The sequence below is a fragment of the Puma concolor genome, chromosome A3, assembly GCF_028749965.1.
Source record: "Puma concolor isolate L17-30 chromosome A3, mPumCon1.1.hap2, whole genome shotgun sequence".
In the NCBI taxonomy this organism is placed as follows: domain Eukaryota; kingdom Metazoa; phylum Chordata; class Mammalia; order Carnivora; family Felidae; genus Puma; species Puma concolor.
Window position 1 is genome coordinate 32,837,321 of NC_141669.1, and position 72,089 is coordinate 32,909,409.

The 72,089-nt window shown below is 38.4% G+C and overlaps 1 protein-coding gene across 4 annotated transcripts; it reads right to left on the reverse strand.

The window, feature by feature from the left end:
- Positions 1–2,904: 2,904 nt before the first annotated feature.
- On the reverse strand, positions 2,905–38,813 carry THUMPD2 (THUMP domain 2 tRNA and snRNA guanosine methyltransferase). 4 transcript variants are annotated; one of them, XM_025927229.2, is made up of 10 exons: positions 38,666–38,813; positions 30,290–30,425; positions 27,761–28,170; positions 26,510–26,587; positions 24,077–24,129; positions 22,221–22,308; positions 15,360–15,431; positions 14,731–14,845; positions 6,829–6,937; positions 2,905–3,868 (listed from the first exon to the last, which is right to left on the reverse strand). In XM_025927229.2, the coding sequence occupies exons 1-10, from the start codon at positions 38,789–38,791 to the stop codon at positions 3,544–3,546; spliced, it is 1,512 nt and encodes a 503-aa protein (XP_025783014.1). In that variant the 5' UTR covers positions 38,792–38,813; the 3' UTR covers positions 2,905–3,543. The 4 variants fall into 4 exon arrangements, with proteins under 4 accessions (XP_025783014.1, XP_025783013.1, XP_086556567.1 ...); XM_025927228.2 differs by having other exon boundaries at positions 27,743–28,170; XM_086700441.1 differs by lacking the exon at positions 26,510–26,587.
- Positions 38,814–72,089: the final 33,276 nt, after the last annotated feature.

A 72,089-nucleotide genomic window follows, 5' to 3' on the forward strand; every position in this document is an offset into this window, starting at 1 on the left:
CAGACCCCTTCCTGCGGGACGGTCACAGGGTGGAGGACACCTGCAGGGAGACGGGGCAGCTGTACTGTACTTGGCCAATGTCGCTACCCACAGGCCTGCCCTCTGGCTGCTGCTGCTGAGCCAAGGCCACCAGGCTTCGACCCTCTGCTGCCACTGCACTTGACCTGCTCACCCAACCAGCCTATACTTTGTTTTCAATAAACACACCTACAGTGCTGCAAATGCGTTTTCTCTTACGACTTTCTGAATAACGTTTCTTCTCTCTAGCTTACATTCATATACGAATCCAGTGTATAATACACACAAAAAAATATATGGTAATCAGTTATTTATGTTATCGGTAAGGCTTCAGTTCAACAGTAGACTATTAGTAGTTAAGTTGTGGAGGACTTAGAAGAAATTATATGTGGATTTTTGACTGTGTGTGGGTCAGGGCCCCCTAGCCTCTGTGTTGTTCAAGGGTCAACTTTATTAGGAATGTAACATGTTCTTTTAAACTATGTTAATTGGTGTTTTTGTTGGTATGCAATTTCCAAAGTCGGACAGGTTTGAAATGGTCTGCCCCAAATTTCTTCCGTGAATTCTGTTATTTTTAGTGCATGAATTTGAGAATAAGAAATTTTCAGGAGCACATTTATCACGTTATTGCAGAAATGCCTGTGTGCCGCCTACCCACTCGTAACCATGGAGAAATTATTCATGCTCTTATCGAACGCTAATTCCCCCATGTGTGGAATGTATTCCAACCCCCTTTTCAAGGACACTGCTCCAGCATTTATCCTTTTCCTACCTCATGAATTTTTTGCCTTTCTCGGAGCAGTCTCTTCAATATGAAAAACATGTTGCTGCTTCTCCCATCTTAAAAAAAAAAAAAGAAAAGTCTTGATTCCACATCCCTAACCCACCTACTAACTCCATTCTTCGCTCCCTTTTCAGCAAACTAGTTGCAAGAGTTGTTTGTACTCATTACCTCCAGCTCTTCCCCTGTTTTCTCTTAATTCCAACCCAGGGTGACTTTGCTCCTTCCACACTCCCCCAAAACTCCCATTGCTAAATCCAAGGGTCAATTTCCAGTATCTTATCTAGCAGTACTTAATAGGTCACTTCCTCCTCCAGACCCTTTGCTCATTTGCCTTCCAGGCAACCACTCCTTTTCCTCCTGCCTCACTGGTTATTCCTTGTCAGTCTCCCTTGCAGACCCCTTCCCTTCTCCTGACCTCTTAGTGTTGGAGGAACCCCTGTTCTTCCTTCTCCTCCATTTAGTACTTCAGCAATCCCATCCAGTTTCATGGCACCAATATGCTGAAAATTCCCAAATTTATATCTCCAGGGCAGAACTTTAAGAACTTTGGACTCTTGTATTCAATTGCCTACTCAACACCCCCCACTGGGATATTTAATGCGCATCTCAAAAGTCAGCAAGTCTAAAAATGAGCTTCTGCCTTCTCACACCCAACCTGCCCCCTCTGCAGCCTTTCCCCATCAGTTGATGGAAACTGCACTGTTCAGGTTGCTTGGCCAAATATCTTAGAGCCACTCCTGTCTCCTCTCCACCTATCACACCACACATCAAACACATCCGCAGATCCTGCTGGTTTAAGAACCAAAATATATTCAGTATCTAGCTGCCTCTTACTGCGTCTACTGCCACTGCCCTGGGGCAAGTGACCATTTTCTCTTGTCTGGATTATTGCAAAAAACTCCCAATGGGTCTCCTTTCACCTTTGCCTGTCCATAATACAGTTGTCATAGTGATTCTGTAAAATGTAGGTTAGATTTCTACTTGTTCAAACCCCTCCAATAGTTTTAAGTCAAAGTCAGTCCTGCTAGAAGTCTTTAAGACCCCCTTTGGTCTAACCAGCCACCACCACCTGCCACTCACGTATCTCCAACCTCTCCTTCTCCCCCTCTTTCACTCTGCTCGGGCTAAATTTCCTCTCTGCTGCTCCTCATATACATCAGGCAGGCTCTTGTTTTACGGCCTTTGCAACTGGCTGTTCCATGTGCCTGGTACACTCTTCCATGTCCTTCAAGTATTTGCTCAACTCCCATATTCTCAACGAGGCTTGATCTATTTAAAAATGGAAGGCACTTCTATCCCCATCCTCCTGTGTTTCCCAAACCTTTGCTCTACTTTCATTCCCCCAAACCCACACATATCACCTTCTAAGCCATCAAATAAATTATTATGTCTACTGTTTCTTCCCTGTCTCCCCGACTAGAGTGTTGTCCTCTGAGGGCAAGTATCTCTGGTTCACAGATGTGAACAATGCCTTGGCAGATAATAGCTGTGCAATAAATATTTGTTGTATGAGTATGTGATAGGCTAGGTCCTGCTGGGGTTACTGTGAATTGCTTTCAGATCAGTAAGGTAGTAACTAAGTAAATTTCATTTATCACAGGTGCTCCACTAGCCCCAGACTGATTGGTGGGCCTAGCTTGATACTGGGCCAAGGTTCCATGCCACACCCTAGCTGGAAAAGAAGTTTTCTGCTTCTGCTTTGGAGAGGTGGGATGCACAAGGTGAGAAATTGCTTAAACATGGAAAGGTTGTTCAAACAGTACTAAAGCAGCCAAAAACCCAAGTCACTACTTTTTTGAAAAAAAAAATGAAAACCATATTTGCATCAACTTTCTATTAAGAAGATTTTCTTCTCAAGTTGTAAACACAAGGAATGCATTTCATTTAAATAAGAGAGAGGTGACATTTAAAAACATTTATTAATGTTTTTAGAAAAAGAGCAAACTTTATTTTCTATCATGCTGGAGGATACTGGCTGGATTCTTATTGCTATTATTCCCATTAATGTTTTACATTATAAAATGGGACATATAAAAGGGACATATGGGACATATAAAAGGTATTGCAAATAAAAATTATTTTCATTCCAATGGAGAAGAAAATTACCGGCTTAAAAATCAAGTTTAATATCAAAAGAAGTAACACATCAAAGTTTCCACATTTAAAAAACTTTGATAGTTGGGGGCGCCTGAGTGGCTCAGTCAGTTAGGCATCCGACTTCGGCTCAGGTCATGATCTCACGGTTGGTGAGTGCCCCGCATCAGGCTCCGTGCTGTCAGCTCAGAGCCTGGAGCCTGCTTTGGATTCTGTGTCTCCCTCGCTCTCTGTCTCTCAAAAATAAATAGAAATGTTAAAAAAATTTTTTTTTTTAAAAACTCTGATAGTTAAAATATCATCAACCTTGTGATGAGTGCAATATACTTCATGTGAACCTCTGAAAATTTGTGTTCCAAGTTGCAGCTCCTTCTCAGAAACTGCAGGCGGGGCACAACTCCTCACATTCCAACAGAATTCAAAGTTTGAGAGTTCTTTAGTAGGAGTATTCATTCACCGGTCTTTGGCAACTTTCAGCTCTTTCCAGGATGAAGCTGGAACTCCTCCAGCAGCCATGCCTCCTGACCCCAGGGGAGTCTGCTTCCCTGGAACTCTGTGGCCCCATCAAGATCCTATGACAACTACCTTCGCGGCTGTACGGCTGGCTGACACGCGAGGACTCCAACCGGCTTGCAGTTGTCCGGCTGCTAGAGTCCCAAAGAGTGCAACTTCCTATATTTGCATATGAATGCATCTGTTCTCCCAAGGCTAACTTTGTGGCATTCCACTGGCACTAAAGAGCCAAAGGGTGGTGTTTTGTCTAAGCACTCCTGGCTACTGGCTTCGAATGAAGATGACACTGTCTCTGATGTGCCAGTTTTTCCTCCAGGCTTCAAGCACTTTTTGATTGAAGGTTCACCTGTGTGGCTGCCCTCGGAACTCAAAGGGATGCTGCTCTGATCGCCATCTTTAAGGCGCCTGTGGTGCTCTTCGCTAAGCAACAATACAATGGCTCCGCCAACGTGAAGCACCCTGTGACAAAAAAAAATGGTAATTGGTATGAGTACTTCTTTCTTTTTAGACAACAAACAATCCCACTTTATTTAAAATATTTGGGGTTTTTAATTTGAAATTTAATTTTATCTATTTAAACACAAGGATTTTGATAATTAGGTAGTATCTTCCATAATGCATATTCATTATAGTAATTATGGAATCATGAGCACAAATCTGCTTTAATTATCTATTTTTACTCTACTTAAAAGGCAAGCCTCAAAGTAATTCATAGTCACATTCTAATAAGTGATTGTACAAAGGAAAAGGCGGATGAAAGAATCCTATAGAATCAGCATACACTAGGCTGATGGCAGAAGAAAAGCACCGGAAAGAGTGAGGACGTGGACAAAGGAATGACAACGGGGAAGCTCAGAAAGGGAAAAGGCCTCAGAATGTCAGCCTGTTGAGGAGAATTGCTCAATCACTTGACCAAATTCTGCAGAGCACTTCTGTGTGGAAAAAGTGATGCCCAACCACAGTCCTCGGAGTTGCTAAAGAGATTACTGAAAGCGGGAGAGAGGCGAGCAGAGAGTTACAGAGGCTGGCGATGCCACCCTCCAGGCAAGTACGAGGTCCCCTGGGAACACATGAGCTGGGTCCCAAACGTGCACCATGAGTTAAGGACAAGCGGGACCAAGCCAGGCCAAGTGACAGCAAGGGGCTGGAGCGAGGCAGGGAGCTGGAGGCAGAAAAGCAGCAGAAAGGAAGAAGTGAGGAGGAGGAGGCACTGAAAGAAATTCAGCGTGAGGGTGAATCAGAGGGGTGGGAGGAGGAGGGAGGAATAGAGGGCTGTCTGGAATATGCTGAGGGACCTCAGGAACAGGGCAACGTGAGCTCCAATCCACAGTTGGATATACAGCCTGGAGGCGATGAGACCAGGGCTCCAAGTAGAGATTTCGGAGCTGTCAATAGCACACGGTAGATATAGCTGTGATGGTGAATGACATCACCTGGGGAGGCAGGTTCGCGTGAGAAGAGAAAAAGGGCCCAGGAACAGAGGCTTCACAGTTAAGGAAGGAGAGAGGAGGGACGGGCCATGGCACAAAATCCCGGGAGAAAGTCTGGACAAAGTGATGGCATGGAAGCGAAAGGTGCACACTTTCAGGACGGGAATGGTCTCCACAGCGTCTAACGCTACAAGATGAACAGGTGACTAGGATTACAAGAGGTCCTCAGTGAACCTGGGGACAGCAATCCTAGTTGAGGACACGAGAAAATGCTGGTCTGCCAGAATCGAAGGGGGACTGGAAGGTGAGGAAGCAGAGATGTCAAGTGTAGACTCTTCTTTCAGTAAGTTTGGTTGTATAGGTAAGGAGACAAGGTGACAGCTAGAGGGTCAAGAGTTAAAGGGAATCTCCCCCACACCCAACAAAGATATCAGGAACTTAAGTAGCCTTCCCTCATCTAAAAAATCAGTGAATCAAGACAAGTTTGTCTCCGAACTCCACTATATCAGGCTCCACTGCCTATATAAAACCTCCAACTATAAAAACTGAAAAATCAAACCATAAAGGCTGTAGGCAGGTGTCAAGGAAGCGTGGTCATAGGAGTTCCTTATGTTCAAATACATACACTTTTCAACTGATCCTACTGAGGCATTGAAATTATGGGGGGAATCTTGAATATCTTCTGGGAAGTTTCAGGTTAAATATAAGTCACTGCTTACACATATTAGTATTTCACTATGAGTTGGCTTAATAGTGTGGCTGGTGAATTACCTACTGGGCACAAAGGCTGCGGTTATTAACACAGGCTGCAGGACAGAATCACCTTGGGAGTGGTTAAGAAATACACCCACGTTCTACTCTAGACCCATTAAACTGGAGAGGTGGAGAATGAGCATCACTGTTTTTCAAAAGCCCCTGAAATGATTTTAATATGAAGTCAGGGTTGCAAAATCTGCTTGAGGGGAAGGTGTTATCAGGCAGAAGGGAGTGCAGGCCTGAATTATAGGTGGTGCCCAGAAAGAGATCTCAGGTTAGGTAACTGTGTGACAGGGGAAGTTGCTTAGAAATAAGATAAGCCAAAAAAAAGTGTGGAGCATCCAGTTCACCAGATGGAGGTGAGACGGTTCTTAGTTGGACTTAGACTTCATGTCAAGTCTTCATATAAAGTTAAGTCTTTAATTTTCCCTACAGAATGTTAGCCTTGACACTGAATTTTCTCCATCCAAAACCCATGGCTCATTTTTTCTATTGGTGACATTATTTATATACAGGTTCTTGACCATTTACATTGTCTTGCTCTATCAAATGTCCAACTGAGACAATTTAATGAATTGACTTCTTGGTCATATCTATTTATTCCTCCATGTGTTCTAGGTTCTCTCCTTTACCAGCTTAAATGATCAGAAAAATATATATTCAGGCTTCACTGTTTGAACTTCTCAAAGAAATACTTTCCCTGAATTATATTCCCTGAGGCCAACCTTAGACACCCTGACATGAATAACACCTCTAAATTTTCATTTTACAATCAGCAGTGTTGTAGCCTCTCTATGATACTGAATGCTCCTCATGTGAATTTTGTTGTGGGGCTTAGTAGCTGTGATCTTGAGAAAGTTCACCTTTCCGGGTCCCAGTTTCTCATCTGTAAAGTGTGGCCGATTAACACATTAGGAGGCAGGGTTTTGGTGAGGTTTATAATATGTAAATTACCTACCTCAGTGATTACAATATAGGTCACTAATCCAGATACTCGAATTTTAGCCAATAATGAAAACTCAGTACCTTTTTTGGAATAAAACTTAATATAGTATAAGATGATACAGAATAACTATTTCAATGATAACCTTCTGATTTGAAACCTTAGAAAATTTAAGTACAAAAACTCTGGGAAATTACTAAAATGCAATCAAATCTTAGCTGAAGAACTAGGATATATTTCAGTTAAATGACCAATAACTCAAAAATCATGAAAATAAACTTAAAACTTACCTCTCCATTTCTTGTAGAATGCTTTTGATGTCTTCCCCTAACTTAAACTTTTTCCCAAATGGAATGTCAGAAATAATAACATCGACACTTTCTGAAGGCAATGGCAAGTCTGAAACACAAAAACCAGAGAAACCCGTTACATTAAGTTCAAATATTTACAACCTAAATATGAGAAAACTGATGTATGGAGAATTATTTTTGCATATTAAGTACAATTTAAGGTTGCTAACATTGTCTCCAAGAAATTATAAGTTCCTGAAAGGCTTTTCAACTGAAAAATAAATGATAAAGTTATTAGATTCGTTCTTTGAAAATTGGTTTTTCTGTTATGATAAAATATGACATAAGTTAAGCAAAATCTTAAATTAATCAGAAAATTGAATTCTCTAAACATATTACATGAATACAAAGTTGCCAGACCCAAGAAGAAACACATTAAATTGTCTAGAAAAAACTTTTACAAATTATATGCTCTTTCATTTCCTTCTTCATACTTACATATAAAATTTTGCATGTGTATATCTGTGTGTTTTTAAAAGGGAGATGATCTTAGCTTTCACTGAAATTTTAAAGGAGACCCAAAGGGGGGCGCCTGGGTGGCGCAGTCGGTTAAGCGTCCGACTTCAGCCGGGTCACGATCTCGCGGTCCGGGAGTTCGAGCCCCGCGTCGGGCTCTGGGCTGATGGCTCGGAGCCTGGAGCCTGTTTCCGATTCTGTGTCTCCCTCTCTCTCTGCCCCTCCCCCGTTCATGCTCTGTCTCTCTCTGTCCCAAAAATAAACGTTGAAAAAAAAAAAAATAAAAAAAAAAAAAAAAATAAAGGAGACCCAAAGGTTAAGAACATTGACATAAATCCTAAGGCTAGAGAAAAGGCTAAAAAACGAATAATCAACAAAATGAACATTATTACTAAACAAAATTAAATGTAGTATTTGATTAGTGAATCTGAATTTTTTTCTCATCTTTACATTTCTCAGAAATTAGCTTCCCAGGTCATACACATAATCTTAACTTCCACATTTTCTGGGTGTACTTTTCACTTTCTACTTATTTTACTTCCCACCCATCATGTAAATTAGTTGTCTATTCATAAGGTAGATGTCCCAATTTTCGTGTTTTGAATAGCGTTTAAGTCTGTAAGAACAGAATACAATTTAGATAACCTTTGCTCTTCTAAATACCATATACATTTTTGCTGGCTGGAAATTTAAAACCAAAACAAAAAATCCCATTATCGGGGAAAGTCTAAGGAACACTTGATGATCTTTCCTAGTTCTAACCCTTACTTGAGATTAGTAGAAAAAATAATAGGTCGTCAGAAAAAAAGTCTCAGGATAATATTCTTTTAAAGCTAGACATGAATTCTTTTTTTTTTTTCCAGGTCATATTTTAGCTTCATGCACTTAGTTTTAGGATGTTGCTATAGGACACGTACATTTAAATACCGTTTCTATACTTTATGCAGGGCTACTCAAGGTAAATGTACAGTGAAGGCAATCATGGTTATCAGATGTTTTATACCAGAGAAACCATGCAGTAGTTGGCTCTAGAGTTTGAGTCCACATCTTTCTTTTGCATTCATACACACACACACACACACACACACACACACAAGCTGCCCAGTTTGGTCAGGTTTGGTAACATTTTTTTTTCTTCTGTCAGTCTCTATTTTTATTTGCAACTTTCCTACTCTGTATTATATAATTTGCTAAACTGCTTTAAATAATTTTAGAAGTTGAAGGAATAAACTTAAATGGAATAATTTTTTTTCAAAAAGTTCTAGAACTAAGCGATGCTATCTTACAATAGAGCATAAAGCAAGTTTTTGCTGATGTGTCTGAGAGCGCGGGCAGGCCCTGCTATTAGACGGCTTGCATCTGGCTCTGCCACTAACCAGCAGTGGGACTTCGGGAAATGACTGCTTTAGTTTCCTCGTCTGTAAAGTGAGGTAAGGGTACCTATCTCAGGGTCCTAACAAGTGAGGTCACTTATGGAAAGCACTCAGGACAGTGCCTGGCACCCAGTGAGCACTCGATGACTGTGCTGATTATGTACAATGTCCTCTCTGGGTGTACAGCCAGATGACGGCCAGGTGGAGACCGGCGGGCCAGAATCCCTCAAAGCAGCTCTGCAGAATCCTTCTCACGGCTCCTCAAATGCCCAGCAGGGCCACTGCTTCCAGGTGGGCCTCTTTCCTGCTCTTCCTCCAGCAGCGGTTCTCAAGGCTGCAGCCATCCCTCCTGCGCAGCAGCCCCAGGAGACACCGGCAGCATCAGAATCTCCTGGGAACCATAAGTGCAAAGTCTCGCTCCCTTCATCCCAAACCTACTATGTAGTGCGTATCAGAACTGACCGGAGGGTTGGTAGACCACAGACCGTTGGCCTTACCTCCTGAGTTTCTGATGAGGAAACTCCTGAAATCATGAACACCTGACCCATAATTTTCAACACATTAAATCTTTTCAATTATTAAATGCCTTGAACGGCCTGTGAACAAAGAGTTTGCTTGTAGCTAAGGAGATAAGATTCTGAAATAGAAACATAGCTCAAAACAAATATATAAAACTCATCCCTTTTGTACGACTCTGCAGGATGACTCAAGAACATGAAAAAAATGTAAAATACTGGTGTATCTTGAACAAAAGAACTGCTCTATTTCTCCCTCTTGCCAGAAGAAAAATGGGTAAGAACTGCTCAAAACTCAGAATTATGGCTCTAATATATTTTCTTCCAATAGGTTTTAAGAGCCTTCAGGATATCTTTTTGTGCCTTCATTTATTTTAAAGAAAAATGGGTAAGAACTGCTCAAAACTCAGAATTATGGCTCTAATATATTTTCTTCCAATAGGTTTTAAGAGCCTTCAGGATATCTTTTTGTGCCTTCATTTATTTTAAAGTTTATTTATTTATTTGTTTTGAGAAAGACAAAGACAGTGTGAATGGGAGAGGGGCTAAAAGAGAGGGAGAGAGAGAATCCCAAGCAGGCTACACAGCCAGTGCAAAGCCTGACGTGGAGCCCGACATGAGGCCCGAACTCATGAGACCATGAGATTGTGACCTGAGCTGAAACCAAGAGCTGGATGCTTAACCGACTGAGCCACCCAGGCGCCCCTATTTATTTATTTTTAAATGTTTATTTTGAGAGACAGCAAACGTGCACAGAGAAGGGGCAGAGAGAGAGGCAGGGAGACAGAGGATCTGAAGCAGGCTCTGCGCTGACAGCAGAGAGCCCGATCCGAGCCAAAGTCGGATGCTCAACCAACTGAGCCACCCAGGTACCCCTATGGATTTTCTTTTCGAAGCATCTGATAACCCTGAAACAAAACTGGCAACGTTTAACTGTCTGCAAAGGTCTTCTACTAATGGAACCAACAAATTAATAGCTATAGCTTCATTTTGTTTATGTACATAAGAAAACTTGGTATTGAAGACGAGCAAAATTAATTTAGAATAGTCATTTGATCTAAATGAAAAGTCATGCTTTACAGAGTGATAGTTAAATGCGTTTTCTTTAGCTGCATTTGATAAATGGCTGTCTTTGGGCTCTGTCCCCTTAAAATACCTGCAATGTTTTGAAATAAATGCTACACACTTCTATACACAGATCTGTTTCATTTGGTCAGTGATATCACCATGGCCCTCCCAGCGGATGATAAATGTCAACAAACATTTTACTTAAGATATGTGTTCATCAGCTTTCTTACAAAATGGCAACTCTGTATTCACTTTTTCATTAAACATATGCTTTTAAGAACTTATTAATGCTGAAAAAGTTTGTTTCAGAATACAAGTGTTGCCAAACAATAAGAAGGGATACCATACAATAAACTGTAAGGCCACTGTACCAAAGAAAACACTCAATCACTCCATATGGTAGGCTTCTTATCCCCTATTTCAACATACTTTACATACACCTAACTCATCACTTCCCACATTTCCTTCTGATTTCCCAAACACGGAGCCTGGCAGCTTCACGAATCTTGCAAAATTCGGCACAGGCCACAAGACATGTGGATGGAACACCAGGGCCCAGGCCAGCAAGGGCAGGAGAGGAATTAGAGAAAAACACACTGATATGAAAGAAAATGCAGCCACTACATTACGGGCAGCTTGTGGGTGTACTGAAAAAGCATGCCTTATTCCTACAAGGGTGGAAATGAATAACACCTAAGAACAAAGCACAGTTGTTGGCAATAAGCTTGTTATAAATTCTCACTGAAGTAATGTGTGACAGGCTATAGAATGTCTAACCGAAAGGAGTGAAAACATTCCTTTTCTCACCTGTCAACAATTTTGTCATTTTAATTAATTTATATACGTGTTTCTTTTGCTCAAATGTGTATATATTACAGCTCTCCATCTTATCCTAGGAATGTATATGTATCTGTAGATTAACAGAAAACAAAGCCTAGCCAATGACTAATTAGTTCCTAAGATAGCCTGCAACATAATACTCATTTGGTTCCAAATTTTCATAAGTAAAACTTAGGAATAAACACATGCAATTCCTGCATATTAAAGGATCATCTCTTTTTATACTAGTAGAAAGTTGTAAGGTGAAAGTTACTAAAAAGGTAGAAAAGATATAGTCATTAAAGCTCACAAAGAACAAAGATAGTGATTCTGCAGAAACAAATCACAACGGGAATATTACTAACTTCCCAGACATCTCCATGTTTACAGAGGTCCTTAATCATGCTGCGTGTTAGGCAATGTGCTCTGTGTGCTTATGTGATAAATCCTCACCACAGGCTCTATGAAGCAGGGATTACCTTCAGACTCTAGATGATAAAATACAGAGGTCCAGGATATTGCTGAAGGCCACAGAGTAAAGAAACAATGGTGGAGCCAGGATTTATACTTGGTCTGTTTGATTCTGAAGTCTTTACATGCTCTTACTTACTATAGTAAAAAGATGTGAAATCCTCACACCTGTGAACGTCGAACAATTCATGGGTCTCCCCACTCTAAGTTGTGTTTATGATTAAAGCTTTGAAACGTAAAACCAAATTAGCGAAGAAAAATAAACACTTGGATCCAGCTACAATTCCACCTCTCAAGCAGAGATGTGTTATGAAGGGCGAATTATTAGTTAATATTGGCCCCTTTGCACACAAGATATATATGGTTCCCTCTAGACTGAAATTTAACATTAAAAGGTTAGGATGATGAAACAATTTAAAATAGATGGTTTATTCTTTCCTCCAGAGTGTTACCCTGAAAACAATTAATTTGCAAGAGAAAAATCTACAAATGATGTAATGTGAAAAATGTTTTATCTCACTAGTAATTAAGGAAAAGTAAGTCTGAAAAATGTATCAAATTTTCAGTTTAAGAAAACTGCAATAAAATGATAATACCTCGTCTTGACAATGGTTTAGGGAAATGTGCACTTACAGCAGCAGCTGGCGTGGAGAAACCACGCACAACTTGTATTCCCAAGTGCTTTCCCTTCTCTATTTATCCTCATTCCCGAGGTGATCTCCTGGATTTAAACGTTACTATGCTGCTGATGCCTCACCTCTCCCCTAAACTCCAGATCTGGGGGTGGGGCTACTAACCTGACATCTTCTCCCCTAGGTGCCTAGTGATCACGTGGAATTTAAACAGGTTCCAAAACTCCAACTGGTTCCCCAGCAGTTTTCCCCAACTCTGAGGGTGGCCACCCCACCCTCCGGCTGCTTAGGTCGTCACTCTTGTTCTTTCACATGCCACATTCAATCCAACAACACATCCTGCTCACTCCACCTTCAAAAATTATGTATCTGACCTCTTCTCAACACCCCCACGAATAGCACTTTGGGCCAAGCCACCATCATTTCTTACCAGATTATCGCACTAGCCTGTACTTAGTTTCTTTGTTTCCTGTTTCCATCCTCCCTGCTGTAGTCTATTCTTGACATGGCAGTTAGACTGATCCTTCCAAAAACTACAATTTATTTGACTCTTTGGTGCCATAGAGAACGTTGTTTTTAACACTTTTATTATTATTTTTAAGACAACTGTGCCTTTTGCTTGTTTTTAAAGTGAAATCTTGTGGGAAAAGCCCCCCACATGAAAACAGATAAAAATGGAGCTGTGGCGGAGGACAGACGGACAGCTCAGTACTTCCTTCCCAAAGCGCCCGAGGCTCAGGAGATAGTAAAGGGTTTGAAAAACCACCGCGCTGCAACAGCTGATGAAGCCAGTCCAGTCCTCTTGCAAGTACCCCCCTCCCCCAAATAGCTTTCTGAAAGAAATTAGAGTTCATGAAAGCTGATTTCGGCCTCATCACCCCTTAGTTTCCTCTGGAAACCTGTGTCTTATCCCATTAAAAACCTCGACAGAAAGGTTGAAAAAACAGTCGTTGGCAGCAAACAACTCTGAGATCTCAATCAACAATATACCATCTTGTTGGGATGAGCATTGGGTGTTGTATGTAAGCAATGAATCATCGGAATCCACCCCCAAAACCAAGAGCACACTGTACACATTGTATGTCAGCCAATTTCACAATAAATTATATTTTAAAAAATTAAAAAAAAATTAAAAAACCCCAAAACCCCAATATACCTTCTCCTCTGGGGCTGCTTTACTATGTTTTTACCCATAGTTACCCTAATATCTTCTTCTTGATACTCTATTATTCCTCCACTACATTAAAAAATTTCTTTAAAAAAAATTTTTTTTAATGTTTATTTATTTCTGAGACAGAGAGAGACAGAGCATGAGTGGGGGAGGGGCAGAGAGAGAGGGAGACACAGAATCAGAAGCAGGCTCCAGGCTCTGAGCCGTCAGCACAGAGCCCGACGTGCAGCTTGAACTCACAGAACACAAGATCATGACCTGAGCCGAAGTCGGACGCTCAAGCGACTGAGCCACCCAGGCACCCCCACATTAAAAAATTTCTAAACAATTATTTTGTTCCTCCAGATTATAGGTTTAACACTAGGACCATCTACTAAGATTGAATGCCATTTTCTTAGTTGGGAATTAAATGTGCTCGTTTCTAAGGGAGAAAGATGTACTAGGGGAAGGGGAGAAAATAAGGAATGTAAAGCTTGTCTAAAATGGTCTAAACACCATTTTAGATGGGTGGGTCTTAGGGAAATATTATTTTGATTGGACTCAGTAGAGTTGATTACTAGTCTGTTTGTCACTGCTGATTCCCCAACAGGTTTCCCTCTACCTCACAGGGTGACCAACTATCCTGGTTTGCCCCAGACTTGCCTAGTTTTAGCCCTGGAAGTATTGGTTTAGCAGACAGGGATGGCTGGTTACCTCATTCCTATATACCACAGGACTACTGTCCAATGTGAGGCAAGAGAAAGATAAGATAATTCAGAACATTTCAGTTTATCTGAAAGAAATCCAAAGAAGGTGATGATGATGATGATGATGATTCTGTCCTCTTTATTTTATCCCTATATTAAGTGGTCTGTGGTTATGATATGAGAACAGTTCACATACAACAAACACATCTTAAAAAGGCACTTGTGGGCCACCTGGTTAAGTGTCCAACTCTGGCTTAGGTCACGATCTCGTGGTTTGTGGTTTGGATCCCTGCATTGGGCTCTGTGCTGATGGCTCAGAGCCTAGAGCCTGCTTTGGATTCTGTGTCTCCCTCTCTCTCTGCCCTTCCTCTGATCACACTCTGTCTCTCTTTCTCTCAAAATCAACTAAACATTAAAAAAAAAAAGGGCCTTTCACTTAAATGCTTAGGGATACTATATAAATGTTGGTACTAATAACCTTTTGAAAAATAAGTTATAATTATAGTATTGGAAATCAACCAAGTATTAGCCCCAAAGAATTCAACATATGGAAACATTTACATATGGAAAGTGAATTTTGTTTAATATTATGATTCTAAGTATATTTACATATGTTCATTTTCCCAAATGTTTGCATTTTTTATATCTTACCTATAACAGAAACTTGAAGTAACTCAATTTTATTCTTAAGGCCTGCAGCTTTCAGATTGTCATATGCACCTAGTAACTGTGAGTCACTGACATCAGCACCCACATAATATACATCCTATGAGGAAAGAAATTCATATTTTAAGTATAAATAAGACTATCAGACATTTTACATAGTTAAGAAAACCTACTTGCTTTTTCTCAAATAAAGGAAAATGAATTTAATAGATTTCTTAATTCAGGTTAAAACAAATTTGTAGTATTTCTTTAAAATGATATTCAATAGTAAAAAATTAGAAGTTTTTGTTAATTTTTAGAACCTATTAGTATATTTTCCAGTAACAAATGCCTAAAGAATTTGGGGGTTATCATAATCTGCCATGACTAGTTATTGAAATTGCCCACATTTTCCTAAATTCCCTAAAATACGATTTCCTAAATAGTTGTTTAAGAAATGAAACAGTGATTTAATTAACCCTTCATAATCCATTTTGACAATAGTACATAGCAACTCATGTAGTCAAAACTAATACTCCTGAATAGACAATCTACTTATAAATAACTGGTCAGTGAAAACACATATAATGATTAAAGTAAACATACTGCTTGATTTACCAAACGTGAGTACTTACGGGCCATTCTTTAGCAGCTTCCAAAAGTATTGTTCCGAGTCCACACATTGGATCTAAAACAAATGCACCAGCCTGCAGACAGAAATACTGATTTGTTATTATTCAGTCTATCATAATATATATTATAAAAGAAACCTAAAACTTGAGGAATCAACATTTCAAGAGCAGAGATTCCTTTTTACACTTTATTAGGAATTTCAGGTGGTCAAAGCCACAAGGTAGGTGTATGCTCCACATGTATGAAGATTAGGAAGGTCACTGGTGTGGCCAAAACACAGTGAGTGAGATGGAAAATGTGGTGTTCACATTAGAGATAGGCTATTCCGTCAAGATGGACTGGGTTATGGGGCGCCCGGGTGGCTCAGTCGTTTAAGCGTCGCGACTTCAGCTCAGGTCATGATCTTGCGGTCTGTAGGTTTGAGCCCCATGTCAGGCTCTGTGCAGAAGGCTCAGAGACTGGAGCCTGATTCAGATTCTGTGTCTCTCTCTCTCTCTGCCCCTGCCCCACTCACATTCTGTCTCTCTCTCTCAAAAATAAATAAATATATATATATAAAAAAAAGATGGAGTGGGTTATGCTGCATGTAGTAACAATCCCCAAATCTCAGAGGTTGAAAACAACAGATAGCTAATGCTACATCTCCACAGAAGGACATCTGGGGCTTCTGGAAGCCAAACTCATGAAGTGGTCACCATCCAGAGCACTGCCATCAGAGGGGAAAAAGAAGCATGACAAATTGTGTACTTTCCTAAAGGTGCCATCTAGAAATGAGACCCATTACTTCCACCAACACGTAACGGGCTAAAGCATGTCAGTCACATGACACACGCAGTTTGAAGGGGCGAAGAAAGTGTAATCCTACTTGTGCCTGGGAAAACAGGAAATTTGGAGAAAAAACTAATTTTTCCCGTTCTGGGGGAGGGATGTCTCATTACGTCACATCTTGTAGGTACCGTGAGGATTCTGGTTGCCTTCTGAAGAATGGGAAACGACTGGAAGGATCTGAGCAGAGGAGTAACAGGACATTACACTTCAAAGGGCTCACTCTGGCTGCTCTGCTGAGAATGGACCAGAGAAGGGTAAGAGTGTTAAAAGGGAGGCTAGTTAGGGGACACCAGCAAGAGATGATGGTGACTTGAATTAAGAGTGGTATTGGTACAAGTGATGAGAAGTGGTTACATTCTAGATATATTTTAAAGGTGGAGCCAATGGGATGGACTGGATGTGGAATGTTAAAGAATGACAATAGTTGGAAATGACTAAAGGTTTTGACCTGAGCAACTAGAAGAATGGACTTCCCTGTTACGGAGATGGGAAGAGATGGGGAGGAGAAGCTTTGAAGGAGACAGGAGTACGGTTCTGGACAGGTTAAATTTTGAGATGCCTCTTAGAGCAAGTATGGATGTCAAGTGATTTGTTGAACATATGGGTCTGGAGTTCAGGGGAGAGGTTCAGGCTACAGACATGAAGTTGGGAACACTCTGTGTTAGTCATAAACGATATTTAAAGCATCAGAACTACATGAGTCATCGAGAATGTGAGAGAAGTTAAAAAAGAAAAGTCTATGGGTTGGACCCTGGTGATCTCCTAAGTATAGATGTTGGTAGATGAAGATTCAGCCTTGCATACTGACAGCAGCACATACTGATGTAGGAGGAGAGCCAGAGCGGTGTTCCAAAAAAAGTGGAGAAACATGTTTCAACAAGGAGAGTGATGACAGTATCAAAGTGCTAGCAGGTAAGTGTGATGAGCAGTGTCAGTGGCGTGTTGGTGATGACAGCCTGACGGAAGCGGGCACAGGAGACAGGGGATGGGAGGAAGTGGCGACACCAAATATGGACAACTATTTTTAAGAGTTTTTCTGTAAAGGGAAGCAGAGAAGGAGCATGTGGGTTCAGGAAAGGGCTATTTTCTCAAATTACAAGATACTAAATCAAGTATATGTGCTGATGGGCATGCGCAGCAGAGAGAAAGTCCTCGAGTGGGCACGAGGCGATGGAGTCCGGTCCCCAAGCACTGGAGTGAAACAAGGACAGCTCCCTTGTTGTGATGGCGATGAGGCAAAGCATGTGGGTGCAGGTTCCAGCATGCTGGTAGATTCGGTGAGGAGAACCCGCTGACGTTCTCTGCTGATTCCAGTATTTAAGTCAAATAAGGAGCAGGAGAGTGAAAAGCGTGGGCAAGGAAATGACTGTCATGGTAGAACGCAGAATCCAAGCCGTGAAGCAGCGATGAGGACGGGTGAGGAGCGATGGAGGGTGGTGAGGGCAAATGACTAACCCCCTGCGGGGGCTAAGGAACTGTGTGGCAGGACACCAGAGGAGCTGAACGGGAAGGAGGAAGGTGCTAAGAGCAGGTTTCTTGAAATTGAGATTCAGCCTCTGGGCACGATGAGGTACAGGATCTGAGCAGGGCAGATCGTCAGAGGTAGGGAAGCCAAGAGACTAAAGGGTCAGGTTACAGAGCGGATTCTGACATAATAAAGAACTATGACAGGCATAGTGGCCCATACTCTGTTAGAAATGATCGAAGAGAGGTCTGCCTACGACTGGGATAACTTCCCGGCACGTGCTTCAAAGGCACAGAGAGGCTCTGGGCAGAAGAGCAGAGAGGCTCAAGCAGGACACCTACCACCTCCAGGCCCTTGGTCCCTTGATAGGTCTATAGAGGAAGCAGAGCCCTCAATGGACAGCCAGGTTTCGGTCAGAGCCAGAGGACACCTAATGGAAAGAAGCACAATGTCGTTCAGGAGAGGGAAAGCTCCGGCAGGAAATTCTAAGGAGAGTATCCTATGGATGCCCCCACGAAGGGGCGGCAAGTAGAAAGAATTTAGTTAAAAGTTAGTCAAAAATAACAATGGAATGAGAACTAATTTTTATTAAGATCTTGATATGTGTCAAACACTGTGCTCGTCCCCTGTCCAACATGGTCCTCGTTGAATGAGGTAATCTGACCTTAGTATCTATAAATGTCTTTACGTTATCATAGGACCTTGTCTTGCTGTGACATTTGGGTACACAGGCAGAAGCAGACAAGCATTTCTGTATGCTTATATTAATAACTAAAACTTACAGAACTTGGTTTTCCTTATTAGGATTTTTTTCTGTTTTATTTATTTATTTTGAGAGAGAAAGCACAAGTGGGGAAGGGGCAGCGAGAGAGAGGGAATCCCAAACAGGCTCTACGCTGTCAGCTCAGAGCCTGATGTGGGGCTTAAACCCACAAACCACGAGATCATGACCTGAGCTGAAATCAAGAGTTGGACGCTTAATTGACTGAGCCACCCAGGGGCCCCTTCCTTTTGAGGATATGTAGGAAGGAGGACAGTGTGTGGTAAACATGAAGAATATCTAACATCCTCATGTTTAGATCCCACTGCTAATAGCACTGGCTTACCCAAGGTTGAGCTGTCTACGCACTGCTCTGGGTACCATGCTCCCTAGAGGGGACTGGATCAAGGCTGAGTACTGGGATCGTTTACACTGTGGGTCTTGACTAAACTCCTCCAAGACAACTGTGCTGTGCTACTTCTTACATGTTTTAACATTCCGATGCTGGTGGTCACATTGAGAGAAACATTCCTTACTCTCGGTTCTGGCAAGGCAAACTGACAGTAAGGGAAAATTTTAACAAGCATCATCTTTGGATATATTTAATTTACTTTTCTACTTTTCGGACAAATGGATGTTTATATCAAGATAAAGGTAACATTTCAAATTTGTAGGTGGTTATATAAATTTATATTTATATAATACACACACACACATATATACATGTTGTTATATAAACTGTGGTGAGATCACTGGCGTTTTGGTAACTCTCTCCTTAGACTAAAAGAGATTTGGACTAAAGAGTAAAATCAAATAACAAAGAAAATCATGGATTCTGGGAACATGATAATCTTAAAGCCGCTTTCTTCTTTTCTCTCACCTCCAAGCTCTTTACTTCCCCTGAGCCCAAGTGATGCTCAGACCTAGAGGCAACTAACACCAAGAGAAGCCCTGGGCTTGGTTTGGGTCCTGGAAGAAGGAACTCCATGGGGCCTCTTTGCCAAGGCTGGATGGGGGATTAGAGACGAGCACTGGAGCCCAGACGGGGAAATCACTGCAACTGGGGAGAACCTGGTCTTCAGAGATCTACAGATCTGCCGGGAGACCAGTGAACAGAAAAGTGTTCACCTAGAAAAAGTTTTCAGCACGGCTGACAGATTCTCCTTCCACTGCCAAGCCCGGTAGTGCCACAGATCCACTTGCCTTGTAGCACTTGTAGGATTTTAGCCATTTCAAATATTTTAGTAACCACAATTGACTCCCAGTGAGCCAAAAAAAAAAAAAAAAAAAAAAAAGGTAAATCTAAAGGGTAGGGGTCTACCAGTAGTGAGACAGTAAACAGACAGAACAATCTGAACATACATCTAATGAAACAGAACTCCTGCAGGACATAGATAAGTATCTGAAGAAAAGAGGTAAGGGCTTCTGGAGATATTCAGATGTAGTACACACACAAAACTTGTCAAAGCCAAAAAACAATGATTTTTAAGCTAAAGCATTCCAATGAATAAAGGAGAACATAATTCTATGACTCCTGTTATAGCCTGGAAGATAACATTCAAGAATAAGTCAAAACGTAGACTCACACTATGGAAAGACGGAAACCATGTTCTGGAGAGAGGATAGGCAACTTGGGAGACTAGCTCCAGGAGGCTTAACGTGTTTATAATTTCGGAAGCAGGAAAAGAAAGTAGTTTAAGGTAAAAGCCACTAAAGCAAAACAGCCGGGACAATAATAATTAAATAATGAAAGAAAGAGTGCCTGAGCCAGAGAAATAGGAAAATAACTTTTGTAATTATTACACTTACTACTGGCATAGCAGCAGCGAATACTTAAACACCTCCTATATGTCACACACTGTTCTAAACCATTTAATTCATGCTAATTCACTTAATCCTCACATGATCCTAGGAGATTGTTATTTTCATCTTGCAAATGAGAAACTGAGGCACGCAGATGTTAAATATAAATATCTTGCCCAAAGTTTTCTAGGAAGTGGTGTAACCAGAATTAGAACTCAGCTTGGGCTGAATAGAAAACACACATATGTAAGTATATCTTGCTAATATTCCCAAACTTTGGAGGATTAAAGAGAAAAGTCTTACAAGCCCCTAAGCAGCTCTAAAGGAAAAGGAAATCCTACTGGCACATACCGCTCACCTGGAACACAGGAAACTAAATGACAAAGGGACAGCGTCTACAGACCTCTGAGGGCAGGGGACTGACACAACTCTTAAAGCCAGCCGAGATGGGTCTGTACCCCAGGATGAAAAACAAATTTGAGGCTGTATAGGAATTTCTGACTATGTACTACTTGGACATCACACTTGAAGAAATTGCCTAAGAAAAGACTTTGACCAAGTGACAAACAAACCAGAGCAGAGACCTCAAACAGGGAAGAACAGTGGGGAGGAATGATACACCTTGGAACACGTCTTTGCTTATACGAAAAAGTGTGTGTGTGTGTGTGTGTGTGTGTGTGTGTGCGCACAGTGATACCTTAATGACTAAGGACAGGCTGTGTAATGTAAGTGCTAAATAAGAACTTTTGAAACACAAGGGGTGTATTGCAAGGGAAATTCTTACACATGATAAATAATTTACTACAATCTAGTAGTTGGGGGCTGATAGTGGAAGGGTGCAAAAACGTTTCAAAGGTCTCATTGTAGGGAGGAGTAAAGGGGGGTCAGGAGAAGAGAAGAAAAGCACTCAAGAGGCCTCATACTGTGCTAGGGAAGAGGGTAAGCTTAGAGGATTTGGGTGGTAAAAACAGTGTCCTGACACAGGAAAGAGTTGATATCTTGTTTTAAAGCAACAGCAGAGTCCCACGTGTCTAATTAAGAGAGCTGGCAACCTGAACCATTAGTGGAACAGAACAATAAAGTATAATTTCCAACCTCAAGGAGAGCAATGAAATGATTATCAAGTAACTTGATCAAACCAGTAAAAACAAACAGTGTCAGAAGTTGTAAACAGAGTAAAATAGGAGGAACACAATCAAGTGTGTGTCATAAACACTGAATTCCCTCCCTGGAGGACAGGGACCATCGAATGGGATAAAAACAGAGCTGGGTATTCGTATAAAAAACAAAACAAAAAACAAACAAACAAAAAAACATACTGAAAGCAAAGCTGAAAATAAAGCAATAGCAAAGAAATGCAGCAAATGCAAAGAAAAAGAAAGGACTAAAAAACTATTAATAAGACACAATGAAATTTAAGTTGAAACTCACTAATCAAGATAAAGAGAACTTTATGTTACAATGAAAAGGCACCATTCCTGATGAAGCAGTAAGTCATAAATGTGCATATACCAAACTAGACCACAGCTGACGACTAGCAAAAATGCGAATACGGTTAACATGATGAGATTTTGAAATACCTCTTTCAGAATTGTGCAGATAGTAAAACATTACTACAGCAGACATTTGTTGACTAAAAAATAAAATTACTTTCTTATGTCCACAGAACATTTACAAAAATTATCAAGATCTTGGTCACAGAGAAAAACTTAAATTTTAAGAAGTGGAGGATTTACAGACCACATGATTGTGACATAAAAGATTAGAAATCATAAAAACGCAGCTATCTTTGGACTCAGCATTTTCATAGCCAAAACACTCTCAGAAGTTCAACAATATATAAAAATATCGCTGTAGCAGTTCAGAAGTGTAATGGCAAGAGAAAGAGAAGGGTAGAAGAAAAAGAGAAATGAAAAGAAGGGAAAAACAAAGAAGCAACCAAGATGCCCATCAATCAGTTGATTACAGAAAGGACCTTGCTATCATAAGATGAAAACACTTCGTCACCTGAATTTCAGCCAGAGAGGCCAGTGCCCATGCTATGGTAGACCTCAGGCCTGCTGTCTTGATGTAAGCTCGGCTGGCCAAAGGAATCCTACAAAGAAAAGAACCTGATGACGTACCCAATATTACTGTATGTTAAAGAAAAGTGTGATATAAACAAACTGATTACCCTGTCGTATCTGTGACCTCCTCCTTATATATTCATCTAACATACACTAAGTTGCCCTAAGTTACAGAATATTTTAACCTTATGACAAAAATCCCTTTTTTCATTGGCACCTTGTCTGACCAGCCAGTGTGGTATTTCAGAAAGGTACATTTGTAAGACAACTGAAATTTAAACTCTTAGGTATTTAACTTAGAAAAATCTAATCACATATGAGGGAAGTATTTCTCAAGTGTTAATATACTTCCCTGTCTTCCCATGTGGAATAGACCTTTTCTTGCTGGAGTCATCAAGAGGAACATACTGTGATAGAGATGCGGTATGGGAAGTAGGGCTGAATGGATGCTAACCCTTGAAATCTGTTTTCTAGAAAAAAATCCCTTTTGTAAGTTTGCTTTTTGCTCATTTGCATCTTTCTCAAAAGATGAAATGAAGCATTACATTGCATTGTCTAAAATAATTTATGGAATGAAGGGCTGAAGCAGACATCTCCCAGATGAGTTCACTGGCCTCCATTATGTACCACTGCATACTTTATCCTTTGCTTCATTACTGCTACCATCAATGTTTCCAGATTTGATGGAGGTTTTCAAAATATTATTTCTATCTTTCCAATGTAATGAAAAAGCAAGCTTGATAAAAGCTATTACAATAACCTTAAGCATTCTTTTTTTACATCCTGCTTTGGGCTTACAGATGCATAAATGTGAGCTTAGGGAAAATGGGGTATTCCTATAGAATTTTTATAATCTTTGAAAATATTCCATGCCTAGAATCTAGAAAAAGGGTATCTAAATCACATTATACTACGTAAACAGGGATGTGCATATAAAATGTTTTTCATTAAGATGCCAACAATATCTACATGCTTCCAAGGAACTGGAAATCATTGTTTTCATCCAACTAGCTCTCTCTTCCTAAAGCATCTAGAAAAATACCTGTTATGTAAGTGTTCAACAGATATTTTGAAATAAGGAAATGAATCATTTGCATTTATTATTATATAGTACCCTGCAAGATTAGAGAGATACCTACAGTAGATTTTAAAAACTGGAAATAGGGGTGCCTGGGTGGCTCAGTTGGTTAAGCGTCTGACTTTGCTCAGGTCACGATCTGACAGTTCATGAGTTCGAGCCCCACATCGGGCTCTGTGCTGACAGCTCCGAGCCTGGAGCCTGCTTCGGATTCTGTGTCTCCCTCTCTCTCTGCTCCTCCCCCGCTCACTCTCTCTCTCTCAAAAATAAACATTAAAAAAATAATTAAAAATTAAAAATAAAAGTTGGAAATACTCTCCCACGATAAAAGAATAATGGCAATAAAATTTGTAGAATGTGTAAACGTGAATTTTAAGAAATGTGCTGTATTTTCTATTTTAATAAAAACTCCAGATGCCAACAGACTAAGGGCCTGTGAAAATCATTTAATAATAGAAATAATTAGATATAATTTTTCAGTACGAATCATGTAATCAGTGCATGATTATAATCAAATTTTTTAGAGCTCTAACTGGCCAGATTAAATCATATGCGTTATGTACTAAGAAAACACTTTACTGGCTCAAGTAGAGAACTCCGATGCTTTGTCCTTAGCCCCGCTCTGTTACATCGATGTCTTATACTATAAATAAGAGCATAAAGTTCTTACTTTCACAAACTCTAAGGGACAAATCAGAAGCTTACAGAACAGTCTCTACCTGAACACAGGGATTCCCACCACAGAGTAAATGTCATTTAGATGTATGAAGATCTGAAAGAACAAATAGAGAAGTTAGAACAGAACAGGAAATGCATTACCAAATGCACTGACAATTTGAAAACTTCTATTCTGAAGCTGTATATAATCTAAATTTTATCTTTTATTTTACTTTTAATTTTTTAAATAATCTATATTAAAAAAATTCTAAGGCCTTGTTTATAATATATGGAAAAATATCCCATTATATATATATATATATATATATATATATATATATATATATATATATATATATTTTTTTTTTTTTTTTTATTTAATTTTATTTTTTAATTTTTTTAATTTTTTCATTCATTCTAAGAGAGAGAGCACAAGTCAGGGAGGGGCAGAGAGAAAGAGGGAGAGAGAATCCCAAGCAGGCTCCGCATTGCCAGTGCAGAGCCTGATGCGGGGCTCAAACTCACAAACTGTGAGATCGTGACCTGAGCCAAAGTCAGATCCTTAACCAACTGAACTACCCAGGTGCCCCACTATAATATTTTTTCTTGGGCAGAGGCAAAGTAAATTTTCAGTACATTCCATAGGAAGATTCTGAGGATAGTTCATTATATGAGGTATTATATATGGAGAATCATGTTCTGAAGACATCTTGGGTTCTTTCTTCCCTGGGGTTCTCTGAACTATGACTGGGTCAGACTTTTCAGCATTTGGGGTTAGAGAACACTTTCTAACCTTAATTCTTTCCACCTTAATTTTAACTTCAAATTGAGACTTGAGGTCACACAGGATCATCATAGGCTACACATATTTCCAGGGTAACAATTTTCTTCAGGCCAAAGATATTATAGCAAGGGTAATCTTTTCTCTCTCCGCTATCCATGGGTGAGTTTCTTTCTCTCCATTACCCTTCTTCTGTTAGGCCACAAAGAGGATTTAAATGTCTCAAGTTATAATTAGTAGCCCAATTAAATTTTAAAAGTTAGAATCTTACTTTTGTATAGTTTGATGAAGTTTATGGAATATTCTAACTTCGTTGTTTGATCTCAAGAGCATTTGATCCCTGATACTTTCACCCTAAAGTTATTTTTACTCTATAGTTTAATCAGAATTACTCCAATATTGACAAATTTTTATTACATACCGAATGATCTGGAGTGGACTCCAGTTAGTCCATTAAATCCTTGATCAGCAAAGTAAACTTTCCAATGTTTTGCATTATTCATTTTAGCAAAAGTATTTATTAGGATTCTTTTCTATTTAAAATTGATACTAAAGGTAAGATATACTGATATTTTTATATATCAAATATTATTGAGAATAGCTTCTCCCACTATAATTTTTCTATTAATTTTATCAAATAAAATCTGTTAAGATTTGATTCTTCTGTTAATTTTGTTCACAAATTTTACTGTGTGATTTTACTGTTGTCAATTTTGCTCTGTGTTATTTCTACCAATAATAGCTATTATTAATTACATTAAATACTGATAGGAATTAAATTAGCTATATTTATTTAGGAGCTAAAACTATGAGGAAACTAATTCTCAGACAGTGAGATGGGGCCAAGGGGAAATGGGGAGACTGAAACTGGCACAGCACAAGATAAGGGAACTGGTGAGGGGAACTGGGAGGAGGACCCCCTCATGTTACAACATTCTTGGGGTCAAAATATTTTTCATGACAGTAATGAAGGACATACACCAGGCATTACTTTGTAAAAGTGAAAATACCAAATAGAAACATTAAAAAATGAAACAACACAAAATGTTCTAATATGGCCAGCTATTATTCTATTTAAAGCTATATAAGAATAAATTTATGAATCAATGAATCATGAAAAGGACTAAACCACCTGTCAAATTTATCAGATAGTTTTCAAAAAAGTGAAGAATATTTTTTATGGCTAGCATTGGTTTCCCCATATAAGTGTTTTACTTTGTTCCAATGAGAAACAGTGAAACCTAATTAAATTAATTTTGAAAACAGAGAAAAAAAAGAAAAACATAATCCCAGAATCCTAACAAAGCCATATTAACATACTATTGAATTTTGAGTGGGCATTTTTGTTTTCTATTCATTTTCCTTTTTTTTTTTTTAACATTGGCTAGATTTATTTATTTATTTATTTATAGAATTTTCTATTTTAGAGATTTGTTACATATTCTAGTGATTGTAGAGGTCATCTCTAAAATTCAACTGTGGCAAAATAATTCCAACCCCAAACATCTTATTTGGATAAGACATTTTTACAGTGAAAAATACTAGGAAAATTATCTGCACTACTCCACTATTAAAGAGAAAAGAGACTGCTGGATCCACGCAGACATGCTTTTTAAAAACTCTGAAGCAAAACTGAAAAGTACAATCAGGATAGCTGACGTGGTCTTTAAACAATTAGGTTATAGGCACAGAGGATAAAATGAACATTCAGTACCTCTAAATTTGGATTCCTCAAATCTGCTTTCCATCCAAACTGTTTCATAAGAGCAATTCCAGTTATTCTTCCTACCTCCTGGAAAAGCAGAAAGTTACAGAAAGGAGCACTAAAACTGAAAATTTTATGTTTAAATGTAAGCAAAAACTAAGAGAGCATGCAGAAAAATCAGGTCAGACTATTTGATGGTAACTTAGGGCTGCAATATAAGAATATGACACTAAAGCATTTTCTCTTCAAGGCAAGCAGGCTGCATTTGACCTCTTCACCCCCCAAAATATCTTATGGCACTGATGCTTCCTCATGTGTAATCTGTCTTCTTGTAACTTTAGAGAGCTGAAATAACCAGATCGTGAATCGATAAAAATGGTCATTGTGGGTTTTAGCAAACAAACGCAAAGTGAAAGATGAACTATTTCAGCAACTACAATCCTGTATGTTTACAAATTACCAGAACAGTAGCATTAGACTCAAACTTTAGGGTTTATCTGATTTTAAGGCTGGTGAAAGGACTCAGACCTTTGCCCCCCGACATCACTGAACTTTGTAAGGGCCGAGTAATAAAGTGTTTTGAAGGAAACCGTGGTATTCGCTCTCACGGAGACCTCGAGTGTCTTGTGCATTTGTGTATTTGCAGTCTGGGTCCTGGTGACAATCACACACACAAGGCAGAGCACAGAGCAGCCATTTAATAAACACAGGACTGAACTGAAGAGAAAACCCAAAAGGTTAGGACAATAACACAGGATTTCCAAACGTCAAGAATACCTATGAGTTTAAGGGAAACTTTGAGCGAGAAAGGAAAAAACGGAGGTGATTACATGGAATGGCATACTATTACTCTTAAAGCATCTGAGGTGAAGTTAAAAAGGCAAATGCATTTTTAGGGGTGCCTGGGTGGCTCAGTCGGTTAAGTGTCTGACTCGTGATCTCGGTCCAGGTCACGACCTCACCTTCTGAGAGCTTGAACGCTGCACTGTGTTCTGTGTTGGCAGCGTAGAGCCTGCTTAGCATTCTCCCTCTCTCTCTCTCTGCCCCTTTCCCGCGCTCTCTCTCAAAATAAATAAATAAACATTAAAAATTTAAAAAAAAAGAATGCATTTTTTAAAGAGATTTAATTATATGACATTAGGCCTAGTGATGTGCCTCGGCCTACTTAACTGTTCCGTGAAAGGCTGTCATCTCATTTTAAAGCTAAGGAGTAGTTAATTCTTTGAGAAAATGGAACCCCACCTTGGGAGGTAAGTGTACCTGTGCAGTAAAGGTCTTTGCAATAGCTCCACTGCAGCGACAGGAAACTCTGAACGTCAAGTTTTTCTGGTTTTTGGCATCAGCTGCTTTTACTACATCGTTCTGAAATGCTTCTTGAGATTTTTCTCTTTCAGTGAGAAAATCTCCTTGCTCCTGTGTTTCTTCTTCCGTTTGCTTTTCCAGCGAGCATTCCCCACTCTCTTGTAACACTTGCAATTGTTTTGTTTTTAATTTCTTAGCATTGATGATGTCATTTTCCTCCACTTTTCTTTTTGGTGGGTTAGCAGCTCTTTGAAAAAGTTTGTCCTTTTTTGCATCAAGTTCAAGAAGATTTTTCCAAGTTGAGATGGCATTCAACCAACTTTCTGGATCATCATTTATAAGTCTCTGTATCTCACTTAATATTTTTCCTAAATAAGTAAGATGTCAGTTAATCCTCTATTGAAGCTTTAAAGACAGTCTATTACATCCATCACCCCCAAATTCCATTACCTTTATTTCTTTAAAGTCAGTTTTATTAAACTGCTACATGAATAGTGAATTCACCTTTACCTGGAGTTTATATAATTTAACATAAAAATATTGTGCAGAATAAAGTTCATTTTTTTTTTTTTAATTTTTTTTTTTTCAACGTTTATTTATTTTTGGGACAGAGAGAGACAGAGCATGAACGGGGGAGGGGCAGAGAGAGAGGGAGACACAGAATCGGAAACAGGCTCCAGGCTCTGAGCCATCCGCCCAGAGCCTGACGCGGGGCTCAAACTCACGGACCGCGAGATCGTGACCTGGCTGAAGTCGGACGCTTAACCGACTGCGCCACCCAGGCGCCCCTAAAGTTCATTTTTTTTTAAACAAAGTTTATTTATTTATTTATTTATTTATTTATTTATTTATTTATTTTTAATTTTAACGTTTGTTTATTTTTGAGACAGAGAGAGACAGAGCATGAACGGGGGAGGGGCAGAGAGAGAGGGAGACACAGAATCGGAAGCAGGCTCCAGGCTCTGAGCCATCAGCCCAGAGCCGGACGCGGGGCTCGAACCCATGGACCGCGAGATCGTGACCTGAGCTGAAGTCGGACGCTTAACCGTCCAGGCGCCCCCAAAGTTTATTATTTTGAGAGAGAGCAAGTCAGCGCGTGAGCGGGGAGGGGCAGAGAGAGAGGGGGAGACAGAGAATCATAAGCAGACTCCACACCAGCAGCACAGAGCCCAGCACTGGCAGCACAGAGCCCGACGATGTGGGGCTCCAAATCACAAACTGTGAGGTCATGACCTGAGCCAAAACCAAGAGTCGGACGCTTAACCGACTAAGCCACCCAGGCGGCACTAAAGTTCATTCTTATATTTCATAATTAATATCAAATTATTTTAAAATCCTATAGAATTATCATGTATTTTAGCAAGATCATTTGTCTTATGATAATATATATCTATATCTTCAATATAAGCATAGGCCTAGAGTATGTATTGATCTTTGAAATAATGCAGATCTTGCCTATAAAAACTAAGTTAAAAAACAGAATAAATTGCAAAACAAAGCTTTGAAACAAGAGCAAATGAATCTTGAGACTGTCTTAAACCATACACTGTTAGCATACATCATAAAATGAGTTTTCATAAAGCAACACTTCAGATACACAACCCATTCATAAGTTAGGGACTGTCAGCATGCGCAACACAATGTAATCTTTTTTTTGATGAAGAAGGGTCATCAAGATGACCCAACAATAATTACAGTGTTCTCTAAAGATGAGAATGTAGAATGTTGGGATGAAATTATATCGACCCCATAGTATAACACCTTAGGATTTGCTTTAAAACCACATTTCTGCCCTGTCTTGATTTCTTGCCATTTATATCTTTACTGACACAGTTTAGTGCAGACTGTAATATTACATGATCTCTTGTGCACGATCAGCAATTAAAATGAAGTTTAAGGCAATGTTTAGTCTAGCAGTATCTGACTATTTTTGGTGCTTCTATTAAGATCCTTAAATTATTTTAGCAGCATGTGTATAAAATTAGCGAAGAGGGAATCTCTTAATTCCCTTTAGCTGTAATGCTTTATTAATGGGCATAAGTTTATTCAAAACTTTAAATTTAGGGTCACCCAAATAGGAAATTTTATAACATAGTATTTTTTCCAATTATATAATTCATCAGTTAAAAAGTACTAAGTGATAGTTTTGATCAACTTATTAAAACCATGCATTCCGGGTTATTATACACTTCTAAATCTAAACAGAAGCAACTGATCACATGTATCTTTAGAGAAGGTGTCTGATCATAATTAAAACAGAAGAAATGTGACTCAGAAAATAGGTAGCTGGTTGCAAAGAGACACAATTAGGTGATAATATGATTTATATGGTGATAGTATTCAGGAAATACAGAAAAATACATAATTGGTGATTCCACAGGTATGAATGAATCTTAAAAATATGAAATGGATACAAATTAATTATCAAGCAGAAAACTTTGGAGTACAATATATCATGTGGGTAAAAGCAATAGGCATATACTGTACCTTTACTTACAGAAGAAACATTAAGTGGAAACTGCTTTTTAATCAGCAAAAATAATCTTTCTGCAGATTTTAATTTTTTCAGCATATTTAAGTCAGAACAGGTGGTGAAGAAAACTTTTCCTGAAATATATTCAACCTAGAGACAGAAAAGATTAATGTAGTCCTATGTCAGAGTGAGAATCATTTCCCTTTTCCCCTCTAAATGAATTAAAACATAGCGTCTAGATTAACAATAAACAACCATTTCTGAAAGATGTACTACTTGTCAGACATGCTACTAGGCACTCAGAATACATTTTCCCCCTCATCCTTATAACAAACTTCTATGGTAGATTTTATCACCCCCATTTCTCAGATTATGAAACTGAGGCTTGGATAGGTTAAATAACCGGTATGAAGTCACAAAGTGACCAAGATCATAATCTGTGCCATGTTACCATTTGTAAAGTACACTTCTAGGACAAATCAGGCGTCTAGTCCAAGGTTAACATCATCAGTAGGGATTTATTAAACACCTACCTTGTGGTCTACCAGGAAACATGCAACATAAATCCTAAAGATGAATAATAATGTAACACGTACATATTGACATACAAATTAAAATATAATATTTACAAGAAAATAACTTGAATTAAACCCAAAATAAAAAAGTTGATATGTAAATGCATTGATAAGCTGTATGTACAATAAGTAGCACTGAATATGGAACCATCATTAGTAAAAGTCTTGGGAAAGAACTCTGTAAGATTTGAGAAGAGAGATTCTAACAGAAGAACAAAGGGCAAGATGCAGAGGTGGGAGTGACAGCCTGGCTGAAGTAAAGTGTAAGTCAGCATGGCAAAATTTGCTGTTTACACTGATTGATAGTGTCAGGTGGATGGATGGTGTAGCTCAGACCAGCTTGATAAATGGTCGTGAAAATTTGAGTACCCCAGATGGTAATGGTCAACCATTATAGACTTTTGATGAAAGCTATGACAGCACTGAATTAGCTAGCAGAAAAAATTACTTTGGAAGAGGCATAAAGTACTGAGTGTAGAATGTGATGTCAGAGGAAGAAGGAGACTACCAAGGTAGAAATAATGAAACTTGGCTGTGGAACTGGAAAAGGGATAACAGCAAGAAATATGCATCACCAGAAAGAGGTTTTGGAGGCAAGATGGATATGTGGTAAAAGCCAGCGAAGAAAGAAAATGAAAAATGAACTAACTATAGAGTCTAGAGAGGTATGGGAAATGGATCTCAAAACCAATGGAGTCCTAAAACTTTTGGAGTCAACCCAACCCTCTCAAGCTCAGGATGGATGTGGAATGCCTTAAAGTTTTCCTTTTAGCAGTGGCCATCAGCTGATTAATATGGTTCTCAGTTATCTCCTAGAACTGAGGTAATGGGGAATTTGGGGTTTCCCATGTGTTTAGGCAGCTCCCGTCCAATGGGAACTTGAACTCCAAGTGTTTTTGTATTTTTGATCTGACATGGTCTAATTAAGCTCTGGGGATGGTAATTTCTGGGGTTACCATTCTAGCTTGATGAAGAAGAATCTGCAGAGGAAGCCCTAGGTTGATACCAATTAAAGCCCAAATACTTCATTATAAGATTAACAAGTTTTGGGGATCTAATGTACAGCATGGTGATTATAGCTCATACTATATTATATAATTGAAAGCTACTAATAGATCTTAAATGTTTTTACCACAAAAAAGTAAATGGTAATTATGTGACTGGATAGGGGTGTTAGTTAATGCTCTGGTGGTAATCATTTGCAATTTATAAATGTATCAAATCAACATGTTGTACACCTTAAACTTACATAATGGTATATGTCAATTATATCTCAGTAACGCCAGAGAAACAAATAAAAATAAAAGCCCCAGCAATGCATCTGACCAAGATAGATGGAGAAAGCAGGGAATGAGAAGAATGTTTAGGAATCAATATTTGAGGTCATAAGGAAGTAACTAAAATAAGAACTTTTGGCTTCTAGAATTTACTTCTTTCTCATTACAAAGGTGATGTTTTCCCATGAAGTCAAAACTAAATACATACCTCAAAATGCTTGGAACTTGAAAACAAAATATTCAAAAGTAACTTTTATTAAATTTTTTTTTCAATGTTTATTGTGAGAGAGAGAAACAGACAGACAGACAGACAGACAGAATGAGAGCAGGCAGAGAGAGAGGGAGACAGATTTTGAAGCAGGCTCCAGGCTCTAAGCTGACAGCACAGAGCCTGACATGGGGCTTGAACTCGTGAACCGCAAGACCATGACCTGGGCCGAAGTTGGCCACTTACCCAACTGAGCCACCCAGGCTCCCCTTAAAAAGTAACTTTTAAAAAATTTAGATTTTATGTTACCTGACATAAAAATATAGCTGATATTAAAGCCATCACAAAACAAGTTAACAGACATGAAATACATTGCCAAGATTATGGGGTGATTGAAATAAGTATTTTACTGAAGATGTATGGTTTTAAGATTCAAGTCCTATAAACAAACTGATGCAAACATCTGGACCAGTGATTTTAATCTAAGTAGTCAGTGATCTAGATATTAATTTATAGTTATTTAACTGTACAAAGATCTTTTCTTACTTATTTGAAATATGAAGGGAAACAATTTACACAGCAAACTTCCTTTAAAAATATCATTATTTGGGGGTGGTGGGAAGAACAAATAAAGAACATGATTGAAAATCAAGTTAATTGAGAGGACCTAAAAGGTTTAATTTACTGGGGGAATCAAATCATAAGAATAAAGTCTTGAAGCATTAAAATGCTAAATATATTCTCAAAACCAAAAGCAACATTATTTTCTTTCTTTAAAAATTAATGTAAGGCCTACATTCCTTTTACAAGTAATAAGCATGTAATCAAAAGTAGTTTACTAAATTGCTAAACAGTCACTATGAGAATCAAATAATCATATACATGAAAGCACTATAATGTTGTACCCTTTGTGAAGATGAAGTATGGTATCTTAAAGCAGTGGGGAGAGTGAATTTTGGTGCTTATGACTTCAAAAATTGCTGAAGCTGGTGTTAACCTTTTCCTTTGTTGCTTGTAACTGAGCATATTCAATTATAATACTTAGGGGAGAAATGTGGCATTTTACAATACTTCACCCTAATATTTGTTACTTGAAAATTTATTTATATATACAATCTGTTTTTTCCATTTGGAATGAAATCATAACGAAGTGTCTAAAACCAGCTGGTTTTATGTCTAACACTTTCAAAGATGAAATAACAGCCTTTATTAAAGTAAAAACACTTCTGTTATCAGCTAGAATATCTAAGCAGTTAGCATTTTTGCCTTTCTTTTAAAATTCAGGCATTCAAGTCTAACACAAAAATTAAAAGTTTAAGTCTTGGCAAAATGCATAGGAAGATACGGAGATACCAAAGTTCTCCTAATTCTACAAATGCCATTTAGTTTTAGAATTAACTATACATTGCTAAATGAAGAGCTGAGGTGGTACGTGAGTTTTTTTGGTTCATTTTAGAAGAAAGGATTAAAAAATATATTTTAATTAATTCTTAAAAAAGCATTCAATCTGCAAGAAATGCATAGGATATTAAAAAAAATCAACCTACGCAATTTACTCCTTTAAATAAAGTAATTATGAAATAATCCAATTATCTGGTTAGCTCTACCCCACTACCTTCTATCACCATGACCCTACTAAAAAATGAAAAATTGGTTGGCTTATTCAAGTTCAGGTCCTGGGTTAAAAGTCTTTGCTATGTGGGTTTATAAAGACCAATTAATCCATTGACAGGGCCTTTCTGGCTAGCTGGTATTAGGCACACCTCTATTATACTGAATTTTATCTTAAAAATAACTGTTCTTGCTATTATTGTTATAATAGCAGTATTTAATACATTATACATTGTTATAGCTTAATTTTTCTTAATTTTAAAGCAATCTAGGTAAAATAAACATGTATGTATATAAAATAGTTTATACATATAAAAATACGTAATTATACAATATAAATTGAATATATAAAAATACCCAGGAACCTATAAATAAGTTTGCCCTACCACCAAGTGAAAAAAAAATCTAATCTGACTCTGACCAAACTCTAGATACAACTTACAAGATTCCAATTGATAGGAGATAGAGAGGACAGAGAAACATGTTAAACTACACTATGGAGATGCAATTAGCAATATTTAGATCAGGGGAACTTCTAGCAGTGCTGTCCAACAACTTTCAGTGATGAGGAAAATATTCCATAACCTGTGCTATCCAATGCAGTCAACACTAGCACATATGGCTTCTGAGCACTTGAAATGTGACTAATGTGCCTAAGAAAGTGAATTTTTTTGTCATATATTTTAATTAAAATAGCCACCATACCCTTTTGGACACCACAGCTCTAGACTAGGGCTCAGAAAATGAGGCCTGGTGAGCTAAGAATGGTTTTTACATTTTTTAAGGGACGTAAAAACAAACAATAACAAAGAAGAACAACAAGTGATCCACATATGTGAACTACAAAGCATAAAATATTTATTATCTGGCCTTTATTTTACACGTAGACTCCATGCACAGTGCAGAGCCCAACATGGGACTCAAACTCACACCTTGAGAACAAGAGTGGAGCCGAGATCAAGAGTCGGAAGCTTAACCGACTGAGCCACCTAGGCCCCCAATCTGGATCTTTAGAGAAAAAAATGGCCAACCCCTGCTCTAGACTATGGGATAAACAAACAACCCTGCTTCTTTAACAAATAATAAATTGCTGGTTGGGGGGGGGGGGGCGGGGGAGAGATGGAGGGGAAATCTACAGATTAAAAGAGGCTTAAAATTTTTTTTATAACAAACGAGATTTAAAAGAATATCAATCACAATACATGGTCCTTATTTGAATCCTCATTCAAATACACAAACTTAAAAAGAAAAGTGACATTTATGAGAAAGTTGAGATTTAAACACTTCCTAGATATTTGATAAGGAATTATTTTTAGATGTGATGATATTGTGGTTTATATTTTTTTTAATTTAAATTTTTTTGCGAGGGAGAGAGCGCGCAAGCGCGCGCACACGCATACACACGCGCGCGCGCGCGCAAGCGCGGGAGAGAGGCACAGTGAGGGAGACAGAGGATCTGAAGCAGGCTCTGCGCGCTGTGAGCCTGAGCCACCCAGGCGCCCCTGTGGTCTATATTTTTAAAAAGAGCCATTGTATGATGTCTTCTATATTACACTATATATATTATGCTGTGAGTCCTCTCATTATAGATATACAGTAGCCCCCTTATCCACAGTATAGCCTCCTGCCGTCACTGCATTTAACCAGTCACTGCATTTAACTGCGTGGTTCCTAAGCAGATGACCCCCCCCCCACCTGTGACGTAAGATCAACAGCCTAAGGCTACGTCAAGCACAATCCTCTTTCCGAAGTAGAAGTACCGTCAGAAAGTCAATAGTAGCCTAACGTCATGCGCCACGCTTCGTCTCATCATTTTGTCATCTCACATCATCACAAGAAGGGTGAGTACAGTACAAATAAGATATTTTGAGAGGGAGGGAGGGGCAGAGGGAGAGTGAGCAAGAAAACATGTTTGTTCACGTAAGTTTTATGACAGTATATTTTTATAATGCCCTATTCAGTTATTGTTAACCTCTTACTGTGCTTAATTTAAAAATTAAACTTTATTATGGGTATGTATATATAGCAAAACACAGTATATATAGGGTTGGTACTATCCATGCTCTCAGGCATCCACTGGGGGTCCTGGAATATGTATCTCCCACGGATAAGGACGACTACTATATAGGCAAACATTTACAGATGAAGTGATATCTTGGCCTTGCCTCAAAATAACATCGGTGGAGCGGGAGGGGCATTAATGGAGCAGAATTCACCGTGGGATCGGTGTTGCAGCGGGTCGGTGAGCACGTGAGATTCACCACACTATTCTACTTCGTGTATGTTTGAAATTCTCCGTGATAAAAAGCTTAACAGAATACACAGGACACTTTCTATTGCAAGCTGCATGTTGGAGGAAGCAACTGCATCAGTCCTCCAAGGAGGGAGAGTTTGCAAGTTAAAATGCAAACGATTGAGCTATGTACATTCCTACCAAAAGAAAAGTTTTGGGGGGTGGCAACTAGGGACACACATTTTCAACAAGCTCCCCTGCGTGATTCTTACCCACTAAAACACCGATTAGAAAGGCGTGACTAATCTGTAAAAGGAAACAATAACTTTCTAAATTCATTTTATAAATGCAGACTTCACAATATTAATTTTCTTGAAGCAAATCAAAGTTTCTAACACTCTTATTACTGCACGAATGGTTTCAAGTATTCCTGTGCAACTCATTCTTTGGGAACATTCACTGATCACCTACTAATTGCAAGACATTGTGCTACACGTGCTATCAATTTTTATCTCAAGGTTTGCTTTAATCCTTTAAAGTAGGTATAATCTTCTCCATTTTCTATCCAAGGAAAGTGAGGCTCAGAAATTTGAGTATTTACCCCAAATTCAAAAATCTATGAAAGGAAGATTAAAATTTGAACACACGTTTTTTGCCTCTGAGATCTACATACACTCTTTTCCACGCTGTCACAGAAATAACTTACAAGCTTCAGGGAAGTTCCCACTATAATTTAGTGTACTAGTAAAGCACCTGGGCTTCAAAGCAATAAAGATCCAGATACAAGTCCCAGCTCCACCACAGAGCATCAGTTTTCTCTTTATTTCTTTGTAAAACAGAGGGGGGAAATGACGTCTCCCATAGGATTCTTCTGTGGATTAAATCATATCATGTACATAAAAGTGTCGGACACGTTTTAAGTGCTTTATAAATGTTAGATGCTATCATTGTTCTTTCGGGATTGCTTTAACTTTGAGAGTTAGCGAACTAGAGATGACATTTCAGAAGTTATTTGTTCAGATCCCATTTCCAAGCATATCTGTCCTTAAAACAGGCACAATCAAAATATGGAAATCCCCAAATCTTGTGGTTGATTCCTCTCATTGCCAAGAAGTTTGTCCCTATAATTAATTGAACTTTTTTGCTGTGAGGAGACCCCCTCCCCTCACATCTCATTTTGTCTTTAGAGAAGATGGAGGACAAGCAGAGAAGATAATTTTGGTAATTCGACGTATTGCAGTTGGGTGAAGGCTTCTATTTTTCATACTAAGAGCTCTAGGTTAATATTAAAAAACAAAAACAAAAAACCAGTGCAGCATGATGTAATGGAAGGAACTGGACCTGGGTACTGGCCTGCCTGGGTTAAACATGATTATATACTCATGCTTGATTTCACAGCTTGGGTTTGAATCCCAGGTCTGCCGTTTTACATGACTTGAATAATTTCTTGGACTTAACCTGTGCTTCATTTTCCTTTTCTGTTACATGTAGAGCCTACCTCACAGTGTTGTGAAAATTAAGCAGGTGAGTACAGATTGAGGACCTAAGAACATGCTTAATCAATGTGGGCAATTCTTACATTGTTGCTTTTTTAGATTAGCCGTATTCAGCGCTCTATTAAATTCTGCGACCAAAACCACAAGTGGCTGGTAATCTAATAAAGCTGATGTCATTTTTCGTGACCCCCCTCTATCCCCCATGCCCCCCAACTCCCTCATTGCAGAAAATCCTTTTGTGGCTTCCAACACTATAGGGGCTGCAAGACTGACGTGGTCAATTTCATTTAGTAAGCTTTCCTTTTCCAAAAACACATGATTCACACTGTCATATACAGCCCATCAAGTCAGTGGAGTCTGTTTCTATTACATCTTTTCCCTCTGCTTTCAAGAAGCCAGCTCAGCATGTTCTAGGACCTAAACTCAAGTTTAAAACCTTGTTCATGTCATTGAAATTAACACCAGCAATTGTTACTTCCCTCCAGAAGCTGGACTACGAAGCCTCCAAGACTATTATTTTTCTAGCTACTATTTACTCGGTGTTTAAAGTGTACTTTACGCACCTTGTATCAATCCCATGGGGTAAATACCATCATTGTCAGGAAACTGACAAGTCCAGTAACAACCTGAAGGCTGTACTTGTATTTAAAGGCTGGAGAAAGGCTTCTGTGACGGGTCTAACTATTGGCACTATCCAGTACCTTCTTGTAAAGAATCTAGGAAATACCTTGCCTCAAACTCCTTCCCGCCTTAAAAAAAAATACAGGCATGAGAGATACGCGGTAATGTGGAAGGGAGAACGACTGGCGATTCTTTCCTGCAGTAATTAAAGGACGTGTCAGAACTCCGAGGCCTGGGGCTTGAGAGCTGGGGGGCTCGAGGCTCTTGCTTTCCAGAGTCTACACGGACCCTGGCGGGGAGGGAGACCCGGCGCGGACGGGGGCAGGGCCGCCCTCCTTCCCGCCCAGGCGCGCAGCGAGGCCGACTCACCTGCGTGGCCGCCAGCCGCGCCCGCACCTCCCGCATCAGGAAGGGCTCCAGGCCGCGGCCCGCGGTGCAGAAAAACCGGGCGCCCGCTGCAGGCCGCGAACCGGAATCTGTAGGAACCGCCGCCATGGCGGCTCGGGCGCGGCCCCGCCGCTCGGGGTCACGTGGCCTGGGGCGCGCGCGGCGAGTCCCGGCTCTCCCGGAGGCGGGCACTGGGGCCGCGGGGCAGGGTGGAGTCAGAGGCTAGGGTTGTCAGGGAGACCCGGGGTGACGGGGGCTGGTGGGGGCCGGTGGGGCCCGTGGGGGGGCGGGGGAGCGGGTCAGCTCGGAGGGGTGGCTGTAGGGCTCCTTGGTTAACTGCTCGGAGTTTCCCTGATTAGGTATTTGGAACTATTTGGAGTCACATATGGAAGGCATACAGTTGGGATCTGTAATTGGAATCTATATAAACGGTATATATCATCTAATCCATTTGCCTTATTTTTGAGATTGAGGAAGCTGATTCCTAAACAGGCCAAGGGACAAGTGGCATAGAGCTGAGGTTGGTCTTGATAGCCAATATAACGAGCTTCTATTTCTCCCAAATTTCTTCTCCCCTCTTCTTTATCACTCGCCATTACTCTCCTGACATAAGGAGCCCTATTCTGTCTTCACCAAGAATTGGGCCAAAGTTGGGAATCCTCAGGACCAAGAGCAGAAATTCTCACTCTCCAGTGGAATGCTTTTATGTTCACATTTCTTGCACTTCTAAGTTCATTCACCATGAAGGTAATGAATGCACTGTCTAGTTTGGGCCACCTGGTTTAATTGGCTGTCTTAACAGTATTTGAAGGGACTACTCTAATTTTGAATTTTCTTTCTTTCTTTTTAATGTTTATTTATTTATTTTGATAGAAAGAGCAGGGGAGGGGCAGAGAGAGAGAGAGAGAGAGAGAGAGAGAGGGAGAAAGAATCCCAAGTAGATTCTGCCCTGGCAGCAAAGAGCCCTATTTGGGGCTCAATCTCACAAACCGCAAGATCATGACCTGAGCCCAAGTCAAGAGTGGGATGCTTAACCAACTAAGCCACCCAGGTGCCCAATTTTGAGTTTTGAATTTTGAATTGGCAATGAAAATATTACTTGGGAGGAATAGAATCCATATGACAAAGTGGACAGCATTACATAAGCTCTGTTGTTGTATAGAAGTCGACATGTTGTTCTATGAAGAGACAGTATATAGAAACTATTAAATGAATGGCTGGCTGGCTTTCTGGCAAGTGCCTCTTATGTGGTTCAATGGGATACCTAGGTGAATGGCAGATACTACCTCTCTTCCTCCCCACCTCACCCCAGCTCATGGTCTACTTGGACAGTATTATGAAAATTCTTATGGAATCATGTAACATGACTGTATCAAAGTTTCAGTCCTAAAACTTCTTTTCAGAACCTTTCATGTTGGCACATTCTTTAGTTTCCTTCATTCTTTTTTTTTTTTTTTTTTTTTGCCTCCATATTTATGTTTTCATTCTTTTGGCAGTTGACTTAGCTTTATGCTTTGTGATTCCTGGTACTCTAGTATGTCTGGGGACACCCAGGAAACCTCCTTAGTACTTCCTACATTCTGTACCCAAGATAGTAAGCACCCAGACATATAGTTCAACAAATACTGGATACCCACTCTCTGCCAGACTCAGATGCAGATGTGAGTGAGTATTTGAGTGTGTGTGTGTGGGGCGGGGTGGGGCAGACAGGAAGGCCCCATCAGCAGTTAGGTGCTATTAGAGCATAATTACATGAGTTGGGAAGTTGATGGAGATCAAGGTAGACAGGTGGTAGGGCTAATGTTATGGTAACACTGCCCATGGAGGATGAAGAAATGACTTCTCCAGTGTAGGGCTGGCTAGCAACATGCTCTCCTGCCAAACCACTGCTGAGCTGAGGCTCAGTCCTGCAGAGCCAATCTTCCCCTTATATCCTCTTTTCTCTTCTTCTGTGGTCTTTCCCCCACCCAGAACCTTTGGTCAGCACTATCAGTCTGGAGCTACTCTTGTTTCAGTTGGGGTCGGGGAGTCAAGTGCATTTGCTCATCTTTGGGCCTTGCTGTAGCACAGCGCTTCCGGGAATGCCTTTCATCATACAGTATTGGAGATGAGAGGAGATAGGTGGAGTTTTGCCTCTTTAGGGAGAAAATAATTGGTTCCCTGAGAGGAGAGTTGCCTGGAATTCTCTCTGTGTGACTCAAATACTCTTTCCTCCATCATTTCTGCTTCTCATTAAAAAAATGTCTCTACTGGAAAAGAACCACTGATCCCTATAGATGCTTTGCATATCCAGCTGAGCTTTGCAGTTTCAATATCGCATATTCAACGGGTAGGAAGCTGGTGGTTGGCAGAAACAATTTTACAACAGATATACTTTTAAGTGGGAGTGTTTAAGGAATTTAGGGCTTGATTATTTGCTTCAAGATCTCCATGTTTTGGTGCAATTGGCATTTCCTTTCATTCTTAAAAGCGTTTGATGCATGTACTTAGATATTAAAATGCAAATGCTTTAGGTTGTGAGATCCTTGAGGATGGGATGATCTCATTGATCTAGGCATCCATAAAGAGCACACTGGCTTGCCTATGGTAGGCTCTCCATCAATGTGTGCTGAAATGGATGGAATATAACTAGTTGGAAACCCACTCACTAGAGACGACCTCTTCAGCTGGCAGGGATTGCAATAACCACTACACCAGCAGGGGCCTTTGTGAGTGCGATATGGGGGTAAGGGTGGAGGACTAAGGCCAATGGAGGGCATTGAGGGGATAGAGGGACCCCGTTCTCTCTATCCCTCCCCACACAATTTATAAATAATATCACTTAACAAGGAATACTTGTCAGAATGACCTTAGGGGTCTTTTCGATGTCATATTTGCCCCCCACCCCTGTATTCTGGTACAGTTGAGTGGGGTTGGTGTTGAGCCAGGCCCCTCTCCTAAGGAGAACAGGAACCATTGCTGTATCCCAAATGGATTCGATTGCCAACTTCTTTGAAACACCCACTCTTTCCCTCCTCCCAGGCTTTTGCTTCCACTGCTCCCTTTGTCTAGAATTCTCTCTTCCATTTATTTTCTTTAAGGCTGAGGCAGAATGCCACTTCTTCCAGAATGCTCTCTCCTGCCTTTCTAGCATGCTTCCATTTACATAATATTTTATACCTTTATTATTTATTCATTCATAAATATTTATTGATTCCATGTCGGTATGTCTGTTAATACGACAAGGTTCCAGCCTGTGAGAAACGTTCGGTTTAATGGGTGGTAATGGTGATGGTGCTGGATTGCTGAGAGAGACATACAAAGAATGACAATAAAATGTGATATATGGTGAGCAAAGGAAAGCAGCTGAGCCTGGCACATGGTAGGCACTTAGTAAGTAAATGAAGTTGAATAAGTGAACTTATCCTGAAGTCCAGTGAACATTTGTTATGTTTGTGGTTTCTCGTCTCCCTCTGAGCATCTTTGCCAAATCAGGACATTCTCTGTCTTCTGAAGCTCCCTGCCCAAGGTTTGTGCATACGGTGGAGATACAGTGGATTTTGCTCACACAACCCAGCGTAGTAACTTTAGGATCTTACGATTTTTTTAGAAGTCAATGGAGTTGTGGCATTGTGGTAAAACCTCAGATACAGGCACAGAAGTCTGTTGGACACACACATTCCAACCAAGTCAGTGCGGATTGTGAAAGAAGGAAACAACATATTTTTACGGCGGCAACTGCAAACGCAGTTTGAGAACAAGCTATGGGCCGTATAGTAGTCACTTACGTGCACACGGTAACCACCTGGAGTGGTGCTTCCTTGAGATACATAGTCAGAAAAGAGAAAATTTAGCAGAACATTAATGCCTTGTGTATATCAATACTGCCTGTGGAGCATTATTTATTCATTAGTGTTTATGTCACTGTAGTTTTAATGTAACATCAAAATTCAAAAAGTGTAATCTCCGTGTTGTGATCTAGAGGGAAAATTCCTTTATATGTATTATCTTGCTTTAGTTATGCAGTGCATGAACTTATTATTTCATTATTATTTTGATGTACAAATAGAGTCTAGGTATCCAGTGCTTTTTTGGAAAAATGTGACGTGCATTTAACGCATATTTCAAAACACTAGTGGTTTTGATATGATTTTATTTGTTTAAATATATTTTGAGCTCATAAAACTGTATTCACATCTGATAGACCTTTATAACATCCCATCTGGAAGGGGGTATGGAAGTTATTTCTTTGATACATTTGCTGACTGAACAAATGACTGAATATACAATTTTCTTTAATTTACTTGGATCAACTATATTGCCTAAATAAAATAAAGCCATTTTCTTGCAGTTATGTTCACCTCACTCAGACTGTTGTTTTAATATTCCTTTTCTTGTACTGCATTTATGTGTATATTTACTATGAATTCTTTTCCATTAGAGGCTTGTTATTAACAGTCATCCTATTTCTTAGTATGAGGAAAGCCCCTCAAATATCCCAAACCAGCTAGGACTCCCATATTTTGAAATTTCTCTCATTTTCTGGTAAGACTCCCTCCTTTCTAGTAGATGGTCCCTTATTTTGCCTGTTTTATCAGTGCAATTTAAACAGAATCACCTTAAAACTCAAGCAAATGTGATCTACAAATAAACAAAAACAACCAAGGTACAGATTCTATCTCTTCAGAAATACAGACAGAGTACCTTGTTTTAATGTGAATGGTATTTGGCAGAATAGAATCTGAAGATTTTATTAGAATGTTGGCCTAATTCAGTCAACTTTCCTTCTATTGTTGGCATGATCGTTGAGAATGGACTGTGGAGCAAGCAAGCTTGTTATGTTTTCAACTCTGTGTTGTTGTTGTTGTTGTTGTTGTTGTTGTTGAGGGGCAATAATTTTTCACTGCCCGTGAACATTTTGTGCTATTTTGAAAAATAGATTTTAGCACCCTTGAAAATTTATTTCTGATACATATCAGAAAAATATAATCAGGCTTGCCTTTCAACAATTTTCTTTCAAAACGTTTGATTATGGGGTGCCTGGGTGGCTTAGTCCGTTGAGCATCTATCTGACTTTTGATACAGGCTCAGGTCACGATCCCAGGGTTGTGGTATCGGGTCCCACGTTGGGCTCCATGCTGAGTGTGGAGCCTGCTTACGATTACTTCTCTCTCCCTCTGCCCCTCTCCCCCTCTCGTGCACTCTCTTTCTCTAAAATTAAAAAAAAAAAGTTTGAAATTTAATAATTAAGAATATACTACTTATATTTAATGTTACAATTTTTTATAATATGAATTACTTGGCTAAACAGAAAAGCAGTATAGATACAAGATAAAAGCATGCAACCTGCAATATAGGGTTAGGCTATCATTTGGTTCCTCCATGAAATACCTTCAGAGTAGGACATGATGCCGGAAATTATTTGGTACTAGCTGAGCGCCTAGACTATAGGCAGGTAATACTCACATCTTTAATCAAGACATGTTGTTTTATTGCCTTGTCACTTTGGTCAACTTAAACGATACAGATTATCTGCCTCACAAAGTTCAAAAGATCTAAATGTAGCCAAGTTGGGAAAAATATTAAAAGCTGGCCTCAGAATTCATCTTAGGTACCAAATCATCTTTAAGAAATATCCTTGATGGAATTCAGCAAGGCTTCAAGTCACCAAGCGGAGAAATATAGAAATTATCAAACTGTTCTGTATAAAAGTCAACAGAAGATAGGGAATGTCCTGAGGGGGGAAAGACCTGATAAGGAAAGGGGATTTATGGGGCAACAGTGTGGGAAACTGAGGCCGGTGGGGTTAAACAACCAATGAGAGATGGCCTATAGTATGGTACCTGAAGGACTTCTAAGGATGTTCAATACTCAGTTGAAATTTGTTTCTGGTGCTGCCATGAACTGTCTTTAGTGACCCCAAATTTCAGTAAAACAAATAGATAAAACATAGCTTTTTGCCTGAGGTATTTTAGGATTCAAAGTGTCAGGGTGTTGTGATACCCTTTACATGGACTCTGGTTGACTTTGGTCAGAAAATTCAGCAGAATCAGAAACTCAGAGCAGAGCTGCCAAGAGAAACCTAAGTGTATGGGTCTATTAACAAGGAATGTGCAGAGAGGGGTGCTGCAGGCCAATGGCAAATAATGAAAATGCCGTTGACAGCTGGGTGCAGCTGAATTTGTCCCTCACCTGGAACAATAAATTTGATATAAACCAAGTGTCTAATAGTTAAGCATGGGTAGACATTGCAATCTTGGGGCAACCCAGGGCAGGTTAACTAAGGGGGATTATGATCAGGGGTTGAGCCTAACATTCTCAATTTTATATTTTTGGATTTTCACTTTCTGCTAGTTTTTCTATAAAATTTCAAATAGTACTAGCTTTGCACTAGCACATAGATTAATCACATTAATCAGACTTGTGTAAAGCTGTTATCCGAACCTTGTACATAGTTTGTACTGGATGTTATATTGGTTGTCTGCATTGGATGTTAGATGCTAGTGTGGATTTCCCAGACTTCAGGCTGAACACACATGCTCTCTAAGTTGGCAGCATTCTCCTCACTGTGGTAGTGAGTTTGGCTTCTTTTAAATGATGAGTTTCTAAAGTTGTGAAAGAGCGTGTGTGTTGGAGGAGGGGGGGAAAACGCTGTTACAAACTTAGAGGCTCTTTGTCTGTGGACTAAGAATAGCAGTGACATTTCTAAAGGGTTTGATTTCCTCAGAAGGTAGAGCACTTATAACAAATAATTCAAAACCATCATTAATCCAAATAATTCCGGAGCAATGTGATACACATTTGCTCTTTCAGACTGGTCATACACAGAATTAAAAATATTCCTACACATAACTTTTGTTGAAAACTGCATTAGGTGATAACTTGATTTAGAAATTTCTTGCTCTTCTCTCTTCTTTAAATTATGGTTAGCCTTCCCCCCCCACCTGTCAGCACAGAGCCGGATGTGCGGCTTGAACCCATGAACTGTGTGATCATGACCTGAGGCGAAGTAGATGGCTTAACTGACTGAGCCACCCAGGTGCCCCAAGAAATCCCTTTTTAAAAAGGTTTATTTGTTTATTTTGAGAGCGAGAGGGAAAGAGAGAGAATGGGGGGTGGGGCGAGGAAGAGAGGGAAGCCCAAGCAGGCTCCATGCTCAGCACAAAGCCCAATGCAGGGCTCGATCTCACGACGATGAGATCATGACCCCAACTGAAACCAAGAGTTGGATGCTTAACTGACTGAGCCACCCAGGTGTCCCAAAAATTATGGTTCGCCTTGTACCCAGGTACTCTCAGTGATATTCAATTATTTGAGAAAAGAATGTCTGAATAATAAGATAAATCTGATGGGAGCAAATTCAAGGAAAAAATATGGAGAAAGAGTAGGCACACGTTTAATCCAAATCTAGCTGTTATAAGCCTAACTGCTAAAGTGGACTATAAGCTAACCACAAATTTTATATTTATTAACTATGATTTAGCATGGTAGTTTTCAGACTATTATAATCATTTCGTTTTGACATGGATATGAAAGTGGAGAAGTTCAGGGAGAAAAATTAAAGAAGGAGCTAAGGAAAATAAATCTTACATGAAAGGTTAAAAGGAATTGAAATTGTTTAGCTTGCTGAAATGAAGGAAGGTTAAGAAAAGCCTTCAGTATCTTCAAATATATGAATGGAATCATCAGTGAGATACTGGCCTATTTATAAAGAGGACTGAAAAATGGTGCAGGCTCAATCCTTTAAAGATTTTCGGAACACGTACATGCCATGGTCTGATGTTCTGGCTGTCTGGCCTGCTGATTCCTTTCCCATTATGGTGTTTCTGGGTGTCCCAGAGGGCAGCGACTGACGTTTACCTCTGTTGATCCCTTTCTAAGCAAGGTAGGTGTCAGATCAGATCACAAAGCCTGAAATCACAGGGCAGAGACAGATAGTTGCTGAAAAAGGTAGCTGGATCATTACCCACTTGCAAAGATGTTGATGAATGAAAAAAAGTCATTCTTCTCCCATTAGCTCTTGAGCTTTATCCCTCTATTTGGATTTATTTACCAGAATGGTTTTTTTGCTACGTTTCTGTTTTTTTAATTGTGGTAAAAACCACCTCGCATAAAATGTACCATTTTTAACTGTGTGGTTCAGCCGTGTTGACTGTAGTCACTTTGTTGTGCAACAGATCTCTAGAACTTTTTCATCTTGCAAAACTGAACAACTTCCCATTTCCTTCTTCCCCCAGCCCCTGGCATGTTGGGTTTTGATAGATTATTTTTTTCGTTACATGTTTGCCCCCTTCACTAGTCTCTAAATTATGGAACTTATTCATATTTTGTTTCCAGGGGCCATCACTTAGGAGGAGCTTAATAAATGTCTGCTAATGAAGGTCAGAAAGAACATCAGAATGAGTCTTTTCAAGTAGAGTTATGGGACTAATAGTAAGTGAAAGGTTGTGGCTGGCACTGTTATTTCCTTTCCTAACCCATCCTCTTTATTTCTTCTCTTTTTGACAAAACCCAGATTTCCCTTATGATGACTAGCTGCCTCATCCTAGACTCTTGAATGATCCAGTATGTGGCTCTCATCCCTACCTGCATATAGAGATTCCTGCTCCCCCCGCTCGGTGATTCTGATTTAATTGGTTTGAAGTGGGGCCGAGGCACTAGGAGTTTAAAAGTCTCCTAGGATAGAGAACCATTATAAGGCTATCCTGTTCTTCTTTGCTAGCTATTTGCTTTTCCCAGCTTTTTATTCCCTGAGGATGGCCATGTGACCTAGTTCTGGCCAGTAAAATTCTGCTGGGTCTTCTGGAAAACTTGTTGCCTTCCTGATAAAAGAAACAGATACCAGAGAACTCAATGGTATAGCCTCTTCCCTTTTTCTGTCTTGAATGCAGATATGATGCCTCATGCTTTGGTAGCCATCTTGCAACCACGAGGCAAGTATTAAGAACAGAAACCCAACAAGTTAATAATGGGGAAGCAGAACGCTGGAAAAAATCTGGATCCGTAATAACATTGTTGAACTCTTGGACTACCTACTTTTCTTGTTAAGTAAACAATAAATGCCTTTATGGTTCAATCTCCCTAACAGTGGCTCTCTCCTTAATTATCTGCTTACAAAAGCATCCTGAACTGAAACAAAGGGTATCCTAGACCAAACTCAAACTACATGCAAATAAATCCCCAGGATGAAATGATTTTCAGAAAACCTGGCTAAAACTCTAAAACAATTTGTCTAAATGTGTAACAGCTATCACAAAAGCTCATGATATTTCCCATAAAATATATTGGGATAAAATGATCAAAAACAGACCATGGCTGGTATAATTCTTACTCAGTTTACTTTTACTCAGTTTACTTTTTAAAAAGTAAACTTTTTTAAAAAGTTTACTTTTTACTCAGTTTACTCAGTTTACTTTTAAAAAATAATATCCATTCATTGAACAAAAAAATCTTCCTGAGCATCAGTCAGCCCTGTGCCAGGCATGATTTTAGCTAAGCACATGGGAAGGAAACACCAGTGAACAAAACAAGTGTCTTTGTCTTTAAAAATACCTCTGTGGCACTTACATTCTAGTTAGGGGGTGAGGGAGGCAAGCAAAGAAACCATTATCATAATAAAGAAGCTATGTAGTGTATCAGAAGGTGGGAATTTCTAGAAGAGACTGGGGTGCCTGGGTGACTCAGTTAAGCATCTGACTCTTGCTTTAGGCTCAAGTCGTGATGCCAGGGTCATGGGATTGAGCCCTGCGTCAGACTTCATGCATCTCTCTTTCTCTCTCTCTCTGCGCCTCCCTCCTTCTCCATCTCTAAAAATAAATAAATAAATAAATAAATAAACATAGAGGTTCTTGTAGGGATCACAGTGGGGAAAATTCTTCACTAGCTACACCTTGGCTTATTTTTTAAAAGAAAAGTAATGTTTAATTACTTTTATTTATTTATTACTTAAATTTATTTATTTTGACAGAGAGAGAGAGAAAGGCAGAGAGAGAAGAGAGAGAGAATCCCAAGCAACCTCTGTGCTATCAGCACAGAGCCTGATCTAAGGCCCCATCTCACGAACCATGAGTATATGACCTGAGCTGAAATCAAGAGTGAGATGCTTGGGGCGCATGGGTGACTCAGTCGTTTAAGCGTCCAACTTCGGCTCAGGTCATGATTTCACAGTCTGTGAGTTAGAGCCCCGCATCTGGCTCTGTGCTGACAGCTCAGATCCTAGAGCCTGCTTCAGATTCTGTCTCCCTCTCTCTGTGCCCCTCCCCTGCTCACGCTCTCTCTTTCTCTCTCTCTCTCTCAAAAATAAATAAACATTAAAGAAATAAAAAAAAAAGAGTGAGACGCTTAACCAACTGAGCTATTCAGGCGCCCCAGAAGAGTACTCTTTTAAATGTACTTGGGGGATAAGGAATAGAGCAAACACTAAAAACCAGGAAAAACGCCTTTTTTTTTTTTTTTTTTTTTTTTTTTTTTGTAAAAATACCCATGAAAAGGGAGATAGCTTCACCATTAGCCAAACTGTAGCGTTATATGGGAGTCCTCATGTTCTCTTTAGGGCAACCGATAATCATAACATTTTGCTCATAAAATAGTTTTGCAGGAGAAACAGAAGTCTCTAGAGGTCAGGGCCTTCAAGAGATGTGGTCTAGGCTGCCCGATGCCTTATGGCTGCATGGTTTTAGCCCAGTTTGGTTTTATGAAGTGAGAGGAGAAAAACAACGTTCTGTTTGGACTGCGCTGTTCTGTTTGCCTCCCTGAGTTATTGTGATGGCCTTGTTTCTGGTCTCAAGTTTTATGGCACCAAATGAAAGCTGTTTATTTTATCCAAGCTTCAATATCTGGCAGAGGTAAATCATCCTATGTGCATCCTGGATTAAGTGTAAACAGAAGTGTGATAAGATACGACCTGAGGAACAAATTTAAAAAGTAGTAATCATCACGGGAAACAATTTTTTATAAGTGTTTTCCTGTTTGTGCTATTTGATTGCATTAACACTAGCACTGCCTATAGAAATGATATTTTATGAAGTGACATTATTCTCTCTCTCTCTCTCTTTTTTTTTACTGTTCAACAAGTTCAGTAGATAAATGTCAGAAGGAAAAATGAATCAAATTCCAAGTTGCTTAGTGTTGCTGCTTTGATTTTGAAAATCAGCAAGGCTATATGTTTTGTGTATGGTTAGGCATCATTCAATAAAAATATTTAGAAACAAAAAAAAATCTTTTTTCAATATACTCTAGGAAGAGGCACATCAGTAGATGGAGTGTCTATAAACTTGTTCTAGTTATTTTTCCTTTGGAATTGATACTATAATTTATTTAAATAAAAAATTTTAATTCTACCAGTGAAACCTTATGACAATGATACAACTCAAACTATTAATTTTTCAGAGTTTATTTTGGGTATGTCTAAATAATAGTCTCAATGAAAATGACCAGTTGTGATCCTTATGGCTGAGCCTTGATGAGATAATAAGCATACTACCCTACAAGGACTTACAGGCATAGGAGAAAAAAAATGGCTTTGGAAAAAAAGAAGGCCTTAAGGGTTTCCAGTGATCATTTATGAGGTTCCCACATTTTATATAAAGGGTCTCAGATCACATGAAACCCATGATACACAATGTCAGCCATGAATCAATTGGTTCTGTTTATATAAAGGATAATATTCGCAGTTAGAAATTTCCTACAAAAGAGATTCATAATCTTGGAAGAAATTTTATCTGAAATGATGGACATACTCTAATCTTCCTCCCTAGGCTTCCTTCATTACAAAGGTTATGGTTATTTTTTGAGTATACAAATTAAAGTGTTTTTCAAGAGGTATGTAAAGTTGAACTTTCCCCCAAGTGTCTTTAATGACCTATTCTGGGTCCAAGTTCTGCTCTTAAACCAGATCTTTGAGTTGTGAGCTTTGCCAGTTTTTCTTGTTTTGCCTTTATTTTTGATGCCTGTATGATAAGAAATGGATTCTCTAAATTGTGGTGAAGTCTGATAACCCTGTTTCTATATCTCTTCACCCCTGATCAGAATGAGTTAGAGCTTTTTGAACAACAGCATCATGGTTAGAGCTAAGAGAATATATTCTTTGTACTTCTGTTCTTAAAATTGATTCCCTATCAGAGAGAACCTTGCCACACATCTTGCTTTCTATGGTATTGATCATAAAAACATCTCTGCCTTGACCATCATTTATGACAGTCATTATTAGGAGATATTCACAGAACTAAATAAAAGATAGCCTCTTAAACTTGGATTTCCTTACATTTTGAATCTATTCTCCCTTTACTATACAAGTCAGGCTCTTTCCCTGCCTCCTCTCCCACAACCTCTTTGCTTCTATGCTTGGATATTCTTACTAAATGAGAAAATAGTGGATAGCAGCAAACTGGTCTCTCAAAATATGGCTGCTTCAGTGACTAAAACAGGAAAAAGATTAAAAAAAAACGTAGAAGGAAGTAATCTCCCAGCACATTGTTTCTGGAGTCATGGTGGTTTCCCAATTATCAATTGAGTGGTATCCCATTTATCAGTAGATATTATTCAATAGTATCATAGAAAACTTCCTGTGTGTTGGGAACTACGCTAGTCCCCTTTCGTTTACATTATCTTGTTATTACTCCCAGTAACTCTGTAATCAGGTGGGTGTTATTATTAGCTTCATCTTACAGATTAGGAAATCGAGGCACAGAGTGGTTAAGTGACTTCTCCATAGATATACTGACTGCTAAGGGCAGAACTGAGAAGAGAATTCTTGCTGCTTGACCTCAATGCCCAGGCTCTTACTGGCTTTCTCTTTCAAGAGATGTGCAGTAGATACTTCAAGTAACTGTACAGTAAATGCTTATTAAAAATTCGTTGACTAATAGTCACAGTTGCATTGAGATGTTTTACTAGTCCATACCTCTACACTCATTTAAATTAGCCCCAAAGATCTGTGCATTTCACTGTCACATTCAAATGCCTTTTCTTAAGGCAGTGATTTTCATCTTATTTATTTGGGCTTCATGTTTGTTTATTCTAGAATATTGTGATTAGGGTTATATTTTGGAGACCTGTGTTATTGTGCAAGGAGGGTAGAATTAGAGCTTTATGGTAATCAATGCACTGTTTGGAAGATGTGCAGAATCTCTTCTCTGGGTATAATGCTCTTTATATCAATGGTTGAGCAGGTTAATTTTGTTTAAATCTTCTATTGCAAGTGCTGGCAAACTTTCCTAAAGGACAGAAAGTAAGTATTTAAGGCTTTGCACGCTATACAATTTCTGTCATAACTACTCAATTCTGCTTTTGTAATGGAAAAACAGTCATATATGATATGCAAATAGATAGCATAGCTGTGTTCCTATAAAATTTTATTTGCAAAAATAGGTGGCCAGCCTGTAAGCCATGATTTGCTGACCCATGTTCTATTACTTTGTTATCTACCTGACCTATCAATTTCCATAGGGTATGTTAAAATTTCCAAATTTATCATTTATTCTTGATTTATCTCCTTTAAAACCTGTCAGTTGTTACTTTACAATCTAGAATATTAGCAGAAAATAGAGGTTGAGAATGTGAACTCTGAATCAGACAGTCTTAGCATGTTCTGTGTCTTAACCCTCTGTGCCTCAGCTCCCTTCTTTGCAAAATGGGGGATGATAATAATATTTATCCCATGGGGTTGTTGAGGATTAGTTGAATTAATACATCTAAAGGTCTTAGAATAGTGCTTGGAATATGATAAGCACTAAATGAAGGGAAATAATCATTTTACATTTTTGGCTTGTATGTATGTATGTATGTATGTATGTATGTATGTATGTATGTATGTATCAAGAAAGAGAGAGAGCATGAGTGGTGGGGAGGCAGAAAAGGAGAGAGAGAATCCCAAGCAGGCTTCACAATATCAGTGCTAGTGTGGAGCTCTTTCCCACAAACCACGAGATCGTGACATGAGCAGAAATTAACTGAGTCACCCAGGAGCCCCTGTCTTATATCTTTTAATCCATGTATCATATTCATGTTTTTCCCTGCCATTTTTGGCCTTGAATTTACTTTTATCTGACATGAAAATTTCTTCTCTGGCTTTCTTTTTGTCATACTTGCCTATTATATCTTTTTCTTCCTTTTCATTTTCAACTTGTCTGTATTAAGTTTATCTCTGTAGATGACTTGTTTTTGCATATTACTTTTTGTTTATTTTTATGCCAATCTGACACTCTATTTCTCTTGGTTAGTTTTAACCATTTACATTTATTTTAGTTATGGTCATATTTAGAGTTACTGAGGCCATCTAATTAAAATTATTTCTTTATCATACTTTTATATGGTTAATTTATTTCTCTTCTCCTTCCTTCCAATGGATAAATCAAATATTCTTACCCTGGACATAAGACAGTTACATTTTATATTTTTAATTATCTGATGGTTACTTAAACCTTACTAAGACCTCTCTTATGTTTATCTTTTCTTTCATAGTTCTTGATTTTATCAATACTTATGTCTTCCCCCTTGAAGACTGTACTCTGAATCAGATGGTCTGACTTCTTAAAAAAAATGCTTTTGTAGCGTTTATTTATTTTTGAGAGCGAGAGAGACAGAGCATGAGCAGGGGAGAGGCAGAGAGGGAGGGAGACAGAATCTGAAGCAGGATCCAGGCTCTGAGCTGTCAGCACAGAGCCTGACATGGAGCTCAAACTCACGAGTCGTGAGATCGTGACCTGAGTTGAAGTCGGACGCTCAACTGACTGAGCCACCCAGGCACCCCAGATGGCCTGACTTGGAATGATTGGCACTGCCTCTTACCGGCTGTGTGTCCTTGTATAGGTTTCTTAACCTCTCTGTGACTCATTTCCTCATCTGTAAAATGGAATCTTTCTTCTCTCTGACTACAACCTCTACTTCCCTCTTCTCTGAAGCAAGGTACTTAGTATCATCCTGTTTTAGTTATGGATTTTTATGTATTAATATACATAATATACATACCCCCTTCCTTTTTTAGACAAAATAAACCTTATTAAATTATTTGCTCACCCTGATTTCCTTTATATCTGGCTTTATTTATTTTTTCTTTCTGTTAAAATATTCTTTCTAAGAATGTTTTCACAGCAGGTCTTTGTGTGGTAAACCTTCTGAGGCTTTGCCTCCCTCTCTTTCTGTCCCTCTCCCACTCATGCTCTGTCTATCTCTCTCTGTCTCAGAAATAAACATTAAAAAAAATTTTAAAAAGGCGGGGGGCACCTGGGTGGCTCAGTCGGTTGAGCGACTAACTTCGGCTCAGGTCATGATCTCACGGTTTGTGAGTTCGAGCCCCGCATCGGGCTCTGTGCTGACAGCTCAGAGCCTGCAGCCCGCTTCTGATTCTGTGTGTGTGTCTCTCTCTCTGTCCCTCTCCCACTCATACTCTGTCTGTCTCAGAAATAAATAAACATTAAAAAATTTTTTTAAAAAACCGTCTGAGGCTTTGTATGTAAAGGATATTCTTACTGCCTTCTATTTAAATGTGATTTACTGGAGTTAAAATATTAAGTTTAATGTTCTTTTCTTGAAATACTTTAAAAGTATTTTTCCATTTTCTCTAGTGTAGCTGTTGAGAGAATGAATAATCTGAATTTTATTCTTTGTAGTTGAATTACTCTTTCTTTCTAGAAGCTTTTAGAATTTTCCCATAGACTTTGAAGTCCTTTGGTTTTCCTCCACTGATAATCTGGATTTTGGATTTTCTTCTCCTTTTCTCTCTCCTGTTTGTCCCTTGGCACTCTGTATGCTTTCTTAACCAGAAGTCTTTTCATCTATGATTCTGGGAAACTATCAGTCATTAATTCTTCAGATATTTGCTTCCTTCTGTTTATTTTCCCATCATATTATTAAGCAGAGGGTGATGCTTTATTTTCATATCTCTAACATATACTCATAATATCCCACATATATTCTGTTAATCCATCCCTGAATCCTTCTAGACTGGTTCTTAGTCTTGGTCTTCCAGCTCACTAAATTAGTTTTCCACTCCATCTATACTGCATTTCATGATTCTTCATTGGTTCTTTAAGATTCTTATTTCTGCATCATGTCACCAATACCTGATCTTCTGCCGACTTTAAACTCTTAATCTGCTCCTTCCGTTAATTCAGCTCTGTTTGCTGTTTGCTATTGTTCATTGTCTTTTGTTTTAAATTTTTTTTTTTTTCAACGTTTATTTATTTTTGGGACAGAGAGAGACAGAGCATGAACGGGGGAGGGGCAGAGAGAGAGGGAGACACAGAATCGGAAACAGGCTCCAGGCTCTGAGCCATCAGCCCAGAGCCTGACGCGGGGCTCGAACTCACGGACGACCGCGAGATCGTGACCTGGCTGAAGTCGGACGCTTAACCGACTGCGCCACCCAGGCGCCCCTTTTGTCTTTTGTTTTATAGCATTTATGTTCTTCGTATGCCATTTTTCCTTCCAAGCTTATATTGCCTGGGGTCTTTGCTACGTGGGCTTTTCATGAGTATCCAGGGAGAGGAGTCTGAAGCTCAGGCCCTGGTTTATAAACCTTCTGGTGAGACTACCGTTTCCAGTCCACTCACAGTCATAATCATTTTCAGTGTCTCCAGGGGTATCTTAGGAGTTTTATGTTAGTTTTTGAAAGTACATCTGATTCCTTCTTGGTTGTTTTTTGCTTTGTTTTACTTTCACTTCTTTAGGGTAGGGTTCAGGAGAGGGAGCCAGCAGCCTGGGCTAGTTCAATGTCATGTTACAAGTGTAAGTTCTTTATAGCATTGCCGGTTTTCAAGCTGTATCACGGTGTTTGAAAAGGACGGTGTATACCATGGCTCCTTCCCGAATTTCAGCGATTTTAGGAATTGCAGTAATTTTAATAATTAATCTTCTGGTGATTACTGTATAATGGACTTGGCAATATCAATCACTATCTCTAGAGACTACTGACATGGAAAGAATGGTGTGCCTGGAGTATATGGACTTGACCCAACTTCTTTTTTTTGTGACAGGCCCGAAAGGGCCAACACTCTGCTCCTCAGGGTATAACTCATGTGCTGGAACGATGGTTCTCTGGTTCTACCTCTAGCAATCCTTACTACGTCTTGATGATTTACTTTGACAGGAAGGTCACATCTTAAAATTGATGTTATTTTAATAAAAAGCTTAAATTGGATTTTACTTTCATTGATTTCCACAAAGTCAAGCAATTCACTTCAGCATTATAAATCCTGCGACTACACCAGGTCTGTCAGGCAATAAGGTTGAAGAGCGATTCTTTCCGTTTTTGTGCCACTTTCTACTTTTATGTCTTCTTGTGGGAGGTTTGCCTCAGAGCTCCACAGGGCATCTTGCCACCAGCCTTATAGAACTCATATAATATTTATCTTCCTGGAGGAAAAATAATTAGATTTAAGATGTAGGTTAAATTAATTGGGTTTGTTTTCTTTTTAAAAGAAATTCCTGTTCAAGTTGTGAATGATAATTCAGTTGAAAAAAAGAATTTGTGTTAAGTGCTAAAATTAATCACCGAGATGGCATGTAAAAATCTTTCTCTGGAGGTCTTTAAATATAGGGTACATTTGTAGCTTTTTGAGGTGTCTAGTTTAGGGTTATTTTTAAAGATGGAGGGATTGAGGTGATATCTCTTTGAACTCTGTTTGAGTCCTTTGATTGAAACTGCTCTCCAATTTGAGCTGAAAAATGCACCTTCTTTAAAAGCGCTTCTGTGCTAATGATATTTTTCAAGGGATGTAGGTTAAGACAGACATACAGCCTTGGAGGAATTATATTTCATCTGAAATTTTATATTAACCAATTCTTCTTCTCAATCTCTCCTAATCATTCCTATCTGCTCTGGTTGCTCTTTGTTTTTGTCCTAATAAGTGCTGGAAAAATCTGAGACATTCTCCTTACTCCTCCCTAACCCTGGTAGAGGTTTTATAATTTTCTTAAGATTTACCTTATATGTACCCTCCCTTCCTCTGTCCCTAACCTCTCCTCAACCAAATATGTTACAGTGGCCTAGACTAGAGCAATAAATATTTCTATGGTGGTGGGCGGACTTTTCCCTAGCTTTATCAATCATTGTAGTATTCTTGACAGTTCTCTGTCCCCTCATACATTTCTTTTGTGAAAAGTTAATTATTTGCCTAGTAAACGTGGGAACAGGAAGTGGGCATGCAGACACCCTTCCCCTCTGCTTTGCTTTGAGATCAAATTGCCCCAAGGAAGAATGCATTTTGTTCTGTTTCTCCCTGCTGCAAAATTTACAAGGTGGCTTGCCTCCATCGGTGTCCATGAGAGGCCTGTGACTGTTCCAGCCGTTACTGTGACTAGATGAGGAGGGCTTTCTAGTTCTGAGTCTGTCCACTTACTGAAATTACTGAATGTTTGGATTTAAATCTACCATTTTATTATGTGTCTTTTACTTGTCATACTCATTCTTTGTTTCTCTCTCCCTCTCTCTCTCTTTTTGTCTTCTTTTGAATTTAGTTATATAATTCCATCTTTTAAAAATCTATTATTCAAAAAATTATACATTTTATTTTATTCTATTAAGGGTTACCTTCAAAATTAGAAGTTACCTTATAGTTACCAAAAAATAATCATTAATGATGTGTGAAAGTCAAGGGGTGCTTGGGTGTCTTAGTAGGTTAAGTGTCTAACTCTAGATTTCGGCTCAGGTCATGATCTCATGGGTCATGAGATTGAGCCCCGTGTTGGCCTCTGCTCTGGGCTGACAATGCAGAACTTGCCTGGGATTCTCTCTTTCTCAAAATAGATAAATAAAATTAATAAAAATAATTTGTGAAAGCCTAAATTAATCAAGGTTTTTACCCTTCTCCAAGGTAATCCAAGAATCTTATTAATTCCATTAATTACCTTCCCAATATGCTATTGTTTCCAGGTAATCTTGTTATTAAAAATTTATTTAAAAATCATAAGACATTATTTTTAGTTTATACAGCTAATATTCTTTCATATTTAACTCCTATTTTTACCACCTTATTCATCCTTTATCCTGTGCTGCATTTCAGATTCCATCTCAGATCTTTATTTATTTATTTATTTTTGCATGAAGTATATTTTTTAGAATTTCCTTTAACATGGGTCTTCTGGTGATGACTTAGTATTTTTTCCTAATTTGAAAATGTTAATATTTTGTCTTCATTTTTGAAAGATATTTTTGCATTTATTTACTTTTGAGAAAGAGTTAGAGCATGAGCAGGGGAAGGGCAGAGAGAGAGGGAGACACAGAATCTGAAGCAGGCTCCGGGCCCTGAGCCTGAGCACAGGGCCTGATGCGGCGCTCGAACCCATGAACTGTGAGATCGTGACCTGAGCTGAAGTCAGATGCTTAACTGTCTGAGCCACCCAGGCACCACAGATTTTTGAAAGATATTTTTGCTGGATATGGAATTCCACACCCATACTTTGAAGATATTCCATTGTTTCCTGGATTCAATTATTGCTATTGTGAAGCCAGCTATAATTCTAACTTTTGATGCTTTGAAACTCTTTTTACTCTGACTGCTTTTAAGATTTCCCTTTAGTCTTTGTTTCTGCCTTTGTGATATGATGTGTCTAATTGTGGATTTCCTTGTATATATCCTACTTGGAATATTTTTGTCTTCTTCAGTCTGTGGATGCATGTCTTTCATCAGTCTTCAGCTATTGCCTCTGACACATCCTCTTTCTCTTTTTCTTTGGGAACAGCAACAAAACGTTTGTTGCTCAACATATCCTCCAGATATCTTTTTTCTTTCTGAATTTTTTTGTGCTATATTCTAGTTTCTTTTCACCTTTCAGTTGACTTTCAGTGTTTCAGTTGACTAAATTTCTCTGTATACAATATATTATTCAAACCATCTGCTGAGTTCTTGATTTTAAAAATTGTATTTTTCAGTTCTAGACTTTTAGTTGTTTTTCTTCTCGCCTTTGTTATTTTTTATGGTTTTTAGTTTCAGCAAAGTTTTCAATCTTGACCTTTATTTATTTCAACATAATAAACATGGTTTTGGTTTTTGTTGTTCTGCTTTTTTAGTAGTGTATATTTGGCAATTTCAATATATCATATAAAGTTGACCCTTGAACAATGTGGGTTTGAATTTTGTGGGTCCCACTTATGTGGAGATTTTTTTTCAATATAGTACAGTACTGTAAATGTGTTCTTTTCTTCCTTATGATTTTTTAAATAACATTGTTTTAGCTTATTTTAGTGTTGACTGTTTATGTTATTGGTAAGGATTTCGATCAACAGTAGGCTATTGGTAAAGTTATTAAGGAGCCAGAAGTTATACATGGATTTTTGACTGCACAGGGGTTGGTGCCCCTAGCCACAGTGTTGTTCAAGAGTAAACTGTATTTGTGGATCATTTCTGTTACTTGTTGTTTATATTGTTTTTTTCTTAAGATGTTTATTTCCTTGTATGCTTGGTTACCTTTAAGTCTGTGCTACACATTGTATTTAAAAGATATTTAGGGAAATGTTTTGATGCCTAGGATGATGGTGTCTTCTCCCGAAGAGGACTTTCATCTGGTTCAGCTAGGTGTTTGGGAGTGCTACCATTCTGGGACCTCTTTAACCTTGATTCAAAGCTTGAGATTCCTGGACATCTTGCTGATTAGAGACTAGATTACAAATTCCTGCTGAGGTTTACTGATTTTTAGTTCACATCTATTCTGAGGGCATGTTTTTCATAATTTGAATTGAAATAAATAAATTGAAATTTCAATTTCATAATGAAAGTGGGAATTAATTGATCAGAGTCCCATCCCTTGGCAGTGTCCAGGCTTTGATTCCTATCTCTTTGGCCTCAAGAGGACACCAAAATGCAAATGAACTTCATAGTTTCTTTTCCATCATAGGCAAGTGCCTTTGGAAAAAATGTAGCTTTGAGCAGCTGGGCTTACTTTTTCTAACTCTCGTCTAGTCTTGGCCTACCAGTACTGCATAATTTTGTAAGTTAATTTATTTTATTGGTCCAGTTTTCTTAGTTGTCCTCAATGAGAAGGTTAGTTCAAATTACCTAGTCTGCTCTTCCTTTCTTCCTTGAGAGCTCCCTGTCTACAGAGATCAGGAATGTTGGTCTGCTCTTGTCCATGACCCTAGCTTGGTAGTAAAGGCTCTGGTGAGGCCATTAATTCTGTCACGTGCTTCTTAAGTTATATTTGTAAATTGATTATCTGATTAAATATGCTTTCCCTGTGATATATCCTCGTCTACTTCCTTCTAGGCATTTGTTTCTTAAATAAAAACTGGTTTCTCAAACTGGATAAGTCCTCACACAAAATCCTGTTAGCATGAACTTTTATAATATAGTGGACAGTCACTGAAAGACTTGAGAAGCCACAGAAGGAGAAAAAATGGTCAAGGAAGACAAGGTAAAATATTAAATGAATTTGGCAGGCAAGAGATCATTGGCAACCTGGGCAAGACTAATTACTGGTAAAGCAGCAAGAAGAATGAAGGGGAGCTGAGGGAGCAGAGCATGTTTTATAAAAGACTGTAAAGGAAAGAAGAGAATTCGGGCAATAGTTAGAAGAGTCATGGGAGCAAAAGATAACAAAGATGAAGAAGATGAGCATATTTCTATGCTGAGAAGAAAGAGCTTTTATGAAAGGAGAGGATGAGGCTCTAAGAGAGATACTTGATAGAATTATTAAGTTAATCGATTTTCAGATGATGATGGGCTCAAGAGTAGAGATGACTTGGTCCTCTGATTAGATTTTGAAGACATCTTCCACTGAGTTTGTTTGCTTCAGGACTAGGAGTCTTTAGGATTGAGTCTGAGTATCAGCACTTAGAGTAAGTCTCCTTATATATGCTCCTAGGAAAAACTAGATGCCCTCCTGTGTATGCTATTATGTATATGCTATTATTAAATCAATGAATTTTAATTTACTTAGAATTAATTCTAAGCCCTTCTCTGGCCTGAAGGTGACAACCAACTTCTCTCAAATCGCAAAGTACAAGTATTCTTATGGTAGTTAATCCTTTTTCACTTGTTTTCTCAGTTACTATCTGTGTTGTAGATAATTGAAGTTACCAGAAGTTAAGCTATGTTTTTTTAACATTCCATAACAAATGCTTGTGCAAATGTATTGAATAACGACTGTGACATTTTTCTTTACAGCTCAATAGACTTTGATTAAACTCCACTAACGTTAATTGGACGCCTACTCCCCACAAGCCACTGTGGGTGATACAAAAATGAATAACACACAGTCCTTGCCAAATGGGAACTTTCATTCTATGCAACCACTTGGAGAAACTCCTATAACTCTTCCCTTTTACATTCCCTTCATGTAAGGGTGAAAGGTAGGTAGTAACAGATGGAATTTCTCATTTTATTCAGCTTGCAGTTTTGATAATCACCAAATGTGATAGTTCTATTTTACGTTATAAATTATATCCAAGTCCTATTGAGCCATGTTTGACTCATTTTACACAGGTGGTAGCATTGTATAATAGGCCACCATATTAAAATGCAAATTTAGCTAAAAGATTGTATTTGCATATGGTACTCATTTTTTTATGTTAAAAAAAAAAAACATTTAAAATCCAGCCAGTTGAAGTTACTGAATCCTTTAAAAAAATATACACATATTGCTCTAATCTCAAAGCATGAGACAGTGAATTAAAATAAATGCTCTTAAATGATTCTTCTATTTTCATATGCAACTGTAGATGTCAATTATACATCTTAGATTTAACATGACCAAAAGTCAACTCTTGATTCCTGCACATCCCAAACTGTTCCTCCAGTCATCTTCCCAATCTCGGGAAGACATCTCCAATCTGTCTCCAATCTTCCCTTTCCACAGGTCAGAAACACTAGTGTCATCTTTCTTCCAAAGCCCTTATCCAATCCACTTGTAAATACTGTTGGCATTAACTTACAATGTGTCCAGAATCTGGCCAGTTTTTACCATCTGCATCCAAGATGGTGATCTTTTTCCAAGTCATCATTACCTCTTGCCTGGCCAGCGCATTTACATCTGTTTTATAAAACAAGCAAATAATTTCATGGTATAAAAGGTAGGGATATATTATAGTTTATTTAACTATTCTATTTTTTACTAAGTCGTTTCTAGTTTTTCAAATAAAGTGCATTGAAATAAGCCAGTCACAAAATGACAAATACTGTATGAGTCCACTTATACGAGGAACCCAGAGTCATAGAGAGAGACAGTAGAATGATGGTTGCTAGGAGCTGGGGAAGAAGTGAATGAGGAGTGTTCGTTAATATGTGCAGAAATTCTGTTTTGCAAGATGATGAGTTTTGGAGATTGGAGGTACAGCAGTGTGAATGTACTTAACATTACTGAACTGTACACTTAAAAATGGTGAAGCTAGTACATTTTATGTGTAGTTTACTACAATTTTTCAAAAGGTAAAAAAGTAAATAGCATTAGGAAAAATGTCTAAAACTCAAGAGCTATAAAAGAGACTATAAGCCAGTTTAACCACATAAAAATTGAAACCCTCTCTAATAACTAGGGAAAGGCAAGTTGTTTAACAGATTTTATCCTCTCAGTCACTGTTTGGTAACAGTTGACAATACCTATTGTTGCCAAGAAAACAGGGAAATAGGCATTCTCAAACCCTGTTGGTAGAGAGCACATTAGTAAGACTGTTTTGGTGCAATGTCAGTTTATTGACAAAAAATTTGAACGTGTATACATTGGACTCAGCAAATTCACTTCTTTGCTATAGAAATACATGCTTACAAAAATAATGCACAAAGGTGTTAATTGAAATTTTTCCTATAAAACTGAAAAATAATGCTGAAAAAAGTTTTACACCACTTTTACCCATAGTTTCAAGTATTTTTCTAGGAAGGGCACCTGTGGATTTCTGACTCAAATGTTTGTACGTTTAAAACATGAGAAGGTACTTCTTTCCAAAAAGAGCTGTGCCAATTTACACTCCTTTGAGAGTTTTTGCTAGTTTTTCCCAAGATTGGATATTATCGATGTTACTGATTTTTGTCAGCTTTTTAGATAAAAGAATGATGTCTCATCGTTGTTTGAATTTGCATTTCCCTGACTACTAATGAGTTAGAGATCTTTTCATACAAGTATGTTCCCCACTTGTATATTATTCCTGTGAGTTTTATATTCATATACTTCACCCATTTTCACTGTATTTTTATTGTTTTGCAGGAGTTTTAAAATATACCGAATCTGGATTTTGATCTATTTATCTATCTATCTATCTATCTATCTATCTATCACCTATCTATTTATCAATCAATCTATCATCTATCAGTTTTGAGTCTGTAACTCCAGTCAGGTGTGTAGGAACTACCGCATTACCTTATATTCTTTAATTGCAATTATGTGCATCTCTCACAATACCCTCCCGGAGATGGACATTCATGGTTAGTCATCATTGGGGTTCTTCTCCTAAACCTTCATGGATGTGGGAAGATTCTCTTAGGCAGAGCAATATATTTGGCCAGGTCCTTGGGCTGTATACTCCCTATGGATATCATCCATATGCCTGCTTTTCAAGCCCCATTGCCTCAGCTACCCTGCTGGACTTGAGTACAAGATTCTTTCCTGAGATTTGAGACCTTATTTCTTTTCATTGCCTTTTCTAGTTACTTCATTATTTATTGTGTTTTGTTTTATTATTTATTTTATCTTTAGATCTTGAACTCATTGGGAAATCACACATGCCTGTGTGTATGTTTAAGGCCTGTAGTAAGAATCTAAATTTTATTTCCTTCTAGGTATCTAATTGCCTGTTTACCATTTATTGAATAATCAATCCATTCTTTTCATATTGTATTTTTTTAAGTTTTTTGTTTATTTATTTTTTATGTAAGTAATCTCTACTTGAACTCACAACCCTGTTCCTCCAACTGAGTCAGCCAGGCACCACAATCCATTCTTTTCAGACATGAAATACAACCTGTTACAAATATTAGACTGATGAAGGAAGTCAATTTCTGGGAGGAATAAAGGCTCCAAAATCTAGGCAACTTAAAGTGTGATAGAAAAAGAAGAAAAGAGGCTACTGGCACATGTAAGATATATAAACACACTGAACCAGAATCCAAAGAAAAATACCATAAATGGAATTAAGATGAAATAAAAAAATTGGGGAGAATATTTTGCACTTAGGTGCTAAAGGGTTGATTTTGTTAACACACAAAAAGACTATTCCAAAAAATATAAAAAAGATAAATAATTTAATAGAAAAATGGACAAAGTATTTGAAAAGGAAAAATGAAGATAATCATATATAGTGAAAATATGTAAATATTTTGTCCACTAGGACAAATGTATCTTTTAGCAATGAGACACTGGTTTTCACCTATCAAAATGGCAAGGTTTAAAAATGTGATAAAACTCAAATTGCCGTGTGAAAATATAGCTCAAGGAATGTAAGTTGATGCAATATTTTAGATTGTCACATTGGCAATATATTTCAAAACTATATATTTCAAAACTCTTGAAATATACATATTGTCTTACCCAGAAATTTTATTTTTGAGGACAGCTTTCCTAAGAAAATAATCAGAAATGTGCACAAAGATGTACAAAGTATTATTTGGGAGAACTACCTAAGTGCTTAACAGTTGTGGTGAGGATGGGGGTTAAAAAATATATCTATATAGACAACTGTTGTCATTAAATTCCATGCCATGGGCAAATGTCTGCACACACAACATGTATATTGAAATCATTTGTTTATGAAACAGTTTGTGCTCTGATGTTATTTTTATAAAGTAGCATAGGGAGCACCTGTAAACATGGTTTAAAACCTCTCTGAAAGCCTTTGATGTGTCTGGTTGTTATAGAATAAGCTGCAGAGGGGCTCAATGGATGGATCTCTGTGTTGTGCACACGTATATCTGCCATATCTGGTGATGTGATTTCAGCACGTGGAGGAAACACAGTGGACCTCGGTCTTATTCGTCACTGACAATGAAAAGAAAATACCCCTCTCCCCAAATTAGATTTTCTGAAAAGCCAAAAGTTTGCATGTAAGGTTAACTCCCACAAAGGTCATGACAGCGTCAGAGTTCTTGCCTTCCTTTGGTATGAAATTAACATTTTAGGAACACTTTTGCTTCTTTCTTCCGTGGCCCCAAGCTGGTAGGGCTTTCTTTCCTCCTTCCCTGCACTGTGATTAAAACTCTAACACTGAATTGCTATAAACCTACAGCTACTGTTTTCTACCCCAGAAATAGGCGAAGTGCTTTTAGAAGCAAACTGCTTGAGACTGTAATTATAGGAAGGGTTAATCATTTAGGCTAAGTTAGCAAGGAGAGAAAAATCTCAGGCAATCTGAAAATCAGGATCCCCGCCCCAGTAGAATAGGGCGAGGAAGAGGTGAGCGGAGCTGCGTGGAAAGCATCGTGTTCCGGTGGTTTGGCTGTCACATTGTGTTCAATAAACCAAGCACCTTCCACCCACTGCTCTCTGTCTACTGACAGCAACTGCAACCACAATAGGGCAGGAAAGGGGCTGATCCTAGAGGGAAAAGAAATTTAAAAATACGCATAATTGCTCAGAACCAGATGTCCTGTTCCAAACTGTTTTGCTCCCAGGGAAAGTAAGCTTATTGAAGTAAGTCATGTTTGTGCCACAAGATGCCACCCTTCCCTTGAAAAGAAGAGACTAAGATAACTAGATAAAATGCAAGTATTTTATGAGTCCATTTCTCTTGCTTTTACATCAAGGAGCTTCATCTTAGATGAAGGAAAAGCAATTATCTTTTGTTCTATCACGTTTTGGGGCAAGGAAAGAAAACTAGTGCCTTATTGGCAATTTCCAAAACTCTTTTAAGCGTTATGGAAACATTACTTTTCCATCTTATCTGACAATGGATTACAGTTGTGTGCACAAGCTTTATTACTTTGGGTTCTTGGTATTAGCCTAGCTTTTCATGTAGAGTCAAGCTGTTACAAAAGGCCACAAAATAACGTTACTCTCCACAATTTGAAGCTTCTAATTTTCTCTGTGAGAGATGTTTAGATCTGTTGTCTATGAAAGCAAAAAATGGATACAGGGTTTGTTTTTGATTTGGTTGATGTTACTTTTATGAAAACCTACACCCCTCTATGCACCCATCAACACACACTCATCTAAATGTAAAATTGAAGGCTGTCACAGCAAAGCTTTGACTTATAAAGTAGAAATCAGTGTAATTCCTAATCAAATTGTCTTTATATTCTTAGCTGACATCTATACATATTTGTTAATCATAATCTTTGAACTCATCTTTGAGTTGTGTTGAAAGCAAAATGTCAAGAATTACCTATGTTGTCCTAAGTCTTTTTTGCCTTTTGCTTACCATAAACCTCCTAGTCCAAGTAAATCAGTTCACTGCTGTCAATGGTTGGTCCTCAATCACCTTTCTGCCTTGGTGAAAAAATTGGAAAAAATTCAATTATTCTTCCTAAAGGGAAGTCAGGAAGTAGATGTGACCTTGAACAGCTCATTTAACCTGTTGGTACCTCCATTTTATTTGTGAAACAAGGCATGTAACTCTCTACTCTCTAAGTTGTCGTCTGTACTTTTGAGATTTTTATGATACTCCCTCATTAAAAATTCTGATAACCAGACTAGTAGTATAGTTAGTAAAGGAAAATATTGAGAATTTGAAGGACTACCAATATTTATATTAAATTCTATTTTGATTCCTATAATCCTGTTTTCACAAACCAATCTGCCTCCTGTAGCAAGGCTGATAGTATTGCTATAAAAGCTCATTTGCATATAGATATATTGATTTTTAAGATTGACATGAGGGAAGCATTTTATATTTTATTCTTCCATTTGAATTTTGTCATGGAGATGAGTCCAAAAAGATCTAAGTGCTTTTTTACCCCCATCTGAGAAAAGCAGTTCAAACTTTTTTTTAATATGTATATTTAAAATTTTTAATTTTATTTGAGAGAGACGAAAGACAGTGCGAGTGGGGGAGGGGCAGAGAGAAAGGGAGAAAGAATCCCAAGCAGGCTCCTCGCTGCCAGCACAGAGCCTGATGCGGGGCTCGACTCACAAAACTGTGAGATCATGACCTGAGCGGAAACCAAGAATCAGACCCTTAACCAAATGAGCCACCCAGGGGCCCCAGTAGTTCAGACTTTTATATCTGTATGAAATTTCTGTGGTTTCTTCTATGTTTGTAGGGCAAACCATTTCTGGCCACATTAAGGAACAATGTTTAAGGCCAAGGCATGTCAGGACGAGTTAGTCATTGGAGAAGCTTGGTGTGAAACTCAATATGGGCACTTCTTTTGGAACATAAATGAGAAGAAGTGTCACTAGAGTTTAAATGATCTTTTTTCCCTATATACTAACCTCTTTTTCCAGTTCCTCTTTAGACTTCAGATAAAAATAACAAAATTTTTTGGTATAGTATATCCCCAAATTACATGCATATTGTACTAAAAATTAAACTATTATACTAAATTATATTTTATTCTCATTACACTAAAAATTAGTTGTTTTTTAAAATCTGAAATTCAAGTTTAATGGTGTATACTGTATTTTCACCTGATAAATGCAATCTTAACTAGGCCCAAAGAGGATATAAGGATGCTGAAATGGTTTCTGTGCTATGTACATCCTCACAAAGAATAGCAATAAACCATTCACCTAAAATAATATAAATTTGTATAAGGTGAAAATTAGCCAGTGCATTTATTTGCGTTTCCTAGTATATCCATATGTGTATATGTTTCTTTCAGACTTTAAAATTTATGCATTTTGCCTTTTCACTTAATTTATACAATATTTCTATGAATGTATACAACATTTCTATATCAATATTACTATCCAATGTCATGTTACAGATATTATTAATACTTAGAGTATATCCATTTTTTTTTTTTTTTGGTTTTCTGCTATAAGTGTTACAGCAACTTCTTGATGCACATAGTACTTTTTTTGTTGTTGTTAAAGTGTTTTCCTAGAAAAAATTCCTAAGAGTCAGATGACTGAGACATCAGGATGTGATCGAATTATGCCTGAATAATCACATTAAAGTTTCCCTTTTCATCCCGTGTTAAAAGAGGTACAAATTGGGAAAGGAGAAGAGATAGGAGTAATGCACGTGGATGCAATTTTAAATCTTACTAATTCTGCAAGTGGGAAATCCCTTTACAAGAGTATTTTAAGTTTCTGAGAGGAAGCCATTTCTATTTTTAAACTAGTAGTAAAATAACAGGCTTGAAAGTGGGTTTTTAAAAAATTCATCTGAACATGAAATAGGTTAGTAAACTATAACTTCCCCCTGTCATCCATTTCTTACCAATATGCCACCAGGCTTCTCTGATCGTCACAAGTGGCCTCATAAGTGCTCCTGGACTGACATGATTGCTTCTTAAGTATGTTTTTTATGGTCACATTATTGAAGGTATCTGCAGTGTGCATCTGTTCATAAACTAATCATGCATTTCTCTATCAATGTGTTGGAGATGAGAAATAGGTTTGAAAAAATTGCTTCTACAACAAGGTGGTCCAAGTGATCAACCAATACCCAGCTGATTTAATAATCTTACCCAGAGAGGAAAAGGAAACACAAAACAAATGAGTCGGGGCTATCTTCTTTTAAGGAAAAAAAAAAGAGAGAGACAAGAGAAGGGTTGGGAAAGACAAATATAATTGAATAATTGTAATTTACTTTCCTTTTTGACCCCGAGTATCACTTAAAGCAATTTAAAATCAAACAGGGAGGATAAAATAAAAGAAAAATATATAGAACTATAAAGACTCCAAATCAGAGTTTTCTGTAGTTTCTTTGGCTGGTTAACTTCAGCATTATCCAAATCAAATTAGGCACCATCAGGAGATATGTTGCTACTCACAGCCCCCCAGGGAAGCTCATAGAGAGCTAGGTTAGGCCTTGCTGGGAATACGCTGCCTGTGAGAAATTAAGCTTTCGTGGGAACTATGAGTTTAAGTTGACAGTGAAGTAGTATTTCAATAGAAAGGAATAACAGTTTGATAATGAGAGGAATATAATTCAACAAAAGTCCTCCTCTGTCTTAAACATCTTCTTTAGTGCCCTAGCTTGAAAAAGATTCTCTCCCTTCCCAACCAATCTGTAGCTGGGAGTTCTATGAGCATTTACCAAACTGTTTTTAGAGGAACACTGGTAGTTCATCAGGAATATAGTAGCTGATCTCCAAAAATGAGTTGAAATGAACTTGGAAAAGTTCTTGCTATGTACTCCTCCCTTGAAGATCCAGGATGCCCATTAGACGTTTGCAGTAGAAAACCATGTTTAACTTACAATTTCCCAAAATGTAACTAAGAAAGTCATCTTTACACAATCCTGATGTACACTACGAGGAATACCCATGTTCTAAAGAACGATCTGTGCAAAACTCTGAGTTAAATCTATCTCAATAATAAACAAAGGGGTGTAGAAAGAGTTGGTTGGAGACCTTTTCAGAATAATGTTTGATGTGTATTGTAGCCTGGTAGCTTGTCCTGCCTACCCCAAACTTCTCTACATCTACTGAATCACTTGATATGAGTCATCTATAATTTTCTACAGAGATTTGAGTCTCTCAACAGGAAAATAGAGGAGAAAGGTAAAGGTTACCGAAGTTTTATATTAGTTTATTCTTCTAGTTAAATCCTATGGCTGTAGAATCAAAAGGAGAGTGGGGAGGTGAGTTGGCTATAAATACAATTTAGCAGAGCAGGATTTTATCTAATAAATCATGACTTCTGAACAAAAAGACAAGACAGATTAAGACAAAATACATCTCATACACACTGAGAAAGATGTGGTTGGAAGGACAAATGTTTAATTAATTAGGAGGGCTTAAAATTGAATTGGCCGGTGAGAACATAGATTGGGATGGAAAGATAAAATTAGGTCCCATGGGGGATGATGCATGGCAGAGAAGGAAACATCCCAGTAAAGGCAGTGGTGCATTATTTTCAAGCAAAATTGCAGTTAAATGATTTGGAAATAATACGTATCATTTCAGATGCCTAACTACCAATGCTCAGACTCTGGAGTAGAAAAGAACATTTAAATTTTTCTAACAATAAACTTGTTATTTAATTAAATGAATATTGATTACCTATCATGTGTAGCATAGTAAAAAGGAACTTTAAAATACAAAGGAAAAATTCTTTCAAAGAAGGAATACTATACATATTTTAGGAAGAAAATAAGCACATACAAATAACATATAAAGTAGAATACTATCATTTTGAGCAGAAGAATTATGTGATAAGAACTGAATTTTGAAATATTAATCTACTGGTGATATCCAGAATGGGTTGGAATACATGTAGTAGAGGTAAGGAGACCAGAGAAATAGGAATGGATAAAAGTCCTGATTTTCAAAATGGTAATTAAGTCATGGGATTAGTAAACTTTTTCTGTAAATGGTGAGATAGTAAATATTTTTGGCTTTGCAGGCCATATGGTGCCCGTAGTGTGCAAGCAACCAGAGGCAATATGTAAATGGATGTGACTGTTGTTTTCTAATAAAACTTTATTTACAAAGACAAGTGACAGGCCTGACTTGGTCCACAGGCTAGTTTTCCAACTCCTAAATTAAATAAGGGAAGCTTAAAGTTAACTGCTGGTGAAAATATAAAAAATCTATTAATATATCATAACAAGGGGTGCCTGGGTGGCTCAGTCAGTTAAGTGTCTGACTTCAGCTCAGGTCATGATCTCACAGTTCGTGGGTTCGAGCCCCACATTGGGCTCTGTGCTGACAGCTCGGAGCCTGGAGCCTGCTTCGGATTCTGTGTCTCCCTCTCTCTCTGTTCCTCCTCTGCTCTCACTCTGTCTCTCACTCTCTCAAAAATAAATAAAGATTAAAAAAAAATTAAAAAATATATATCATAACAATATAACAAATATGATCTTTAGAAACATTAGTGAACAAATCAGGGTTTACTAATCCATTTAAAATAGAGTTATTTGGATTTCCATGTCCAACAATGACAGAACTGGCTTGTTACTGACCAACTCTTGCATTGAAAGAAAAAAAAAAACTAGAAAAGCTGAGTGCGTGTGCATGCATGCACATCAGAGAGCTACCATGGCAATGAGGACTTGTGGGGTTTAGAATATATGGAGAATTAAAATACATGGCAGAAGGGGATATAGAATTAACATGTTCAAAGATCCTGGCACTGTTCAGCAATTGGTAAAACCACAAATTTAAATTATATTTTAATAAAACAGGGTTGCATTTGTAATTTCTATGGTTACTATTACAAGAATAATAAAAGAATGTATTGTATAGCTGGGAAGCTAATGGAGGGGAAAATGGGATAATAAAATACTACTTAATCCAGAATAAAGCAAGAAGATGAGAAAAAAGAAATAGAATAGTTGTGACCAAAAAAAGTAAATGGTAGATTTTAAACCTCAGTATAGGGTAATTATACCAAATGTAAATGGACTAAACACACCAGAAAATAAAGATTGTCTGACTGGATTAAAAAACAAAATTAACCTGTATATTGTTTATAAGAGATACACTTTGATTTTGAAGCTACAGAAACATTCAAAGTAAAAGGGTATAACAAGTATATTTTAAACAGAGAATAGACTGGTTGTTGCCAGAGGAGGGGATGGGGGAAATGGGTGAAGGTGGTCCCAGGCTACAATTTCTGGTTGTAAGACGAGTAAGTTCTGGGGATATAATGCACGTTATGGTGAATAATTTTTTTAACATTAAAAAAAAAAAAAACAATGAGAAGGGATCATCTGTAGTGATTCTCCAAACTGTAAAAAGTGGATCCCTTAAATAGGCATAATCCAAGTATTTAGACCCACATGAAGTGAGACTATCAAAGGGATTTGGCTTCTGAGTAAATCTGGTAGAACTCTAACCAGACAGTTGAGTAAATATGACCTTGAAATGTAGGTAGCCTCAAGCTCTTTATTCTCTTCTGGTAATATTTTCCTTTATTTTTTTCCATAACGAGATGGGCGGGGCAGCATTTACTCATGATTTTTCCATGAAGGCCATACTTAGCACCTTAGTACTTCCAGCTCAGCAGGATGGAGCACCACTGTTGCAGCTGGCCACAGGAGTAAGAGAGGTAGCTAGGTGGGTATTTGTCATCCCAGTTTCAGGCCTATGCCGAGCGAACCCAAGTTGGTTTTCTTATGCTTGATGGTTGTTACAATATCCATATATGAATTTGCCAGGAGAGAACTGCCAGGAGAGGCTTCCTTTCATATGGAAATGACCTGGTGCAGAGGGAAAGTCTGGACACCCATGTCTTCCCTCAGAGAACAAAGACTGGAAGGGTATGAACTGGGTGGTTTTTCAGAGACCAGAGTGCTGAGTCCAACGCTAAGAGATCCTGAACAACTTCTGTTCAAGAGTTGTGTCTTATTGTTAAGAGAGGGCTCAGCAGGACCCTTCTGGGGCTCCGAAACACCAATGCTTGTGTTTCCATCTCTCGGTGAGACGCCAAGAGCCATGAAGGCTGGAGAGACCCC

Bases quoted from the DNA above. Each gene is read 5' to 3' on its own strand.
- THUMPD2 (XM_025927228.2), bottom strand. From the start codon at position 38,791: ATGGCGGCGGTTCCTACAGATTCCGGTTCGCGGCCTGCAGCGGGCGCC. The intron at 15,432-22,220 runs GTGACGAAGTGT...TTCTGTCTGCAG, and splicing joins CCTCTCTGGCTGAAATTCAG to GCTGGTGCATTTGTTTTAGA. The intron at 6,938-14,730 runs GTAAGATATAAA...TTTGTGTTTCAG, and splicing joins ACTTCAAGTTTCTGTTATAG to ACTTGCCATTGCCTTCAGAA.